Source organism: Oryctolagus cuniculus, chromosome 13 (genome assembly GCF_964237555.1).
Source record: "Oryctolagus cuniculus chromosome 13, mOryCun1.1, whole genome shotgun sequence".
NCBI lineage: Eukaryota > Metazoa > Chordata > Mammalia > Lagomorpha > Leporidae > Oryctolagus > Oryctolagus cuniculus.
The window spans coordinates 36,190,798-36,262,886 of NC_091444.1; the positions used below are offsets into that span (position 1 = coordinate 36,190,798).

At 41.2% G+C, this 72,089-nt stretch overlaps 1 long non-coding RNA gene across 3 annotated transcripts; it reads left to right on the plus strand.

The window, feature by feature from the left end:
• Nucleotides 1-9,249: 9,249 nt before the first annotated feature.
• On the plus strand, nt 9,250-50,599 carry LOC138844950 (uncharacterized). 3 transcript variants are annotated; one of them, XR_011381462.1, is made up of 3 exons: nt 9,250-9,367; nt 21,643-21,811; nt 50,387-50,599. It is a non-coding gene; the product is annotated as an uncharacterized lncRNA (long non-coding RNA). The 3 variants fall into 3 exon arrangements; XR_011381463.1 differs by lacking the exon at nt 50,387-50,599 and adding an exon at nt 22,074-22,458 and having other exon boundaries at nt 9,254-9,367; XR_011381464.1 differs by lacking the exon at nt 50,387-50,599 and adding an exon at nt 39,858-40,231 and having other exon boundaries at nt 9,262-9,367.
• The last annotated feature ends 21,490 nt before the right edge of the window (nt 50,600-72,089 follow it).

The window sequence follows — 72,089 nt, forward strand, 5'->3', positions numbered from 1 at the left end:
AGATATTTTATCTGCATACATGGCTTATATTTAATGATTAATTATATATTTAAATCTATATCTACAGTTACTCTGTAAATAGATTTAAATTAATGTAAAAAGAAAAAATATCCTGTAAATAGCATCCTGCTGCATCCAGACACCACACCTTCCCTGGTGTTTCCCACTTCCTCCCTTGCCATGCCCTTCTATTGCCAGTGTCAGACCAAGAAGACTGTGGATGTTCCAGTCATTGAAACATTGAAGGGAGGAAGGACAAGGACAGTGTGTCCCCTGCCCCGGCTTTACTGAGGACATTCTACACATCATGCAGGGGTTGCCATTCCCCTAGAGGTGCACATGTACAGTGGCGACAGAGGCCGGGATTATAAAGGCAAGTGCATACCCTGCAGGTATGCTGTGCTTGCCTTGTCCAAGTTGTCCAAGTTTGTGATGGGGAGTGGGACATGATGTTAGAAGTGAGAGAGAAGGGGAACAAAAGAGACAGCAAAACTCCTAGGTTCAACTTTCCCATCTGCCTCAGGTGAACCAGATAGTTCAAAAACTCAGACACAGGTCCCTGTAAATATTAAACATTAAACATTAAAGCAGTTTCATATGTGCCAGGCAGTATGCTAGGCAGTTTAGGTACATAATTTTATTTCATAGTTATTGTTTACCTTTTATTGTCTGTTTAATCCCACAAATAATCCTATGAAATAAGTATTATTTCTAAGCACATCCTAAAGGTGAGAAAAGTGGGGTAGGTGTTGTGGTGCAGCAGATTAAGTCATTGATTGGGATACCCACTTCTCATATCAGAGTGCCTGGGTTTGAGTCCAGCCTATGCTTCCAACCCAGTTTCCTTCTATTGCATACCCTGGGAGGCAGTAGATGACAACTCAAGTACTTGAGTCCCAACTACCCACATAGGAGACCTAAATAGAGTTTCAGACTCCTGGCCCTGCTGCTGGCTGTTGCAGGCATTTGGGGGAGTGAACCAAGGGATGGAAAACACCTCTCTATCTCCAATCTCTCTTTGTCCGTCTGTCTGTCTCTCTCTCTCACCCCCCTACAAATACATAAAACTACTTTTTAATGTGAGAAATGTAAGGATTCAAACATTGCCTGTGTTTACCCATTTCATGTTAGAGCTAGAATTCAAATCCCAGCTAACTGAAAATTCTGTAAGCTAAATCTTATATTCATTTGAGTGAAAACTAGGTTTTTGTTTTACTTTTTAAAATTTATATAAAGGAAACAAATACCACATATTTCATATATACAGGTAGAGTTATGGACAGTGAGAGAGAAAGAGAAACAGAAAGGTCTTCCTTCCGTTGGTTCACTCCCCAAATCACTGCCATGGCCGGCACTGCGCCGATAAGAAGCCAGGAGCCAGGTGCTTCATCCTGGTCTCCCACGCAGGTGCAGAGGCCCAAGTACTTGGGCCATCCTCCACTGCCTTCCTGGGCCACAGCAGAGAGCTGGACTGGAAGAGGAGCAACCGGGACTAGAACCCGGTGCCCATATGGGATGCTGGTGCCACAGGCAGAGGATTAACCTAGTGAGCCACGGCGCCAGCCCCCATATATACAGTTTTAAGAGCATAATGAAGGTTTCCACACTACCCTCACTCCCATCCTCCACCTCTATCTTATTTTTCTTTTAATTTTCACAATGAAATACCTTCAATTTACTTCATGATCACAAGCCTAACCTTCCACCATAAAAAGAATTCACACACACAAAAAAAGATCTAAATGAAAGATCTCTGCAAGTGAGATCCCAGTGGAAAGAATGGGCCATCAAAGAAGGAGGTACCTTTCTCTGAAGGGAGGAGAGAACTTCCACATTGACTATGACCTTGCCTAAATAAGATCGAAGTCGGCGAACTCAAAAGGCTTCCATAGCCTTGGCAACTCATGACTAGAGCCTAGGGAGATTATTGACGCCATAAACAAGAGTGTCAAATTGTTAAGTCAACAACAGGAGTCACTGTGTACTTACTCCTCATGTAGGATCTCTGTCCTTAATGTGTTGTTCAATGTGAATTAATGCTATAATTAGTACTGAAACAGTATTTTACACTTTATGTTATATGTGGGTGCAAATATTGAAATATTTACTTAATATATACTAAATTGATCTTCTGTATATAAAGATAATTGAAAATGAATCTTGATGTGAATGGAATGGGAGAGGGAGTGGGAGATGGGAGGGTTGTGGGTGGGAGGGAAGTTTGGGGGGGGGAAGCCATTGTAATCCATAAACTGTACTTTGGAAATTTATATATACTAAATAAAAGTTAAAAAAAAAGAATTCACAATTATCAAGTAAAAAAAAAAAAACCACTGTTCCTCAAGAGTACATATAGACAAGGGCTATATACAATAATCAAATCTCAAAATATCCATTTCATTCATATTTGTTATACATTTTCTGTACTGTACTCCCATGTATATAGCAGTTCAACTTACAATAACTAAGCTATGGAATCAATCCAGATGTCCATCAACTGATGACTGGATAATATGGTATATATACATGATGAAATAGTACGTAACCATAAAACTCTTTTTTAAAATACAATGAAATCCAGCCAGTGCCGAGGTTCATTTGGCTAATCCTCTGCCTGTGGCACTGGCACCCCGGGTTCTAGTCCCTGTTGGGGTGCCGGGTACTAGTCCCAGTTCTCCTCTTCCAGTCCAGCTCTCTGCTGTGGCCAGGGAGGGCAGTGGAGGATGGTCTAAGTGCTTGGGCCCTGCACTCACGAGGGAGACATGGAGGAAGCACCTGGCTCCTGGCTTCGTATTGGCGCAGTGCCGGCCGTGGCGACCATTTGGGGAGTGAACCAATGGAAGGAAGATCTTTCTCTCTGTCTCTCTCTCTCACCGTCTATAACTCTGTCAAAAAAAAAAAAAAATACAATGAAATCCTTTCACAACAAAATGGATGTAACTAGAGACCATTATGCTTAGTGAAATGTCAGTCCCAAAATGACAGACATGTTTTCTGTGATTTGTCGGAACTAAAACTAAGGTTTTAACAAATAGGTTTAGAAGTGGAGAAGGAATTGCTACAATGCTTATGCCTGATTTCTCTTATGTTGTGGGTTCCCAGGTTGAAGGTCCTCTTCCTGACTGCTCTTAGTCCAACGTGTTGCTCATGAGATTGCCAGCACATGGGTCACTAAGGATGGGATTAACTGTGGATATTGGTAACTGCTGTGTCTGCATAAAATAAAAGGTAAATTAAAAGTGTATGGATAATATTACAAAATACTTTTCATGGAAAATAAATTTTTTTAAGATTTATTTATTTATTTGAAAGAGTTACAGAGAGGCAGAGGCAGAGAGAGAGAGAGAGAGAGAGAGAGAGAGAGAGAGAGAGGTCTTCCATGCACTGATTCAATTCCCAAATGGCCACAATGGCCAGAGCTGGTCCAATCAGAAGCCAGGAGTCTGGAGCTTCTTCTGGTTCTCCCATATGGGTGCGAAGAAGGATGCCAGAGGAAAAGTGTTTGAGTTCCTGCCTCCCATAGGGGAGATCCAGATGGCATTTCTGGCTCCTGGCTTTGTCCTGGCCTAGTCCCTGCTCTGTTGTCTCCATTTGGGGCTTAAACCTGTGGATAAAAAGTCTCTCATTCTCTCTCTCTCTGTGTGTGTGTGTGTGTGTGTGTGTATGTGTATGTATTTCAAATAAAAGAATCTTCAAAAAAACAGTTCCTTTGTACTCCAAATTGCTCTCCTGCCCATTTGTTAACCTCTTTCTAGCATAGCCTCTGGAGACATTGGTCTTTCATGGATTTGCTTCTGTGTAGTTCATGTCATGCAATCAAACATCAAGAAGATTTTCAGTCTGGTTTCTTTCATTTAGCAAAATGCTTTTGGTATTCATCTCTGCTTTCGCACATAACATTAATTAATTCATTATCATTCTGGGTACTATTCCATTGAATATATGTACCATAATTTGTTTATCCATAAAACAAGTTGATGGGCATTTAATTTATTTCCAATTCCTGGCTATTATGAGCAAGGATGCTAAGAATATGTAAAATTTTATGTGGGCATCTATTTTTAATGATATATAGTTTTATTACTAAATATTTGACTATAAACTTTTTCCACTGTAAATCATGTATTCTCACTCACTACATATTCTAGTGGGTATTTGTGTCTGTGAATGTTTTTCATTATTTCCTGCTGTGTTGCTGAATTCTTCTACTGAGTTAATTTTGTTATTAATTCTTGGTTTTTCTAGGTTTACTATTATGCTTTACATACTTACAGATTTGTTATTTATTTATTTTTCTATTCATTTGCCTTTAATTTTTTCTATAGCCTAATTACATTAGCTAGCACCTCCAGAATGTTTTAACCAGAACTGGAGAGAATGGGCATTCTGGCCTTGTTTCTTCTCTTAGCAGGAAAATTCCTACAACTTCTAATGTATTAAGAGACTGTCTTTAGGACTGAGGTATATGTCTTTCCTTTTCTGGAAATATTCATCCATTCATGTTTTCTCCATGGTTTAAATTAGAAAGGGATATTGAATTTTGTCAAAGAATTTTTAGCACCTCTAGAAATAATCATCTGAGGTTTTTCTTTGACTTGCTAATATGATAAATTATATAGTTTCTAATACTTAGTCTTTGAATTCTTTGAATAAGTCTTACTTGTTCATGGTGTATATTTTATGTAGCTTCAGTGTCTGTTCACTAAAATTTTATCTCAGATCTTTTGATCAATATTTATGTCCTGTTAGCCTGTGATCTCCCTTCCCTTCCATTCCCGTCCTCCCTCTCCCCTCTCCTTCCCCCTCTTTTCCACCCCTCCCTGTTCCTTCTCCTTCCCTTGCAATTTCACTCCTTCTTTCTTATGCTAACTTTACCAGGTTTATGAATGTTATCCTCACATCACAAAATGAACTGGAAATTTTCATTTGCTTCTTATGCTTGAAACAGTGTGTATGACATACAAATATATAGTTTTGAGTAATTCAGTTGTTTTTAACTCTAATGAAGTTATTTCATAATAAACTTCCACTGTGTATACCCAGGCATACCCACTTCATCTACTGCGGGGTGTCAGAGTATTTTCTTTTAGACATAATAAAAGCAGAATCCTTGGCCAACTATCATAATTTTTTATTTTAGAGATGAGCCTTGAATACCAGCCATTGAGGTGTAATTCAAAAGATCATCTCTTTTTTCCACCATCACCAGAGATCTGACTTACTTGCTTTGATTCTATTGTTTGACAAGAACAAAGTTTAAGTCTCACCTGGTCTACTTATATGCTATTTAGTCTTGGATAGTTCCTTAGCTTCCTGAGCCCATTCCCAAGGATTGAATAAAATACCATTGTGATCTGGAAAATAAATGTAATTATTGTATATAATATGGCTTATGTTACACTCATTGTACTGTGAACTATACATTATATTAGTTTTGTTATGTACTACTTTTACTAACATATATATTAATTATTACTGAAGCTTGTGTTGTAAAAAGATCATTGGTCTCTATCATTTTAAGTTACTTAATCTCTTTAAGTATCGGTTTTACCATTTATTAAATAGAATTGTTGAGCTGTTTTTTGATGCAACATGAGAAAACATATGGCATATAGTCAACTCTCAATAAAAGTTTGTGGTTTTCACTATCTCAGTTCCCCAATTAATCAGTGACTGCCCTGGAAACTGCTCCCACAGCAAGGGGCTGGTTCTGGTTGTCCCATTGGAAGCGTATGACAGAGTGCCACAAGAAGGCTCCCCAGCAACCAACCATGTATCTATTGCAAGGCCCTATTGCATCTCCCAAACGTCAGCTTCTGGGACAGTGAACACTTAGACCAGTGAGCATATGACAAAAAGAGAGGATGTGTCTAACCATCCTCAGATAACCCACCATGGATATGGGTTGCAATAAACAAAGTGTGTACAGAAGCTCTGAGCTTATCATCTGTGTCTCTCCTTGGGCCCAAATTAATCTGCTGGCTCAGACTGTCCTTACATAAATGCACACATAGAAACACACACACACACACACGCACACACCTGTCTCACAAGGCAACAGGTCTTTCTCCTTCCCTCAAGGTTCCAAGAGTCTGCTTAGGGCACCAGGGCTATAGAGCATCCTGGAAACCTTGCAGTCATGCAGCTAGGAGGGGCCTGGGACTTGAGATGCAAGGAAATCAAAGATACAGGAAGACAAGGAAGCTGATGAGGACAGGAAGGTCATTCAGATGATTTCTAAAGTAATGCTAACCCTCAAGGGAAAGGGTAGAAGGAGATGATGAGGCTCAGGAGGAAGGAGGAGAGAGAAAACCTTTTCCCTCTCTCAGCTTCTTTCTGGTTCTGGCTGCCAAATAGAATCCAAAATACAGTTACTAATGTGCAAATGTGTAAATCTTCCCTTGATCATAAACCAGTAAATAAAATATCAACAAAAACAACCAATTAGAAATTACAGGGGAAATATACTTTGGCTTTAAAAACTTGACTTGGAGAAACATAGCTTCATTTATTTGAAAATTAGAATTTTTAAATCATACTTTGTTTATAATATTTGTTTTATTGCATTTATTCCACTTAGACTAGATTGCAGCTGGTCTACTTCAGAATCCAGTGATAGTTGCCATGGCCCCCAGTAATCTTTAGTAGCTAACCCTGTTCACGGTGGAAACTTTCCACACACAACATACACCAGATACAGACACATACATGCATGCAACCAGTCTTCAAAATCCAGCTCTGATCCCCTGAAGGTTTCTTGAATGGTTCAGCATATGATAATTGGAACTATTCCATGTTATTTGGTTGCTGATGAGTCAGTTATTTCTCTGGAACTAGACTCTGAACACCTTGAATGTAAAAATCTTTTTGTACTCTTTGTCTCAACTTCCTGCCTCCTGCCCCCACCCATCACAACATAGGTTGAGCACTTAGTATATCATGTAATTGCTTTGAAACTATAATGCAGGCAATGCCCTTAAGCTGTGTCTCCCTTTGTCAGTACACAAATCCCATCTCAAATCTGTAACTTTTTTTAAAAACAATATCCAGCACGTACGACTTCAACCCATTTTTTTCTGTGCTTTTCCAGGGCAGTTCTCTAAGACACCTTCAGTAACCGGAAAAAAAAAAAAAAAAAGAGAGAAAAAGAGTACCTTTTATATCCGTTTGTTTGCCCACCATTACTTGCCAGCAAACTTTGGTAAATGTGGTAAATGAAATTTGGCTTTTATCATTAACACTCAGGTCAGGAGTAGTTCTGTTTCAGGCATCTTGCCTGTGTTGGAGATCTGGCTCTTCCAGATCTCAAAGCTTCCACCCCCAGCCTGAGCCCTTCCAGGGACACACAAAGAGGCACCCATTCTTGGTGAGACTATTCTTTAAATGCTCATTTTTGGGGTAGGCATTCGATGCAGCAGTTAAAATGTCACCGGGAATACCCGTGTCCCATCTCAAAGTTCCTAGATTCGAATCCTTGCTTGGTTTTTGATACAACTTCCTGCTAATGTCCCTTCTGAGAAGCAGCAAATGATGACTCAAGTGCTTGGGTTCCTGCCATTCCATAAATGGATTAAAATACATAAAATTTGAAAAAAAAAAATAAAACTAGGCCAGTGTCGCTCCCCGTCTTCATGGGGGAACGACACAGGACCCTGCGCTGTTCTTTCGTCTGCTCGGCCCTCCCCGGGTTTGCTGCTGGTTCTTCCCGGGTTGGCTACTATCCCTTCCACCTCCGTGGAAGGGCAGTTCCCCCTAGCCACATTCCCCACTTCCGCAGGGGAGCGGCACACCGCCGGCCGGCTCTTCTCGGGGGCTGCACAGGTGTTCCCCTCAGATGTTCCCCATAGATGTTCCCGGTGCATGCCGTCTCTCTCCTCCTTTATAGTCCTGCTCCGCCAATCCTAACTCGGCTGCCCACACGCCGAGTACGCTGCTCTCCTCCAATCAGGAGCAAGTCCTACAGTTTATTAGTTGAACTGGAGGCAGCTGTGCGGAAGCTGTTTACTTCTCTCCCAGCGCCATATTGTGGGAGAGCAGATGCATAGAATAAGTCTTAATTCCAGTAACTCAGTCCAGTCCGGATTGCTCCCCACAGGCCAGTGCCGCGGCTCAATAGGCTAACCCTCTGCCTGCGGCGCCGGCACACCAGGTTCTAGTCCCAGTTAGGGTGTCGGATTCTGTCCTGGTCACTCCTCTTCCAGTCCAGCTCTCTGCTGTGGCCCAGGAGGGCAGTGGAGGATGGTCCAGGTCCTTGGGCCCTGCACCCGTGTGGGAGACCAGGAGGAAGCACCTGGCTTCTGGCTTCGGATCAGTGTGGTGCGCCAGCCGCAGCAGCCATTGGGGGGTGAACCAACAGAAAAGGAAGACCTCTTGGGCTGGTGCTGCGGCTCACTAGGCTAATCCTCCACCTTGAGGCACTGGCACACCAGGTTCTAGTCCCGGTCGGGGTGCTGGATTCTGTCCCGGTTGCCCCTCTTCCAGGCCAGCTCTCTGCTGTGGCCCGGGAGTGCAGTGGAGGATGGCCCGAGTACTTGGGCCCTGCACCTGCATGGGAGACCAGGAGAAGCACCTGGCTCCTGCCATCGGATCAGCGTGGTGCGCCGGCCACAGCGCGCTGGCCGCGGCGGCCATTGGAGGGTGAATCAATGGCAAAAGGAAGACCTTTCTCTCTGTTTCTCTCTCTCACTGTCTACTCTGTCAAAAAATTAAAAAAAAAAAAGACCTTTCTCTCTGTCTCTCTCTCTCTCGCTCGCTGTCCACTCTGCCTGTCAAAAAAAAAATAATAAAACTAAATAAAAGTTCTCCTTTTGTCTCATGTCCCCCTGACTGGCTACCAAAGCATAATTAGATAGAAGGAGTATGTTCTAGTGTTGCACAACACAGCAGGGTGCCTATGGCTCACAATAACCAGTTCCATCCATATTTTATGAAGAGATGAAAAAGGGGAACTAGCTCAAAGATTCCACAGAGAAAGAAATGTTAAAGATATGGAAATGCCAATTACCATGATTGGTCAAGTGCATGCTATGTGAATGTCTGGAAAGGTCACACTATACCCCATAAATACATACAATTATAAAGTGCTAATCAAAAATGTACAAAACCCTTGTTGTATGTTAAAAAAATTTTAAATTATTTTTATAAAGGCACAAGAAAAAGCTCCCCCTGCCCTGTGTCTCTCCAGCACGTTGCCCGCCAGCAGCGATGTGTGATTTCTCCACTTGGCAGCCGCGGTCTGTGAGGTCATCTTTTCGCCATTCACTGCCTCCTTCAGCATGGAAACTCTCTGGCAGTGGCTCAGCGTTTACAATCACATTAAGCAGTGAGGAACGCTGTGTCGAAGAACGAAGCCCTTGCTGGCACCAAGGTAAGTGTGGACACGTTTTTGGGGAGAGCAGAGGAGAGGGAGCTGGGAGCCAGCAGTAGGATGGCAGGGATACCTGTGTTTGGGGAGCTTTCTTCAGCCTTTGGCAGGACACCCAGTCCCGAAAGGAGAATGACCCGTCATGTTCAGTCTAGTCCATGTCATTGCTTGGAGGAGGAAATGGAGCTGTCTTGTTCACAGGCCAAGGTGAGCAAATCCCTCCCGCAGCCAATCCATTTGCGTAAAACACACACAGTGACAGTCACATAAAAGGGCCATCGAAGGGGCCCAAATCAAACGTGTGCAGCAAAAATCTATCTTACTCCTGAAATCGGAAAAAGCAAAAGTGCTTCCTGCTGTGGAAGTGAAGGCACATAGGAAGGGTAGACATGAGCAACTGATGAGCCCTGCAAACTCCAGTTGATGGTCTTCAGGAAAGGGAACCATTGCCAGATCTGCTGAGATCACAGTCAACTCACACCGTAACTCAAGAATGCACACTCGTGAGACACAGCTCTTGAACTTTTCTGTGTCTATTATGGTTTCTTTCCCAAAGGCTTGCTGACTGGTTGGTAGAAAAGGGTTGTATAACTTCAAGCCTTATTGATTTCAAACTCAGTTGAGTCTGATCCTTTAAACAGCACTCTTTACTGTTTGGTCAAGACCAAATGCTAAGCTCTCAGATGTTCCTGATTTTGCCTCCTTTCATGGAAAGGAGTAACCTCAGAGAGTACCTGCTGCTACCTGTGGCAGAGGGGGAGGGCTGGGGTTCTCCTACCTTCCTTGATTCCTAGAGAAGTTGGTTGCTACTCATCCTGCTGCCATTTGTGTGCAAGGGTTAGTCTGGTTTACTCAATTGTCTCCCTGTGGACTGTTTTCAGGTTTCAGCCATGACACAAAGCAAGCAAGGGTGGCACCAGGAAGCTGTTTCAAAGCTTCCTGTGATGGGACCATGCAGTATGTCCCAGATGTCCTTAATGGGGTTGCATCAAGGAAAGGATGAATCTTACTTCTCTCAGAATGCATATAGGAAAAAGTCCAAGAACCTCACAAACTTAAACATTCTGTGGTGTAGTTTAAGCTCTAAAGATGGGGCAAACCACTGTGAGTGACTGTGGTCATCTAGCACAGTGACAGTCCAACACAATTCAGCAGACACTTTATTTTCAGTAAATAGTAATTGAACTTGCAAGAGCAGCATACCAGACAGGTGGAAGCAGAGCTGGCCTGTTGAGGCAGGACAGAACTTTGCCCAACAGGAGCCCAGGGCTTCACAGGCTTTGTTCTATGGAAATTCCCAATCTTTTTCCAAACCCGCCATCTCCTACATAAAGAAGCTAGGGATAATTAATTGAAGTAAATTATCACAGGAGTGACAAAAGGTAAAATCTAGATCTAAAACATTTCTGCAAACTTCCTACTACTGTATGCTTTTAGTGTCCCTCAGACTTGAACTTGATCCCAAGGACCAAACACAGCTGATACTCAATGGCAAACCCGCATTCTGATGCCCCCAAAATGAAAGGCTTCTGTTAATAAAAACCAGTTTATTATCAAGAAGAAATCATTTCACAGCCATATGTAGTAGTCTAAAAAGTGATAAATTCTAACTTGTTTTAATGTTTGCACTTAATGAATTCCTTATGTGTGGCTCCAATGATACATCCAATAGTCTGCATGAAATATATAGTCATGATAAAGTCACAAAGACACAAAACGATGTGGCTTACTCAGTGCTGTCTGCTCTGCTCTGTTGAGCTTGGGTCTGTTATGATTAATACAGTATTGAGAAAAGAGTGAATGAACCTCAGTGTGTTATTGGACTATGTTACATACTTGCTGAAGTAAATCTTACTTGTGGTTTTAGCACAAAGGAGCAAAAAATTTATTTTAGGCAATGATCAGAACAACCATCAGAAAAAAATCACAAGTCAGGAATTTGTCCCAGCAGTTAACATGCCCTCATCTCACATCAGAGGAACTGGGTTCAATACCCACCTCTGGCTCCTGACTCCAGGTTCCTATCAATGTATATCCTCAGAGGCAGTGTTAGTGGCTCGAGTAATTGGGTTCCTGCCGCTCCTGTGGGAGACCTGGCTCCTGACTTCAGCCTCATCCCTGTCTTGGACTTTGGAAGCATTTGGAGAGTGAGAAGGGGAGCTCTATCTATCTCTCTGCCTCTTAAATAAATAAACAGAAATGAGAAAAGATATACAAAGTAATGTCTTTCCAGAAGACACTAAAGACAAATGTGTCAGAAATTGTAGCCCCTATCAAGGCAGCTGCCATCTGAATTTTCAAAACCCTAGCCTATACCACCTGGACAGAAGGTGAATTAGTGGGGCATTAATTGCATGGCCAATGACTTGTAAACACACCTTGTCACTACATGTGTTCAGGCAATTACTGAGCAATTATACCTACAAACTACCTAGTAATTAAAAGATGGAGTCTTGTGTAGGCTGCCATTTGGGAAGCAGTGGCTGCTTTCTCTTTTCTCATTTTATCAGCATTATCACATACTCTTGAGAAGACCAAATACAGATAATCCATTTATAAAATAACTGAATTTCAAAGGGAAGATGGCTCTAGTCCTGTGACAGTTAGGAGCAGTTCTTCCTGGCCTAAGAGAAACGCTGTAAGGGAACAAGGAACCACGTTTTTACATATGTCTAAGTCCATCATGCAAGTATGACTGAACATTTACCAAGTGCGCGGCACACAGGAGTCTTGCAAGAAACCATTGCCTCTTAACAAAGATCTGTAAGGTTCTTTGGCTGAGTGGTTTACAAATATTGTCTCATATAATCTTCCCAACTAACCTGTGAGGGAGATAGTACATCTTTATGCTAAAAACAAAGCTCCTGAGTCTCAGAAAAGCTAAATGATGAGCCCACATCCCCTCTGGTCAATGATCGAGTTGGGACTTTAACTCATGGTTTCTAAGTGTTTGTTTCTTTTTAATATTTCCCATTCATGGGATGATGGAAGGTGAAAGTTCATTTAAAGATGTGGTTCTAGCCTCCTAGGAAATTACTGAGAGTGAAGTGACTCTTAAATAGTAGCCTATGAGACAGAGTAAAGAAATTTAATATGGATTAAAGACAACATGCCAGTAGGAGAGAGTTAAAGGCGTATCTTCTATGCACATTTAATCTAGAAGGGTGTCCAAAATGGGAGCAATTTTTTTGAGACAGGATCTAAAAAAATGACTATTTTTAAACTCATGTACCACAAGTGTTTAATTATGTTGCTAGAGGTCTATCCTTGTACTTCTGTGACTATTGGTCTGAGAGTTGGAAATCATGTTTTTCTTACCCTTGATAATATGATGTGTTAGAAATTGCTGGCAGGTGTGATCATGTTTTGACTAAAAAAACAGCTTGTCAAGAAAAATTTTGGTTGGAGGTTTGGTTTCAGGTGTTTGATAATTATCACCCTCATACATTTTCTTCTTCTTATTGCTCCAGAGAATACTGAAAAGCTGGGAGACAGTGTTATTAACAGTTATCAAACTTTGTGTGTATCTTGCTAGTCTGAATCAAGTACACCAGTATAGATAGTAGACAATGACAGAAGCTTCAACAATTAAAATATGAACTAATTCCTGGCCTAGAAAAAAACAATTGTTATAAAGAAGAATCCATTTTCAACCATGTGAGAAGTCTTAGATGTTGGTTGACCAAGAAATTTCTTGTCAATATCAGAGATAGGTGATTAGATAAAGAAAAGGGAGAGATAAGGTGACATGGTTTTTACCTATTACCAATTGGTTGGTTATCATTCTATACTTAAAACTTTCATTTACATTTTAAAATAATATAATGTATTTATATATGAAATTCACACAAAAATCAAAAAGCTACTACAGTCATAGGTACTTTGAATACTAGAGGTCTACAATACACAATTCTAAGTCAATGAAACTCACTTATTCTTATGGAAATTCAAATGTGTTCTCTTATTTTTTATGTTTTTATTATTTGAAAGGCAGAGTTACAGAGAGAGGAAGAGAAAGAGAGAGAGGGAATCTTCTTCCATCCTCTGACTCATTCTCCAAATGGATTCAATGGCTGGGGCTGGGTCAGGCCAAACCCAAGAGCAAGGTGCTTTTTTCCAGGTCTCCCATTGGGGTTCAGGGGCCCAAGCACATTAGCAGGGAGCTGGATTGGCAGTGGAACAGTCAGGACTCCAACTGGTGCCCACATGGATGCTGGCATTTCAGGTGGCAGCTTAATCTGCTACACCACAATGCTGGCCCCCTTATTATTTTATTTATTTATTTATTTATTTTTTAATCTTTTATTTAATGAATATAAATTTCCAAAGTACGTCTCATGGGTTACAATGGCTTTCCCCCCCATACCGTCCCTCCCACCCACCACCCTCCCCTTTCCCACTCCCTCTCCCCTTCCATTCACATCAAGATTCATTTTCGATTATCTTAGTATACAGAAGATCAGCTTAGTATACCTTAAGTAAGGATTTCAACAGTTTGTTCCCACACAGAAACATAAAGTGAAAAATAATAGATGATTTTTTTTTTAAATGATGATGAAATCAGATCAGACCTATTGTCATGTTTAATCCCAGTGAGAGTCAAGTTGGGAATTGATAGTTTCTTTTTTTTTTCTTTTTTTTTAACAGAAGATCAGTTTAGTGTACATTAAGTAAAGATTTCAATCGTTTGCACCCCCATAGAAACACAAAGTGAAATATACTGTTTGAGTACTCGTTATAGCATTAAGCCTCAGTGTACAGCACATTAAGGACAGAGATCCTACATGAGGAGTAAGTGCACAGTGACTCCTGTTGTTGACTTTACAAATTGACACTCCTGTTTATGGCATCAGTAATCTCCCTATGCACCAGTCATGAGTTTCCAAGGCTATGGAAGCCCCTTGAGTTCTCCGACTCTTATCTTGTTTAGACAAGGTCATAGTCAAAGTGGAGGTTCTCTCCTCCCTTCAGAGAAAGGCACCTCCCTCTTTGAAGACCTGTTCTTTCCACTGGGATCTCACTCGCAGAGATCTTTTTGCCAGAGTGTCTTGGCTTTCCATGCCTGAAATACTCTCATGGGCTTTTCAGCCAGATCCGAGTGCCTTTAGGGCTGATTCTGAGGCCAGAGTGCTATTTAGGACATCCGCCATTCTATGAGTCTGCTGAGTATCTCACTTCCCATGTTGGATCACTCTCCCCTTTATTTATTCTATCGGTTAGTGTTAGCAGATACTAGACTTGTTTATGTGCTCCCTTTGACTCTTAGTCCTTTCATTATGATCAATTGTGAACTGAAATTGATCACTTGGAATAGTGAGATGGCATTGGCACATGCCACCTTGATGGGATTGAATTGGAATCCCCTAGTATGTTTCCAACTCTACCAATTGGGGCAAGTCAGCCCGAGCATGCCCCAAATTATACATCTCTTCCCTCTCTTATTCCCACTTTTATGTTTAACAGGGATCACATTTCAGTTAATTTTCAACACTTAAGAATAACTGTGTGATAATTACAGAATTAAACCAGTCATATTAAGTAGAACAGACAAAAAAAAAAATACTATGAGGGATAATGTATTAAGTTGTCCATTAGCAGTCAGGGCTATGCTGATCAAGTCACCATTTCTCATAGTGTCCATTTCACTTCAGGAGGTTTCCTTTTTGGTGTTCAGTCAGTTGTCACCGATCAGGGAGAACATATGGTATTTGTCCCTTTGGGACTGGCTTACTTCACTCAGCATGATGTGTTCCAGATTCCTCCATTTTGTTGCAAATGACTGGATTTCGTTGTTTCTTACTGCGGTATAGTATTCTAAAGAATACATATCCCATAATTTCTTTATCCAGTCTACCATTGATGGGCATTTAGGTTGATTCCAGGTCTTGGCTATTGTGAATTGTGCTGCAATAAACATTAGGGTGCAGACCGCTTTTTTCTTTATCAATTTAAACTCCTTTGGGTAAATTCCAAGGAGTGGGATGGCTGGGTCGAACGGTAGGGTTATATTCAGGTTTCTGAGGAATCTCCAGACTGATTTCCATAGTGGCTTGACCAGTTTGCATTCCCACCAACAGTGGGTTAGTGTCCCTTTTTCCCCACATCCTCGCCAGCATCTGTTGTTGGTAGATTTCTGTATGTGAGCCATTCTAACCGGGGTGAGGTGAAACCTCATTGTGCTTTTGATTTGCATTTCCCTGATTGCTAGTGACCTTGAACATTTTTTCATGTGCCTGTTGGCCATTTGGATTTCCTCTTTTGAAAAATGTCTATTGAAGTCCTTGGCCCATCTCTTAAGTGGGTTGTTGGTTTTGTTTTTGTGGAGTTTCTTGATCTCTTTGTAGATTCTGGTTATTAACCCTTTATCTGTTGCATAGTTTGCAAATATTTCTTCCCATTCTGTTGGTTGTCTCTTCACTCTCCTGACTGTTTCTTTTGCAGTACAGAAACTTCTCAATTTGATGCAATCCCAATAGTTGATTTTGGCTTTGACTGTCTGTGCCTCCCGGGTCTTTTCCAAAAATTCTTTGCCTGTGCCAATATCTTGAAGGGTTTCTCCAATGTTCTCTAATAACTTAATGGTGTCAGGACGTAGATTTAGGTCTTTAATCCACGTTGAGTGGATTTTTGTGTAAGGTGTAAGGTAGGGGTCTTGCTTCATGCTTCTGCACGTGGAAATCCAGTTTTCCCAGCACCATTTATTGAATAGACTGTCCTTGCTCCAGGAATTAGTTTTAGATCCTTGATCAAATATAAGTTGGCTATAGATGTTTGGGTTGATTTCTGGTGTTTCAATTCTGTTCCATTGGTCTATCCATCTGTTTCTGTACCAGTACCATGCTGTTTTGATTACAACTGCCCTGTAGTATGTCCTGAAATCTGGTATTGTGATGCCTCCGGCTTTGTTTTTGTTGTACAAGATTGCTTTAGCTATTCGAGGTCTCTTGTGCCTCCATATGAATTTCAGCATCATTTTTTCTAGATCTGCGAAGAATGTCTTTGGTATTTTGATTGGGATTGCATTGAATCTATAAATTGCTTTTGGGAGAATGGACATTTTGATGATGTTGATTCTTCCAATCCATGAGCATGGAAGATTTTTCCATTTTTTGGTATCCTCTTCTATTTCTTTCTTTAAGGTTTTGTAATTTTCATCGTAGAGATCTTTAACGTCCTTGGTTAAGTTTATTCCAAGGTATTTGATTGTTTTTGTAGCTATTGTGAATGGGATTGATCTTAGCAGCTCTTTCTCAGTCATGGCATTGCTTGTGTATACAAAGGCTGTTGATTTTTGTGCATTGATTTTATATCCTGCCACTTTGCCAAACTCCTCTATGAGTTCCAATAGTCTCTTAGTAGAGTTCTTTGGATCCTCTAAGTACAGAATCATATCGTCTGCAAAGAGGGATAGTTTGACTTCTTCCTTCTTGATTTGTATTCCTTTGATTTCTTTTTCTTGTCTGATGGCTCTGGCTAAAACTTCCAGAACTATGTTAAATAGCAGTGGTGAGAGTGGGCATCCCTGCCTGGTGCCAGATTTCAGTGGAAATGCTTCCAACTTTTCCCCATTCAATAGGATGCTGGCTGTGGGTTTTTTATAAATTGCATTGATTATATTGAGGAATGTTCCTTCTATACCCAATTTGCTTAGAGTTTTCATCATGAAAGGGTGTTGAATTTTATCAAATGCTTTCTCTGCATCAATTGAGATAATCATATGGTTTTTCTTCTGCAGTCTGTTAATGTGGTGAATCACATTGATTGATTTGCGAATGTTGAACCATCCCTGCATACCAGGGATGAATCCCACTTGGTCTGGGTGGATGATTTTCCTGATGTGTTGTTGTATTCTATTGGCCAGAATTTTATTGAGGATTTTTGCGTCTATGTTCATCAGGGATATTGGTCTGTAATTTTCTTTCAGTGCTGCATCTTTCTCTGGCTTAGGGATTAAGGTGATGCTGGCTTCATAGAAAGAATTTGGGAGGATTCCCTCTTCTTCGATTGTTCTGAATAGTTTGAGAAGAAATGGGATTAGTTCTTCTTTAAATGTCTGGTAGAATTCAGCAGTGAATCCATCTGGTCCTGGGCTTTTCTTTGTTGGGAGGGCCTTTATTACTGTTTCAATTTCTGTTTCAGTTATGGGTCTATTTAGGTTTTCGATGTCTTCATGGTTCAATTTTGGTAGATTGCATGTGTCCAGGAATCTATCCATTTCTGATAGGTTTTCCTGTTTGCTGGCATACAGGTCCTTGTAGTAATTTCTGATGATTCTTTTTATTTCTGTGGTGTCTGTTGTTACATTTCCTTTTTCATCTCTGATTTTATTGATTTGGGTCTTTTCTCTTCTTTTTTTAGTTAGTTGGGCCAATGGGGTGTCAATTTTGTTTATTTTTTCAAAAAACCAGCTTCTTGCTTGGCTGATTTTTTGTAATGTTTTTTTGGATTCAATCCTGTTAATTTCTTCTCTGGTTTTAATTATTTCTCTTCTCCTACTAGATTTGGGTTTGGTTTGCTGCAGTTTTTCTAGGTCCTTGAGGTGCGCTGAAAGCTCATTTATTTGGTACCTTTCCAATTTCTTGATATAGGCACCTATTGCTATAAATTTGCCTCTCAATACTGCTTTTGCTGTATCCCATAAGTTTTGATATGTTGTGTTGTTGTCTTCATTTACTTCCAGAAAGTTTTTGATTTCTCTTTTGATTTCTTGAATGACCCAGTGTTCATTCAGGAGCATGTTGTTCAGTCTCCATGTGTTTGCATACTTTCTGGGGTTTCCTGAGTTGCTAATTTCCAGCTTCATCCCGCTGTGGTCTGAGAAGCTGCATGGTATGATTCTAATTCTTTTAAATTTGCTGAGACTTGCTTTATGGCCTAGTATGTGATCAATCCTAGAGAAGGTTCCATGCGCTGCTGAGAAGAATGTGAAGTCTGTAGATGTAGGGTTGAAAGTTCTGTAGATATCTGTTAGATCCATTTGGGCAATAGTGTCAATTAAATCTGCTGTTTCCTTGTTGATCTTCTGTCCGGATGATCTGTCTATTTCTGAGAGTGGAGTATTGAAGTCCCCCAGTACTATTGTATTGGAATCTAAATCTCCCTTTAAGTCCCTTAACATATCTTTTAAATAGACCGGTGCCCTGTAATTAGGTGCATATACATTTATAATAGTTACATCTTCCTGTTGAATTGAACCCTTAATCATTATATAGTGTCCCTCTTTGTCTCTCTTAACAGTTTTTGTATTAAAGTTTATTTTGTCTGATATTAATATGGCTACACCTGCTTTTTTTTGGTTTCTGTTGGCATGGAATATCTTTTTCCAACCTTTCACTTTCAGTCTGCATGCCTCTTTGTTAGAGAGATGTGTTTCTTGTAGGCAACAAATAGTTGGGTTGTGTTCTGTGAGCCAGTCAGCTAAACGGTGTCTTTTAACTGAAGAATTCAGACCATTAATGTTCAATGTGACAATTGATACGTAGCGACTTTGCCCTGCCATTTTCCCGGAAATATTTTCTAGTATATGCTTTGAGCTTCCCATGCTCTTTTACTGGTAGGTGTTCTTCCTTTCCCTTCTTTCATATTGATGGCCGTGTTTCTGTGTTTCTGAGTGTAGCACATCTTTAAGTATCTTTTGCAGGGCCGGACGAGTGGCCACAAAGTCTTTCAATTTCTGTTTGCTATGAAAGGTCTTTATTTCACCTTCATTCACAAATGAGAGCTTGGCAGGATATAATATTCTGGGCTGGCAATTTTTCTCTCTTAGCACCTGTGCTATGTCTCGCCATTCCCTCCTAGCTTGTAGGGTTTCTGATGAGAAGTCAGCTGTGAGTCTGATTGGAGATCCTCTGAGAGTAATCTGACGTTTCTCTCTTGCACATTTTAGGATCTTTTCTTTATGTTTCACTGTGGTAAGTTTAATTACCACGTGTCGTGGTGAGGATCTCTTTTGGTCATGTTTATTGGGGGTTCTATGAGCTTCCTGTACTAGGATATCTCTGTCCTTCTCCAAACCTGGAAAGTTCTCTGCAAGTATCTCACTAAAAAGGCCTTCCAATCCTTTCTCTCTCTCCATGCCTTCAGGAACTCCTAGAACTCGAATGTTGGTTTTTTTAATAGTATCCTGTAGATTCCCAACAATATTTTTCAGGTTTCTAATTTCCTCTTCTTTTCTTTGGTTTGACTGTATGTTTTCCTGTGCTCTATCTTCTAAGTCCGATATTCTCTCTTCTGCTTCACCCATTCTGTTTTTAAGGCTTTCTAATGTGTTTGTCATTTGATCTATTGAGCTCTTCATTTCATTTTGATTTCTCTTGACTATTACACTTTCCTGTTCTACTAGTTTCTGAGTTTCATTTTGACTCTTCCTTAAAATTTCATTTTCACGAGAAAGATTTTCAATCTTGTCCATTAAGGATTTCTGTAGTTCAAGGATTTGCTTTTGAAAACTTCTAAATGTTCTTATCATAAATTTTTTGAAATCCGTATCTTGCATTTCTTCTATCTCATCATCTTCATACTCTTGGCTTGGGGTGTTTTGCTTATTTGGAGGCATCATAGTGTCATCGTTGATCTTGCTCCCTCTATTTCTGTGTTTGTTACTCGGCATAGTTAATTCTTCTTGCGTCACTGTGCGCTTTTTTTTTTTCTTTTTTTTTTTTTTTTATACTGTGTCCTTGTTAAGTGGACTGCCTGCTGTTGGAGGAGCCTTGGAGGCTTGAGATGGGTGCGGCCTGAGAGCTCTGCCTGGTTCTTCCTGGTTAAGGGTGTGAAAAGGTGACACCCTCAGGTTATGCGTGGTAAATCTCTCTCTTTTTATTTATTTATTTATTTTATTTATTCAGGGGGTAAGTAACACTGCAGGGCAGGGCTGTGCAGAATTGATGGTATTTAGCTTCCAGTCTTTGGCTCCTCTGGACTCCCACTGGGTTGCCTAGGCTACTGAATTGTAGTGACTCAGTTCCTTAACTCTCCCCCACTGATATGTAAATCCAAAGAGGAGGCCTGCTCTTTGTCTCTTGGGAATTCTTCAAGTCTTGCAGCCTTGTAACCTTTGCAAGGTTAGGGGGAAGAGAAACCCGAAGCTTTTTTTTTTCCTTCTTTCTGGTAGTGAGTTTGCTGCACTTTCCGGCCCCCCTCTAGATTCTGACCCCCGTTTCCCCACCAATGTCTCGGGTTATTGAGCTCACCTCCCCTTCCAGCGCGGATGTGTGGACTCGGAGCCCTGAGCGTCTCAAGTCTCCCAGCTGTTTTCTGTGTGGCGTGCACTCTCCTTGGAGCACTGTCGCGCAGACCCTGGGGCTTCTGCGGCTGGGTCCCGCGACTTTGCTTCTGTGTGGTGGGCGACCTTGTTCTCCCAGTAGGTCCTCAGATTCACGCCTGCTCCATTCAGAAGGGTTTCCCCTGCAATTTTTGTTTGGTTCTATTTTCTGCAGCTACTGTAACTCCCCTTTTATTAAACTAAATTTTCCCGGACTATCGGTGCGCGCCCTCACTATTCCGCCATCTTGGCTCCGCCCTTATTATTTTATTTATAATAGTATCTTAGAGCAGCCAGGCTGATGCAATAAATTCTATCAAGTGGGTGGTGTATAAGACACAGGAATTCATTTCTCACACTTCTACAGGCTGGAAGTCCAAGACTAAGGCACCAGCAGATGGTGTAAGGGCCTATGTCCAGTGAGGGCCCATTCCTCATAGACAGAAGTCTTCTCATTTTGTCCTCATATAGTGGCAAGGATGGAGATTCTCAGAGTCTCTTTATAAGGCACTAACCACAACCACAAGGGGTTCATCCTAATGATATAATGAACTTTCAAAGTTTCCATCTCCTAACTCCAATAGCTAAAGTTTACTCTTTCAACATGTGGATTTTAGGGAGACACAAATAGACCATAGCAATTACTAATAATTATTAATAATTATTTATATAATTAATAATATAATCACCATAATATAATTATATAATTAATAATATAATTACAATTATATAATTAATAATTATTAATTATAATCCACTAATGATATATTATTTAAAATAATGGATCAATATTTGCAATAAAATATTTTATATCCCTATAAAAATTTCTAAGTGGTTATCTCCTGGTTTTGGCCTGGGCCAGCCCTGGTTGTTCTGACCATTTAGAGTAAACCAGTGGACAGAAGATTGATTTCTCTCTCTTTCTGTGTAACTGCCTTTCAAGTACAAAAAGCACCTCTTTTTTTTTTTTTTTAAAAAAGCATTTTCTGTATTTTTATTTTCCCTCAATTGAATCAAGATGTCATCACTGACTTGGCTTTGTGACACTGGTGAGCAACTCAGTGGTTCTGCATCATTGGCAATACTCCAAGAAAAACCCCAATCAGACTATTCTTTGCCTCTCTCGGGACAGAATGAGAAAATATGAGATCATAAATGTTACTGACCTTGGGGTGTCACAAAAATGGGTAAGTCCACAGTTTTGATGTCTTCAAGAGTAATGATGATGCTCTAAAATATATCCTTTCCTCTTTATGCTCTCTAAAAATGTTACTTTTAATGTTAGGTTCATAACCCAGCTTGGGGAATGCCAAATCACCCTTCTATCTCACTTTGTTGATGAAGGCTGCAGGTCTGGGAAGCTCTATTGATAAGAAGCTGTTGTATTTTGAAGCAGCAATGGGGATATACTAACTGGGTCTGACCTTCCTCTCTCTTCCCTGATTCCAGCCCCCACACCTGCTGCTCTGTGAAGCATAGTCAACCCTGGCTAACCAGGATATGAAAACTGCATCAGCAGCAGCCAGTGAGGGCAGTAACTTGGCCCCAAACAGAAAGCCTAGTTCTTCAGAGTGGATCCCAGATTTCCTCCTGACAACAAACCAGGTTGGGGAGCACCAGGTATGCTATGTGAAAGTGAAAGCCAGCAGAAGAGGGAGGCTCCCAAACATCAGTTATTGGGCTTTTCTTCCTTAAGAAGAGAAGTAAAGGCCTGCAGGAATGAAAGAGTAAACACTGGGAAAAAAAAGGTTACTCACAGAGATGAGAAGAACTGGGAGTGGACTCATTTTCTCTCAAATATATTAAGAGAAATATTAATCAGAAACGCAGGCAATTTGCTGTGGCTGGTTTTTTTTTTAAATTCTGCATTTCTTACTGTTGTCATCACCAGTTTATTTTTATAGCATAACTCATATAAGAAATATCTAAGTTAAGAACAGAACTGAAAGTCCCAGTGGGAGACTGCCAGGAGAGGAAGGGCTGGGAAAGCCAAGTGCCTGTAGACCCCTCTCTGGAGGACTCGTGGCTCTGAGGACTTTTTTCTTAAGCAAGGACCGCTAAGCCTGAGGCAGCTTCAGGAGAAGTTCTAGGTGCAAAAATATCTCCCCATCATTTCTTGTGAGCAGGTTTGGCTTGCGTGTAAAAAATGTCACAACTGGGATGGGGCCACACTCTTAGAGGGTTACTAATGTACTAAGAATCCACCTGACTTTGCCTACCCAGCCCGCCCAGCCAAGCATGCAGCAGACATGAAATTGAAACAGCTACTTCTTCCTGTCCTAGCTCATCCTTCTGCTATTTCTGTAATAGTGTTATCTCCACTTCCTGAAACGCTGGCTTCCCTATGTCACACCTTCCTGTGGGAGCAGTGATGAAAGTGAAAATTACAGAAGTCATTGGTGGCAGTGAGACTCCAGGCCACAGAATCACTGGCCATGAGACAGTTTCTAGTTTCCCTCTGTGTACCTGACTCCAGGTACACACCAATGTCTTGCTGAAGACATGTCCTGAGTCCCTCTTCCACTTCCTTTAGAAGGAAGTGCTGAGACAAAGATAAGGGTGTAAGTAGTTTATTTGAGAGACAAGCACAGGAAACCCTGACAGAAGGGTGGCAAGGGGAGTAAGATAGAGAAGAGAAGTCAGCCAATAAAGAGTTATTATCAAATAAGTTACCTCTGTGGACAACTGAAGTTTAATCCTGCTGGAGAACTCAGAAGAAAACACGTTTCCAAGGCACCGCCAGAGGTGCCGTAGAAATTGGGCATCAACACACTATGTCCATCAACTGTGAATTGAAAGCTCTGTGAAGCAGGCATTAACTCCCTGGAGTTACTGGTATGCTTCTCAGTCTCTGGGCTGAAAAAAGTTCTCAAGCAAAGAAATGTGAGAGTTGACAGTTGGAAGGTGGGCTTTGTTTATTGAAGTAGGAAGGGTATAGGATGTGGCTTGAGGGACTAAATTTCCTTTACAATCTAGAAAGTTCCCTACTGCTGCTACCCATGTTACTTTCTGTTCCACTGCCTGCTCTCTTGGTGACAGCCAGCAACATCAATAACTTCTGCTGGAGTGCCTCTCCTGCATGATTATGGCTGATGTGGGATCCGGCTACTTCTCCGCTAGGGTTATCATTCAGCTAGAAAGCTCGCCAAAGTGTGTCCACATTCTCAGTCTTCTTAGAAACCCGTATCCGGGATCTCAGGACAAATTTCCTAACCCAGACCTAATAAATAAAACCAGGGCCCCAAATAAAATCATATTTGTCTGCTGAAAACTACCTAGAGTCCTAGACGCACATGGCTTCATTACGCGTTTCTGTCACCTAATGATTCTCTAAGGTAAGTGAACATATTTTACACCCTTCTTTTCAAGGATCTGAATACCATTTTCACAAACTGCTCCAGAGACTCAAAGTGCACCTTGATATTTGCCCCTTGATCCCATCAAACACTATACCAGTTCTGCAGAGGTGAGCATTTTGTTTAGACTCCCACGTACCCCACATTCCCACACTGTCTTATATCACCCTCCAACTTGGTTGTAGGTTTCTAGAAGGTAGTCTGCTTCTTCTATCTCTGTGTACTTAACCAAGTATAATGTTTAACAGGGGCTGGTGTTTGGTACAGCAATTAAGATGATTCTGGGATGATGTCTATAATCCAATCCCAGAATACCTGGATTCAGGCCCTGGCTCTGCTTCTTTTTTTTTGTTTTGTTTTGTTTTGTTTTGCTTTGTTTTGACAGGCAGAGTGGACAGTGAGAGAGAGAGAGACAGAGAGAAAGGTCTTCCTTTGCCGTTGGTTCACCCTCCAATGGCCACCGTGCCAGTGTGCTGCGGCCGGAACACCGCGCTGATCTGATGGCAGGAGCCAGGTACTTATCCTGGTCTCCCATGGGGTGCAGGGCCCAAGCACTTGGGCCATCCTCCACTGCACTCCCTGGCCACAGCAGTTTCCCTGGCCTGGAAGAGCCGCAACCGGGACAGAATCTGGCACCCCAACCGGGACTAGAACCCGGTGTGCCGGCACTGCAAGGAGGAGGATTAGCCTAGTGAGCCACGGTGCCGGCCCGTGGCTCTGCTTCTAACACCAGTTTTCTGCTAATGTCTATGCTGAGAGGCAGCAGGTGATAGCTCTAGTACTTGGGTCTTTGTCACCCATGTGAGAGACCTAGATTGAGTTCCCAGCTCCTGATTGCAATCTGGTTTAGCCTCCAGGCACTGGGGACATTAGGTAAGTGGACCAGATGATAGAAGGTCTCTCTCTGTTTTTCTCTCCATGCCTTTCTGTCTTGCAAATAAAAATTTGGAAAAAGAGAAAAGATTGTGTGTATTCCTAGGTGATGGTATTTTTATTAAATTTTTTGACACTTGAGGAAGTTCATTAAATTTTAGTTGAATTGACACACCCAAAAATGGCAGAAGCATATGTTTGCGGATCATCACTGATTTGTTTTTTCACCAAGTATGCACAAAGCCACTCCTCCATCCTCTCAATAAACCTCCCCTCTGTCTTAGGAGAAAAGGTGGAGGAAAGTCCGCTTAGCTCTAAAGCTTATGTTGATGAATGAAGGAAGCAGGTGTCAGCTGCATGAGGAGAGAGGGAGGTGAGAGAGGCACCTTGGAACACTTCAGCAGCCGCAGGGTATGCTGCCACAATCTGGAGAATGTTCTCAAGCAAAGAAACGCAAGGCTTTACCGATGGAAGGTGGACTATATTCATTGAAGTAGGAATGGTGAGAGAACTTTATAGACACTACCGACTTGACATGGGCATTTTATTGTTTCTGAAGAAGTGTAGCAACAATAGCAGCAATAGCCTAGTGTGTAGGACCCAGATTTAAAAGGAAACTTAGTGTCACTGGGTCTATTTCTTTTTTATTTTTTCTGATGAGAACACAGAGGTCCATAGATGGTCAGTAATGTTGCATGCCCATGGTTACATAACAATTGATGGCTAACCACAGGGAAGCTCATGCTTAGGAGATGCTATAGAGTTGTTCCTTTAAGATTCATAAAGCATTCACATTCCCTAAATATAACAATATAAAAATAATATGCTATATAACCATATAACATATCTTCTTGTGTGGAACTTACACAAAGACATACCTGAAATAATCCCAGGCTCTTGACAAACTTGAATACAGCTCTATGCCTCTCCATTTAGACACCTTAGCGATGTCCCAGAAGTGAGAGACTGGAAAGAACGCGTGGGATTAGAGAAGTTCTTCATTCTGTTCTTTTTCTTTTTTCAGTTGTTCAGCTATTCTATACTCAGGTATTTATTCTGTATTTAAGAGAGCATATATCTGTGCCCACCACTGTAAAAACACTCAGATATATACAGATTATCCCTAATATAATATAGACATGCTCTCTATCTTTGGGAGTTTGGTGGCTGAACAGTCAAAATCAGACCCAAATTCACGAGACAGGTACAAAGCACAGTTTGGTTAAATGCTTGGGTCCAGGTGGTCAGGGTTAGAGGTAAGTGAGCATCCTGGTGGCTGAAGAGGGCAGGGAAGGAGTCGCGGAAGAAATGAAGATGCCAGGCCAGGAAGTTTCTGCCTGCGCAGGGGAAGGGCTAGAGATGAGTGTTCTATCCATACTGCAGCCCCAAGGATGGGAAGCGAGCAGAACTGGGACTGTAAGCAGTTACTGATCCTGTCTTCAAGCCAACAAAGTTAGGCTCCCAGACAAGACACAGGGTTGAAGAGGAGTCCTTCCTTGTCCCAAGTTCATTCCCCAGTGAGAAGAGTCAGGATATATGCATCGCAAGTAAAAATGGTGGTGTGTTGTACCTGTTCATTAACTTAGGCAAAGCAGCAATTAACACGTGGCTATAAAATACAGCATTCAGTTCCTCAAAGGATAATGTTAGAAACTAATTCTCAACTTGGATGGCACTGGGATTAGAACTTTTACGAAGATTTACAGAAAGTGTAAAACACTGTTACAACCATTAAATGAGACAATCTAAAGCTTGAGAATTAGTGGCAGAGGAGAATGGAGAAATTATGAATCTGCCAAATGTTTGAGTCAATATCATATTGGAGCCGGCGCTGCGGCTCACTAGGCTAATCCTCCGCCTTGTGGCGCCGGCACACCGGGTTCTAGTCCCGGTCGGGGCGCTGGATTCTGTCCCGGTTGCCCTTCTTCCAGGCCAGCTCTCTGCTGTGGCCAGGGAGTACAGTGGAGGATGGCCCAAGTGCTTGGGCCCTGCACCCCATGGGAGACCAGGATAAGTACCTGGCTCCTACCATCGGATCAGCACGGTGCGCCAGCTGCAACGTGCTGGCCGTGGCAGCCATTGGAGGGTGAACCAATGGCAAAGGAAGACCTTTCTCTCTGTCTCTTTCTCTCACTGTCCACTCTGCCTGTTTAAAAAAAAATATCATATTGGAAGACAAATCGAGAACATGTGACTGTGAAAAGTCACAGGGTCCTGGGTAAAATGGTACAGTGTATGAGGTTGAGAATCACTGCAGTTGATGTTTTTGTCTTTTTGCCAAATTCCCCCAGCCCAGGAAGGGTTGCTTTTCTTAGTAGACTATATGGGTTTGTGAATAAAGGGCTTTTCACAAAGTTGGATGTACTATAAAAATCAAATAAAATGTAAAAATGTTACATAAATATCTAGGAAATTTTTGAAAAAAAAAACACAAAATTTAATACAGATGTGTCCAACTATGTCATCATTTAGTAGATTGATAGAATTCTCATTTCTTCCTAAGCATTGGATAAATCTAGAAGTGGCTTTCATAATAAAGCATAGATTCATGTACATTTGCCCCTCATAATTTTCATCTTGGTAATATTTCTTCATTTTAAAACAACAGTAAAAGGTGCTATAAAGAATTCTTTGGGACAATGAGCATCATGTTAGACAGAATAGCCATGACTTAATCAAGTAGCAAGAAGAGGTTTAGACAGGTGCGACTAGGAGAGAGAACCAGTTAACTCTCATTCTTCTCTAGACTAGTTGTCCCTCATTCTCACCACTTCCCCATATTCCTCAACTGGTAGTTATCTTAAGAATGCTTTGCCAGCACACCAAACCTGGTGTTTAGAGACCTGGTAGCACTGGGATATTGCCTTTTTCTTTTCCTTGATAAAATATTTAAGTGACAAAAATTTTAAATCAGAATGAGAAGAAATCTTTGTAACATTCTCAAACAAAATGGCTTGATTTAGAATAAGGGAGAAATTACTAACTATCCTATTTCAATCATTTTGGAAATTTTCAGATGAAAATAAAAGAGGAGGAAATGACAGATATCATGCAGAATCAGCTCCCCTAGTGATCAAGCAGTCCACAGTCTCCTCCTCTTCACCTACATGGATGAGAACATTAAGGGTCAGGGACATCAAGTAATTCACTGTGGCACAAAATTAATTAGTAGCAGGCTACAGATAGAATTCAGACCTCTTCAATTTTAATGTATTTTTTTTTACCACTGTGTTCTTTAATCAGCCGGGATTAAATTCATCTACTGTGGTTTGAAAGTTGGCCCCTTCCAAGACGCAGGTTGAAATTTAGTTGGTAATACAACTGTAATAAGAGGTAGGAACTTTAAGAGGTGAGTAGGCCTTAAAGGTGCCACTCTCACGAGTGGGATTGATACTATTGTAAAAAGGCTCCCTTGCCCTTCTGCCTTCTGCCTCTGCCACAGACTGATACAGCAAGAGGGCGCTCACCAGAAGCCAGCCCCTCGAGCTTTGACGTCTCAGCCTCCAGCAGTGCGAGCCAACAAATTCTGTTCCTTATAAATTGCTCTATCTCAGATATTCTCTTAAAGAAACATAAAACAGACCGAGGCATCATCCAAACTTCAAAATGGTATGAGTTGTTTGAAATTGAGCCATCCCATCTCCCATCATATCCCTCATCCCTATTCTGCCTCATCCAAATCATCACAAAACACAGACCTGATCACCCTACTTCCCTTTACAATAATCCAGGTACTGCCATATGGGATGTGGTGCCCCAAGTGGTATCTTAATCACGACACCAGACTCCTTCCCCTAAGGTCAGTTTTAAACTGGAAGGTAAGACATTTTCTTTGCAAGAGAAATATAGAATTCCTCACTGAATTCCCCACTTATATGCAGAGTCACAGATTGTCAACATTCATTCATTTCAATGATGCCACAAGGATACAGAAATACTCTATTCCTTAAATTATCAAATGGCATTAAGATGGCATCTGGTTCCGAAATGGCTTATGAAACATTTAATATCAATTTGTGTGCTTTAACTATCACCAAAGAGAAGTGTTTGGAATAAAATATCATATTAGAGAAGGGAGTTGGGAGTAGGAGTAGGAAAGTGTGTGTCCTGCTGCCTGCTAAATATGTGTTTACAATGCATCAAGTTCAGCAGTTACATTTCTGGGGTGACAAAATTATCCTCTTGGTGCATCCACTTTACAAGTCAACATAGTTGTTAGACAATGACTGTTACTTCCCAAGCTGCAAAATAAGTCTGACAGAACAAGTATCAGTATTCTCTATTCAGAGGTGAGTCCCTTATGGTGTGCATGCTCAAAGAGGAAGGCAAGACCACAAAGCATGCCCTGCCTGGTGCTGTTCCTCTTTTTCCCCTTTCCTCCTTCTTAATGACCTTGTCACTCAACCCGAGGTATCTGGCCTGAGAATCACTCTTGGTTTCAACTGGATAATTGCACTCACAAGCTAATAGTAAACGTTTATAGTCTAATAATTTTATACTTTAAAAATCCATTTTAGGGTGACAAATGTGACATTTCTTCCAGAAGCATTTTGGATTTTAGGTACTTTTTGTAATTTTTAAATTTTTTTGCTAATGTAAAGAGTACAGATTTAATGTAGTTCATAGATACAATTCTAAAACTATAATAATACTCTCCCTCCCTCCTCCTTCCTTCCATTTTTTCTTTTTTAATTTTTGTGATAACATGTTTTAATTTATTTTATAATCTCAGGCTTAATGCTCCACTAAATATAGAGTTGAACAAGTAAAAAGTAGAAAGACGAGTGTTCAGTAGGAATATAGACAAGGGCTATAAACAATAATAAAATCCCAAGATGTCAATTTCACTCATATACATTTTTCTTGTACTCTGTATATTAGCTACCACAAATCAGAGAAAGTACATATTTGTCTTTTTGGGTAACTTTTATTTCAGTAAGCATAATGGTACTTTCTAAAAATGGTCAAAAATAGGGAAGGGAGGGAGAGGGAGAGGGAGGAAGAGAAAGAAAAAAGGAAGGAAAGGAGGAAGGTCAGCCTTCATGGTTCAACAAGATGAAATTATAATTGTGTACTGGCAACCACCTTCAGTTAGTATGTGAAGCTGGAGTTTATTCAGTATGTATTTCCATTAGGCATATTTTGAAATGCCAGCTGAAGTTATGAAAGGCCACTCCCTATTGGGACCACCTGTGGGCAGAGTGCAACCACCACCAGAGCATAGCCATCCTGTAGGGACGTGAGAAGTGTGTGTGAGGAGGCTATAAACAAAGGCCTGGCATGGCATTTCCGATAGGTTGCCAAACTCTGTGTCATCCTCAAAATTCTAGGTTTATTGTTCTGCTTCATCCAAATCGATGCTCTCTCAACAGGGCTTATAAAGCCAGGACTTCCATGCATACTTTCCTCCCAAGTCTGGCAGGCCAGCTCTACTGCATTCGATCAACTGATCCAATTTGATTCTGCTTAAAAATGCCTTCCAGTTAGCATGCAGCAACATGGGCAAAGCAGTTCTAAACAGATCAATTAAACAGCTACACTGTGAACAAATCATTCCCCATGGACCTCTTGTTTTTGTATTTCCTGGGTTGGGAAAAAATACAGTTTTTTCCTATAAAAGATGATTCCTCTGTAAGAATATGAAATGATTTGGTTAAAATATGGCTTTTTTGAATGCTATATTTTGGGTTTATGTAAATTTTTCTATCAATTTTTCCCTGACAGTCATTATCTACCTGACTCGGAATCATAAAACACTTGTCATCCTGCTCTCTTGGCTTCAGGACAATGCATACATCACAAGTTATTATGACATAGGTGTATAGGTGTGTATATACATATCCCAGAGACTGAAAAATCAAATAGCCTTAGTCCAGTGTTAAGTATCCTGAAAGTAACTATGGGATGGAAACAATGAACATGAGCACTAAAGTTGCAGGCATGCACACACATGTACACACGCACACACACATGCATACAGACACATGAGGCTACTTTAAACAAACTTGGTGAGGGATCCAGCTTTTTGTCTAGCAGCTAAGATACTTCATGCCACGTTGTAGTACCTAGGTTCCAGTCCTGGTCTCACTTCAGACTCCTGCTTCTTGCTACTGCAGACCTTGGGAGGCAATCGGTGATAACTCAACTAATTGGGTTCCTGCCACCCATGAGGGAGACCTGGATTGTGTTTGTAGATCCTAGCTTCATCCCTGACCCAATCCTGGTTAGGGGGATTTGGGGGGTAAACCAGGAGATGGGAGTGCAGTGCTCTCTCTCCCTCTGCCTCTCAAATAAATACAAAAAAAAAAGTTTCTAGAAAATGGAATTAAAGCATAATTTTTGGTACAAAATTTTTGAAATCTATGCAGTTTCTTCATGATACACATTTTGAAGACCATATATATATATATATATATATATATATGAAGACCATATATATTTGAAGACTATATATATATATATTCTGAATATATCTTCAAAATAACACAAATGATGTCTAAAATGATTTGCCTTTAACCAAAAGCTAAATACTAACACTTTTGAGGAGGTAATGAAAGCTTCTGCTTTAGGATTATTAGCACTCTAATAATCAGTCATTTATTACGATTTTTCGACATTATATTCCAGAATGGCTACCTATGAAGGAATAATAGTATTACAGATGTTTTGGCTTATACCTCTTTCTTTTCAGTTCTCCTTGAGAAATGATATTTACTTTTTGGGATAAAAAACCACCTCTCTAAAACTCTAATCTTCTCTAAAAATGAGTTTAGTTGATCTCAGAACCTAATTTACCTGGAATTTGGTCATTGATCCTCTGTGCCATTGAGAAGGTAACTAGGTCCTCAGTCCTAGTGGAAGGAAACACACACGGGCTACTTGAAGTTCATTAAAGGTAGAAAATATGTTAGAAAAATCTACTCCAAGAGCACAGATTAGCCGGCGTCCAGCTCTCTGCTGTGGCCTGGGAAGGCAGTGGAGGATGGCCCAAGTGCTTGGGCCCTACACCCCATGGGAGACCAGGAGGAAGTACCTGGCTCCTGGCTTTGGATCAGTGCAGCACCGGCTGTGGTAGCCATTTTGGGGGTGAAGCAACAGAAGGAGGACCTTTCTCACTGTCTCTCTCTCTCACTGTCTAGCTCTGCCTGTCCAAAAAAAAAAAAAAAAAAAAAAAACAAAAAAAAACCCTCTCTCTTGGTGAATTTCTTTGCTTACCTATGTCAGTTTTCTTTTCCACAAAATGGGGTGAATTCACTTCTCGCAGGATTTGACTTGTACAATTGCTCTGTATTATGAACATGAATAAGACACAGTAGTTCCCTCATTCAGGGTTCATATTCCCAGACCCTCAAGAGAGCCTGAAACTGCAGTGAGTACTGACCCTGCATATGCTGTTTTTCCTATACAAACAAATCCATGAAAAAGCTTTTTTTTCTAAATATTAGGCACAGTAAGAGATGAACAGAAACTAATAAAAAATAGAATATAACAATATACTGCAAAAATGTTGTGAGAATATGGGATCTCTCTCTCTCTTTAATATTATTTTTGGACCACAGTTGGCCACAAATATTGAAACCACAGAAAGGGAAACAGCAGATAGGGAGGCAACGATTAACCTTTTGACAGTTTAGTTTGCTGCAGTTTTTTCTGAATCAGTTGGAACAAATCTTTCCCTCCAGTAACGTTTTACTGGACAGTTTAAATGCACAATACTTTTAAATGTTAAAGAACTTGAATCTTAATTTACCAGACTCTTTTGAGACTTTTTCCATTACTTCTATTCCTAAAAAGTTCTTATCTCTTGAGGTTTTTGATGGCTTATTTCTATTTTTTCTAGTTTTTCCGTGGTCTTCTTTTTAAATATCTAATTCATTTTTCCAATTCTAATTTATTTTTATGTGTCTTAAGGGAAACGTTTGCATTGACTTTTTAAAAAAAACGCTTGCTTCCCTACCATCATAAATGAAGTGTGGCTAATCTGACAATTCACCACTGAATTGTCATGTTTCTTTTATCACATATTGAGTTCTTACATAGAAGAATACAACTTTCTAAGAGAATGTTACTTTTTTTAAAATTTGAGAGACAGAGAGTGAGAGAATGAAATAGAGAAAGAGAGAGGGAGGGAGGAATGGAGGGAGAGAGAGAGAAAGAGAGAGCTCCCATTGGTTTGTTAACTCCCCAAATACCTACAATGGCTAGGACATGGTCATGCTGAAGCCAGGAGCCAGGAACTCAATCCAATTTTCCCACGTGGATTCAAGAACCCACTTCTTAGACATGACCATTGCCCACCAGGGTCTGCATTGCTAGGAAGTTGGAGTCATGAGCTACAGGTAGAAAATGAACCAAGGCACTGTCTTTCACTTTTTTTTTTTTTTTTTTTTGACAGGTAGAGGAGAGAGAGACAGAGAAAGGTCTTCCTTTGCCATTGGTTCAACCTCCAATGGCCGCCATGGCCGGCGCACTGTGGCTGGCTCACAGCGCTGATCCGATGGCAGGAGCCAGGTACTTACCCTGGTCTCCCATGGGGTACAGGGCCCAAGGACTTGGGACATCCTCCACAGCACTTCCCAGGCCACAGCAGAGAGCTGGCCTGGAAGAGAGGCAACCGGGACAGAATCCGGCGCCCCGACCGGGACTAGAACCCGGTGTGCCGGCACCGCAAGGCAGAGGATTAGCCTAGTGAGCCGCGACACCGGCCTGTCTTTCACTTTCGAAACCTTCTAGCATTATGTATTTTTGTCTCTGTTATCTCTAAGAACTTGTGTTAGGTCTTCTACAAGATTGTAATCCATCCTTTTCAATCTACTTATTTTTACTTTGATAGTTAAGCATTAATTCAAAATACAATTGACTCTCTGTATTCATGATTTCACACACTCAGATTGAAACAACTGTGGAACAAAAATATGGGTTTTTTTTCCTAAACAATATAGTATAACATAGTATTTATATTTACATATCACTTATATTGCATTTGGTAGGTGATCTGGAGTATACAGGAGGATTACTTAGGTCATACGCAAATACTATCCATTTTACATAAGCAACTTGAGCATCTATAGCCTTTAGTATCCATGGAGTCCTGATTAGGGTTCCTGTAACCAATCTAGTGGACTCTGACAACATTAGGAGGCCAAAGCACACTCAAGGGGAAAGGAAGGGAAAGGCGGATGCAGCCAACATCGTCTCATAGAAAGCAGGCATAGCCTCTGGTCAGGCCTCTTCCCTGCTGACTGCAGGACAATCAAGAGTTGTCTCTAGGATCACTGGCATCTGAAGAGGGATGCCTTTACTAGGTTGTCCTGAACGGAACCCAAGGACACCTATGCTCCTGTGTATTCTCGTCCCAGTGCTCCCTATCTCTCACACCTAACTTGATCCTACCAGCCCAGCCTTCCCATTTGAACACGAATGGCTATCCCAGCTAGGGCACAACGTGGAAGTTCACAAGGGAGCTCAGCACAGCATGGATGCCCTCAAACCAAACCACAATTGATTTTTTTTCCACATTCTATGTAACTAGACCCTTAGATCATTTGCAATCTATTCAATGTCATTTGAGAGCATTAGAGGTACAATGACAAACTGCTGCCCAGGTTCTCTGTGCAGTCTTCATGAACCATCAGTTAATTGGTCTTTTGGTAAAGGATTTGCCTTCCATAGATATTTACCTTGTTTATGTGTAATCTAAGGAGGGACACTGCCACTTTCTTACCAGAGATTCATTGGACGTCTAAGGTTAGAACCAAATTCCTTCATACTTTATAATCTTTGATATAGAATTATACTTCGTAGCCTTAATTCCCCTTTTAAGAAAACTGCTTGATAGCCTAAGTTCCAAAAAGGATAACCCCAACCAGGATGGCTCAGATATCATTGTGCTCCTTCTCAATTTCAGAAAGCATGACTATAAAGCATGCCATGGCCACTAAGAGTGTACATAGAGTGTACTAGGGTTAAGTAAGTACAGCATGTCCTTGATCCTGCTCCTCTGCCCTTGGAGAATAGACAGTGATCAACTTGTCTTGAAAATACTTGCAAAGATCACTTTTGAATTTAAAGAAAGTGAAACAATTTAGGAAAATTAGAAGCCAGTGGATCTGTGCTGGATTCAGACTGCACCTTGTTGATATATGACTTGGGCTAATTATTTAATTTCTCTGAGTCTTGACTTATGCATTTGTTGAACAGAATAATGGCTACAGTGTTGGATCACTGTGAATATTAGCCATATGTGTTTGAAGTACCTGACCCATCGTGAGTTCTCAATATGATGGAGTTATTATTAGGATTGGAGTAAGCAGGGTTTATTTAGAGGTTCTTGGATGGTATGGGCAGAGATCAGTGAGGATGAGTATCAAGTTCTTCCCTGTGTGTTCCCTGGGGAATGTTCAGGGCAGGACAGGACACAGGACTGTATGGCCCATTAGGTTTCTCCAGGATTGGCATCTTTCTCACACTAGGATGATTTAGAACTATATTTGATGGTGAGAACTAGAAATTGTATGCAATAGTTACTATGTTGGACAGCTGTGGCCTGACAAGGTCTGTGATGTTGCTACTCACTCCATCTCACAGGATCTTCTCCTTGGAGGTCAAGGCTAGTTTCAATGTGTCAATCTCAGATTGGTAGACTACCCGGCAAAGGCTCAGGGCTATTCCTTGAGAAAGCAAAGGAGAAGCTCACAAATACACACCTGGATCCCTGGTGCCCCCCAGTAAAGAAGTAGAGAGCTGTCTTTAACCATTTGGTCTTATCTTTATTAATAGAAACTTCAGTAATGTCATCTGGGAGAAAAATAAAAACACAGGCTGAAGAGGGTATGTATTTTAAGATGACACAGTTTATATTTAGTGACTGGGATTATGCCCCTTGGGAGACATGAAAGAAGAGGAAGCGAGATTACAGCTGAGCATCTGGCCAGGGAAAATGTCATCTCCCAAAGTGGCCAAGCTCGTCACAGTTTCACAACAGTGTTGAGGAAGGCTCGGGCTGGGGGGGCACCCAGAAGTCACCTAATGCCAGAGCCCCCGGCTGCTCAAGGTGCACAGGGCTGATCACCAAAGTCAGGGCTGGACCAGTAAGGCAGCTGAGCCAGGTGATGTACAGAGTCACAGGGCAAAATACCTGGATGTTGACTGACAGTGATTCTGGACATTGTGGAATAAACCAAAGGTTATGAGGGGCTGCAGATGCAGTATACTTCACCTCTGAAATACAGAGTGGTATTCTCTACCAAGGTGCTCCAAGGACTGATGTCATTTTTTGAAGAACTGGAAGGGTGATATATTAGTAGGCATATAATTATCACCTATCTATGGAAGTGGTATGCTCTGTTCTAGAATAGTATTTATTAAACTTTTATTCACTTATTTTATATGAAAGGCAGAGAGACTTGCAGGCAGAGATCTTCCATCTACTGGTTTACTCCCCAAATGCTGCAATAGCTAGCACAGGGTCAGGTTGAAGCTGGGAGCTGGAAACTTAATCCAGGTCTCCCAAATGAGTGGCAAGGACCCAAGTACTTGGCCATTATTGCTACCTCCCATGGTGCACATTAGCAGGAAGCTGACGTTGGGAGTAGAGCCAGGACTCAAACTCAGGTAATTTGATATGGAATACATGCATTCCAAGTGTCTTAATCTCCATACCAAAGCCCACCAACTTGGATAATATTTAAAATTTTATTACTGCTTTCCATAAAGTTGAATAATAACCACAAAAATGATGCTTACCTACATATTTTGAGCTGCTTTCCATTTATGGTCTTATTTTATTCCCATAATATCCCATTAAAATGTGTTGGATACTGTTTGACACATTAATATAAAAGTTATTAATATAGTCATTATAGAAATATTTTAATCTAGAAAAATTACATCAAAAATAGTTTTTAAAATTGTTCACCCACAGAAAACCACTGCTAATATTTTAATGAATCTGTTTCCATTATACGTCCCTGCATAGTTGAGATAATGTTGTATAAAATGTTGCACAGTATCTTTTCAGTTAATATTATAGAAGTATTTACTATGTGACGAGCTTATCTGTGCAAAATTCTTTGCAAATATAATTTTAAAGCTGCACAGGATTGCATTGAGGGATATGCCATATATACTTAATAAAGTCTCAATTTGGGGGATTTACTGATTTTCAATATTTCTGTTATTCTGCTTCAGTGAACACTCATGTGAATAAATCTTAGTCTGATGTAAGCACTAGGAACTTGCATTTACAAATGAGAAAGCAGAGCAGACATCTGGACCCTGGTCCACGCATGCCCAGCCCATGAAAGTTGAAACCAGCGTAAATACAACTGCTCCTTGTGTCTGAATCACTACAGAGAGGCAAAGAGGAAGAACAGCGTCAACCCCACCAAGGGAATAAAATAACCAGACAAAGATGGAGCCAAGTTTGTACTTGCAATCACATTCATGTTCTTGCAGACTCAAACTAAGAAAAGCATTTTCAACAAGTGGTTATAAACTTCCCTGGCACAAAGGAACCACCACAACCATTTATAAAATTAAATCAATAGGCCTTAAAAAAAAAAAAAAAAAAGGCCGTTTTGTTTTTTAAAGACGCAAAGGAAACAAAAGAAAACAGATTGCCCTTTAACTTTGAAATTACCTTGCTAGCATTGCTGTGAGGTTCTTTGGCAATATCACTATGATAGTTGTCAATTTTGAAAAAAGGATTGCTGGGGCTGGTGTGAAATGACAGGTTAAGCCACTGCCTGCAATGCTGGTATGCATATGGGTACAGGTTCATGTCCTGGCTGCTCTACTTCCAATCCAGCTCTCTGCTAATGGCCTTGGGAAGGCAGTAGAATATGGCCAAAGTGCTTGGGCCCCTGAACCCATGTGGGAGATCTGGATGAAGCTCCTGGCTCCTGGCTTTGTCCTAGTCCATCCTTGGGCATCTGAGCCATTTGAAGAATGAACCAGCAGATGGAAGGTCTCTCTCTGTCTCTCCCTTTCTGTCTATGTAACCCTGCTATTTAAATAAATAAATAAATCTTTTAAAAATGTTTTCCAGGTTCTCTTTGTGCTACAGCCTTGGGGTTGTTAATACAGAAAGGCCAATGTCACAAGAGCAAATGGGCTAGTGGGTTTCCTGTGTGGAGTGTTAGGGCTTTGGTGGGTCTCCTAGTGAAAGAGCAGCTGCTGGGTGGACCACACAGTCTTCTGAACTAAGGCGTGCGCACAAAAGTGTGACAGCTTCTGACCCCTTTACACAGGGCCTCCTGGCCACACCCCAGAGACCTCCCTGAATGCCCATGGTAAACATGCATTTTGTGTGAAGGATGTGGGAAAGGAGCTGACCCTTTCAACCTGGCTTACATAGAACAGAGCTGGCAAAGGTTAGCAGGAGGTTACAATAAATAGCTGGGCACGGTTGGAGTTAAGCCTAACAGTATCTCATTAGTGTGTTTTGGCACCACGTAGACTATCCCGAACATGGCTATGGTAAAAAGGTTAGTGCATCTGCTGAAAAATTCGGGTCAACCAGAAGCGAGTAGTGTGGGAGAATGGTGTGAGGGTCAGCTTTTGCCTGAGATCAGGTCACCTTTAGAGATGACATCAGGGCTTTCTGGGCTTATGTTCTAATGACTTCCAGACCAACTGTGTGCCATGTGCAGCCCAGAGGACCAAGTCTCCGGATGCTGCTGCCTGAAGAGCCCACCTGGGACTGCATCTCCTAGCTGAATTTCTCTTCTAACAACACAGTTCATCATGAAAACAGGTCAGGTCTGTCTGCCTCTGAGTGGTACAGACAGCTGGCAAATGAAGCAGGGAGCATATCCCAGCTCATTCTCAATTCCCTTATTAACTGACCAGCTCGGAGCTTGAGATGAAATAACCGCCTTGCCTTGGGGTGGCCATGAAGGCAAACAGATGCAATTCCTTCTTGCGTAGTGACGCTCTGCTGAGCACTCAATGCATTGAAAGCCAGGATATTTCCAAAGTGGGATCTGCTCACCTCACCTGGAAATGCATTGCATGGCACGAGAAATCACCCAGGACCAATGGCACCTTTCCAGAGCAAGCAATGGAGGTAGTGCTGAGAGCTATAATTCAGTAAAGTAGTTTTCCCTTTTATAGCAGACCAAGAAAAAGTGTCTGACTTCATGTCCCCAAAAAGAGCATCTTTGCTTTGGTGACAGGGAAGCAAACAACCAGAGCCAGAGAAAAATGAGAATGGAAAGATGTGGCTGGCTATGTTGGGGCAGGGTCAATGGGGTACATGGCCACCACTGTACTACTCTGCCCCCACCCCAAAAAATGATCATGGTACGTAGCACACAGTTACTCAGTACCCTGTGGAAAACCCTTTCCCCTCTGGTTTAGATTTTCACCTAAAATAACAGTTGGAGTCCTGGGTTGACATTTTGTTAGCAAGGTTAAATTTTCTCCCTATTTTCCTCAAGATATTGTGTGTGTAATTGTCTGTAGTTTCTGTCTCGCTCACCCCATAATGCCTCAGGCAATTTTTTGTTCTGTGTGTGAGGCCCTGATATTTTGAATTCCTCAAGCCTGGATTAGACGTTACTATCCTGTTCTCTCGTCCTAGGATTTTCCAAGTATGTCTCCTTTTTCCTCTCTGTGCTCATCTTACCCATAACTTCATTTGTGAATCATGCCCATGTTTAATTCCAGGGATTTGTCTTCTTTTGGCTTCTGGTTTTCTTTTCCCCTGAAGCACAGTATTGTGTGTACCTACTAGAGCAATTTTGCTTTTAAAATTTCCTTTACCTTGGGTGTAACAGACACTATAACTGTAAGGTCACACACACACACACACACACAAAGTATACACGTGTGTGTGTGTGTGTGTGTGTGTATACACACATATATATCTAGGCTATAAAAACATATTCCAGGCAAAAAGTGTCTCCCTTGATATAATGAAACACACATCCACATTACAATATTATACTGTTATATCCAGCCTGACAGCTTGTCCACCACTAACCCCAGCCTCTCCTCACAGCAGCTCGTCCTGACTCACCAGGCTGGTGGAACATCAGTGAAACTTGATTTAGAGGCTCACAAGTTGTTGGTCTCATCTACGTCCAAGGAAGTACTTCATTCTTGTTATAAATTACTTAGAATCTAAGAATTGTAAGATACTCATGAGACAAGATGTCATTGAGATGGAAAAGTACAATATGTACTAAAATCACCTGTTAGAACACTACTCTGTGAGTTCCCTAAATCTATTCTTATTCAAAGCAGTGTGGTATTTCTCTGATATCTCTTGTATAGTCATGCATTTATAGTCATATGGAATGGAATACGGCATGAAGTCCTAACTTCTCTGTTTCTGCTTCTCCATCAAAACAAGAATAAAAATAGTGTCTAACCCATAGGTTTGGTGTGATCATTGGACAAATTAAACATAAATCATAGAATAGTGACTGGCAGGTAATTAACCATAGGATACATTGGTTACTTTGATTATTGAATGAATAGGATATGTTTATAGGTCTTGCTATTATAAGGATAAGGTAAGAGGAATAAAAAATGAGTTTTCTGCATCCATTTTGTGGCTGGAAGAGGTCTGCTTGATGCTGCCCCAGCTGTTTGCACGTGGAGGAAGGGTGTCCACCACTCAGAGTGAAGGCCTCTACAAACTGCCTAGTTTCAGAAACTGAAGTTCCTTAGGCACAGTAAGGAAGATTCACAGAAAGATATGACCACTGGCTTCAAATAGTGAAGAGCCAACATAGGAAAAACTGTCATATTTATTTTGTTTTGATCCAGAGGACAGAACCATGACCAACTAAGTAGAATTTATAAGTTGATTTGAATTCAACATACAAAGAAGTTTCTAATCCTCAAAGTTGCTTAACAAGAAACGGGCAGTTCATAAAACCATCTCCACCAATGGAAGTGCTATGTGATCCCTAAGCATGTAATTTAAACTCTCTGTGCCCTAGTCTCCTCTTCTGCAAATTAAGAATAATAGTATTGACTTGTGAAATACGTGAAGATTGAATTAAGATGTCTACAGCTTTCCAAACCGTGCAGGAACATATTTGGCATTCAATAGATGATAGCTATTGTATAACTGCCCTACCCAGGTGGAGAAAGACAGATGTTACTATTCCTTACATGATGGATAAGAAAATAAGATCAATGACCAAGCAACTTAGCTTACTCCTAGGCATTAAGATCACTATGACAACCAGTTACTTAAACTGTCATTTTGACATTCGATTTGTGCATCTCTCAGCAAGGGTAGTTTCAATTCTTATTCACATAACCTGTATTGTGTATATTTTTTGAAGTTTCCAGAACACCCAAGCAAACAGTGAATCTTCAATAAACACATTTATCTTGACAACTATAATGGCACCTTGTGATAGAAAGAGTATCAATTTATGATCAGCAATTCTAAGTATCTCCACATCCTTTTCAAAGCAGGATAAGAACAAGCCAGAGTCTAACTGGCTTCCTGACGGAGTCACTGCAAATTTGTTTCAAACTCAACAGTCTCTGCAATTTAACTTGATTAAATACAACGCAGGTTTAATTGGAACTTAGCTGCAAATTAAGAGCAAAGAATACATAGAATTAACTGCTCTTTAAATATAGTTTAGCTCAGCAAGCTAATAGTTCTTTATGGAGATGCCACACTGGGTAGACATTAAACTGTGGTTCCAATAGCCAAACAAACACATAGTGTGTGGGCCTCTGCGTATTTATTGGGATTATGCTATGTGAGTAATAAGTAATATTTGGGGACATTAGTCATTACTGGCTCTTCATACTTCCTAAGCAGTCAGTCTAGGAGCCAGGAGAAGCAAGACCTGGAATGCCTTCCTCTCTCTTGCATGTGCTCCTTCTCATCTATAAAGGCTGGGAGAATTATTCCCTCTCTAGACATTTAACACTGCTCAATTACACGCACTGTGCTGTTTCTGTAACCCCCAAATCTAAGGTATTTATGGTGTGGCCTGAAACTGAGTGTGGCTCTGAGGCCAGAAGAGGAGCTAGGGGAAGATGATACATTTGTCTAAGTATCAATTTTTCCATTATAAGATGGTTTGTCTTTCCATAAGAAAGGACATGAAAACCTGTAGGGTGTATGGCTGCGGAGCACCTCTGAAAGATGCTTGGGTTGAGAAGAAAGGAGAGGGGAGTTATCCCCTCACTCCCACCATTTGCTTTGGAGTATGCTTGTTAAATATTTTCCTAAGCCACTTTTGTATAGGGAAGGAGGATCTTGGGAAGGTTTTTTGGAAGAGGAAAGACATGATCAAATTTGTTTTTCTGCAAAGTTAATTCTGGCAGCACAGTGAAAAAAAGATTAACTTGGGAAGGAGAATAAACCAGTGAAGAGGAATGTGAGGCTACTTAAAACAACAACAACAACAACAACAACAACTCATGGAACTAAAAGATAAACTTATTTGTGTGCCAAAATCATGCATAGTTTTTCCATAATACACTTTTTCCACCAAATTTTTAAAGACCCCTTCATATGTTGGGTTCCTACTGAAATAGTTCAGGGATAAGATGGAGAAACTTTAATGAAAAATAATTGGTAATGGGAAAACGTCAAATTCAGATACAGACCTGCAGTGGAAATAATAGGGTTTTATCTATCAATACACTGGTTGTGTGGGATAAAGTGGAAGGGGGAGCTAAGATTATCCACAATGTTCAGAGGACTGGGTGCATAATGACACAGCTAACTAGAATTTTGGAAGAGAGAAGAGGATAAGCCTGGGGAAGGAAGCATTGTTTTGGACCTCCTGTGATTGAGGTTTTTATGTGACTCTTTAATATATAGTTGAGTTCAGCAAGCTAATTGTCATATGAAGACATTTGGAAATATGGGCCTGGCACTGAAGTCGAATGTCACAGCTGGGAGATAGACTGGGGAGTCATCTGAACCCAATGTTGCAACATCCTCAGTGGTTCCCAGCTCTCATGAAAAGTTTCTAAACATCTATGCAAAATACAAAAATATTTGACTTCTTAATATAAGGCTCCTGAGATCATGGAACAAGTGACATAATTTTGTCCCTCAAATGCTTCATGTTTCAAATATTAAATAAAATCCAGGAATAGTCTTCTATGATATGAAAAATAACAGCCTCCCAGAATATCTGTATCCTAATTTCTGGAACTTACAACTATGCTTTCTTAAGTGGAGAAAGAGACTTTGCGGTTATGATTAAGTTAAGGACCTTGTGCTGGGAAGATTATTCTGGATTATCTGAGTGAGCACATTCTAATCATTCTGGTCCTTAAGAGAACTTCTCCCAGCTGCGATCACAGAGGGACGTGACTACGGACGAATATTCAAAGACCTGTGTCATTGTTAGCCTTGTAAGCAGAGGAAGGGAGCCATGAACCAGGCACACTGGTGGCTGCTAGAAGCTGGAAAGGGAGAGGAAGCATATTCTGCACTAGGAGCTCCAGAAAGGAACAATGCCTTGCTGACCCCTTCCTTTAACCCAGTGATACTTGTGTTGGGCTTCCAATCTAAGAACTGGAAGAGGATAAATCTATGATATTTTTTTAAGCCACCAAGTTTGCACTAATGAGTTATGGCAGCAGGAAAACAATAAATGTATCTTCTCAGTTGAAACATTTTAGCACTGCTGCTGAAGTAAAACACATTTTCTTTAGCCTCATCAATATCTACAAGTTCTTACTGCTGAATAATGTGTATACTATCCGAACTGGGTTTCTTCAAATGCAAAGTGAGATTAAGTCATCTGACCAAATGGCTACCTTGTAAGAATTAAATGGGAAACCATACCACACACTGTGATGTGTTCGTGTGACATTAACTGTTGTCACTGAGGTTTTCTTGTCCTGGTCACTGAGGCTATAAAGCTAAGCTCCTTTCTCTCAAAGATTGAAAGTGCCAGAGGAAATGCTAAAGTTGTTAGAGGGCAAAATCACAGTCAAGGGTGACTTCAAGGGAAAGATAATCCTTGAATGGGCTCTGAATGAATTTGGGACTTGATCAGATGAGGGGAAGGTGAGTTGGATGCCATTTAAGAATTCAGAAAGGGGGTCAGCACTATGGTGCAGTGGGTTAAAGCCCTGGCGTGAAGCACCAGCATTCCATATAGGTGCTGGTTTTAGTCCTGGCTGCTCCTCTTACAATCCAGCTCTCTGTTATGGCCTGGGAAAGCAGTAGAAGATGGGCCAAGTCCTTAGGCCCCTGCGCCCACATGGGAGACCAGGAAGAAGCTCCTGGCTCCTGGCTTTGGATTGGTGCAGCTCTGGCTGTTGTGGCTATTTGGGGAGTGAACCAGCAGATGGAAGACCTCTCTTTCTGTCTCTACCTCTCTCTGTAACTCTGTCTTTCAAATAAATAAAATAATATTAAAAAAAAAAAAGAAATCAGGAAGGACATGGAGAATACTTTGGGCTGATATAAATGGTATCTATCATGGATGACCTTGAGTGATGTTTTAGGAAATTTGAAAATGATAGGAGCAGAGGACATGGAAAGGATGTGGAAAATCTATCATCATTTCATGTGATTTCTCACTTTTATGACACTTTGGATCATTTCATCATTTGTTATTAAAACTCTCTAACTTGTATAACAATGTTCATTCTTGGTTTTCCTCCTAGTCTCCTCTGCAAATTTCTCTTTCTCTACCTATCCCTTAAATGCTGGTGTTGTTTAAGTTGTCTTTGGTCCTTTTTCACTTCTGTATACTCTCTGCTAGGGATCTCAACCATTTTCATGGTTTAAACACAACTTTTTGATGATGAATCTTATTCTATGCCTAGTGGGTAGAGTTTACAGTAGACTTTTCTGTGTTGCCAGTTATCTGCTGTACATGGTTGCCTCTGACACATGAGACCCTTATATTCCATTCATTTATGATTATATTTCTTTCAATCTGTTTCTCTTCAGGTATTCTTACCTCTTATGGATAAGTAAGATATTGGTGTCATTCATTAAACCAGAAACCTTTAAGTTGACCTCAGTTTCTTTCTTTGTTTTATGTATTGATGCCAATAACAGTCTGCATGCTATTTACTTTGTTTTTTTTTTTTTAAGATGTATTTATTTGAAAGTCAGAGTTACACAGAGAGAGGAGAGACAGAGAGAGAGATAGAGAGAGAGGTCTTCCTTCCAGTGGTTCACTCCCCAGATGGCCACACCAGCCGGAGCTGATCTGAAGCCAGGAGCCAGGGGCTTCTTTCGGGTCTCCCACATGGGTACAGGGGCCCAAGGACTTGGGCCATCTTCTACTGCTTTCCCAGGCCATAGCAGTGCACCATAGCACCAGCCACATTACTCCAGTTTTCTTCACATCTCTCATGCAGCCTTTTCTTTCCAAAGCTACCGCTGCCTTCATGATTCACTGGATCACTTACCACTTGGACCATTTAGCTCCACATCTAATAATCTTAAACCTACTTTCAGTTATCTTCTATTCAGTTACCATAGTGATTTTTCAAATTGGAAATCCACATTTCCTCTTCCAATCCTAAAATTCCCCCCTGGTTTCTGATGCCTAAGCATAAATATCTTTATGTAGCATATAAGACCCTCTATAATCCATCCCACAGGCTTGTCTCTCAACACCTTGTCTTCAGGTCCTGTCAGATGGCAGGTCACTTCAAACCTTTGACCTCCTCTGCATGGAATGTCCTTTCCTGCCGCCTCTCTCTTAAGAACACCTAAATATCTTTATAAGATTCATCACAAACACCACCTCCAGAGATTCCAAGATGCTGGATTAGGAAGCAATATGACGTGCTAGACGAGGGATAAACAGTGAAAGAAAGGGGTATAGGAAGTTCTCTCTCAGGGGAGAATTGGAGAGGAAAACCACATTGGAAATTCTAGAAGAGGAGGAGGAACCCCATGAACCTGAGTAGATGGGGTGGACGTGCAGCAGAATGGGATAAAATTTTTGCAAAGTACACAACTGATAAAGGGTTAACATCTAGAATCCATAAAGAGCTCAAGAAATTCAACAACAAAACAATCGAGTGAAGAACTGGGAAATGGACTTGAACAGGCATTTTTCAAATTCAAATGGACAACAGATGCTTGAGAAAATGCTCAGGATCACTATCTATCAGGTAAATGCAAATCAAAACCACAATGATGTTTCACCTCACTCCAGCTAGAATGGTTCTCATATAGAAATCAACAAACAACAAATGCTGGCAAGGTTGTGGGGGAAAAGGTACCCTGGTCCTCTGTTGGTGGGAATGTAAACTGCTGCATCCACTGTGGACGAGAGGAGATACCTCAGAAACTTGAATGTAGACCTATCATATGATTCAGCCATCCTACTCCTGGGATTTACCCAAACCAAAAGATAGCAGCATATGAAATAGTTATCTGTACCCCCATGTTCATTGCAGCAGAACTCAAAATAGTGAAGATATGGAAGCAACACAGATGTTCATCAACTGCTGGCTGGAAAAAAGAACCTATAGTATATATACCTTATGGAGTACCACTCAACTGTAAGAAAAATGGAATCTTGTCTTTTGCAACAAAATGGATGCAAGTGGAAACCATTATAATTAGTGAAATAGATCAGTCCCAAAAAGACAGATATCATATGTTTTCCCTGATGAGGTAACTAATAGAATACCTGAAATGTAATGTATTGGAGTGAAATAGACATTTTGAGATTCAATGATTGTTTAGAGCCCTGTCTCTCCCATTGAAGAACAGTGTTTTTTTGTTTTTTTGTCCTGTTTTCTTTTCTTTTTTCGTCATACTATTTGATTAAATCTTTTACTTAGTATACAGTTAGTTATATTATCATTAAGTAAACCAAAAATAGACCTTTGTAAAAATTAAGAATGGGAATGTGATAGGGAGGAGGCGGAAGGGTTGGAGCACGGGCAGGAGTCAGGGGAGGGGAATATCATTAAGTTCCCAAATCTGTATATATGAAATACATGAAACTTGTATAACATAAATAAAATATAAAAAAACCACCTCCACTCTAAAGTTTTCCATGATCATCTGCTGTAAATGTAATTGGTCACTCCTTTGAGTTTTCCACCTAAAAGTTGTACACATTTCTATAGGAGAATTTATTTATAACATCTGTGACGTAGGGAGGCAGGAAGGGAAGAGATGTATGGCAGCAGTATTTGAAATAAAGGCAAAATGGAAGGAAGTCTTGTGAAGAGTTAACCCAACAATGCAAGGGTATGGCGATGAGGCCCGGAGCACTCTCATGGTAGACAGAGTGAACTGAAAGCACAGGGCATGAGGGAGACTGCAAAGCATTAAGTAAATAAAAGGGCAGGATTTGGGGTAGAGTCAAGTTTTGCTAAGGCCTTGAGTGGTAGTCTTTAAAAAATAAATAAATAAAAGGTCTGTCTGAAAGTCATACTATGAACTCAAAATTCCAACGTGCCACTATGGTCTTTTCACTAGAACAGCACATGGATTTTTCAACCCATCAAAGGGTAATTTAAAACAGCAGAATCCATGAATTATTGCTTAGTGAGTCACAAGGCCCTTCATTAAAATAGGTTTGTTACACATCTGGACAATGTTTAGGTACAATGACTTTTGAATTTAGTTTCCCGTAAGGTTAATAGAGCAGTTTTCATTAAGACTTTGGGGATGGTTTGGAGCTATTTGTTGCTGAAAAGTTGACCAAGTCACAGTATCAGAGAAATACAGGAAAGCAATGCTTTCTGCTTCATTTAGTGACTGAGACCATCCTCATTCCAGTCCACTGCCTTGGGATACACTTACACAGTTTAATGTGGAGAGAAAGCCCTACCGTGGAATCTTACTATATGCCCTAAAGACTACATAAGCCCAGATCAGGCTCCTGGGCCATGAGCTTGTCTGTCCATAAGATGATGAATTTGATTGCCTCATTGTGTGAAATCTACAATCAGCAAGCTTTCAAAGGTGGAACTCCTGCAGTGCCACCTTCCCTGCCCACCTGCCCTTAGCACATCCCCCCGCTGAGTGAGAAGCAGACCTCCAGCTTCCTAGAAGTATGTGTTTAGAGAACATCTGCCCTTGCCGTACGAACTAAAGCTTTTTGGTGTCAAAACTGAAACGCCAGACAACTCTGAACTGAACATTTGATGAGAAATCTTGAGTCTGACCCAGATAATCTACTGGAAGCAGAAACAAGACAGGAGCTTGAAGTACAAGGCATGGAACCGTCCACACACTGTACTTAGATTTCAGTGATCCTGCACCTCACAAAGCAGCAGTAGCCCCAAAGGTGAGGTCAAGCCATCACCCATGCCAGCAAGCTGAAAGTGATAAAAATGGGAGCAGAAAATGGCTTTTCTCTCCCTTGCCTGGCCACATAATTTCTCTCCGGTGAACTCACTGGGCACTCCAACTGGCAACTCTGCTGTGCTCCTGTCTCTTCCAGCTCCTGTTACAGCTTCTAATGGGGTGGCTCTGAGCAAGTTGCTTATATTCTTCAGTGAGAAGAAAAGGATAAAAAATATTAGCCTCCTGGATCATTGTAAGGAATAGTTCCTGCTTTGCAGATGTGCCTAGCTCAATCTATATATGGCATATTGTGATATCTAATAATTCTGCTTTTTTTCCCCTTTCCTGACTCATATATAGCACTGGAGGTAGGAGTGTGGACCCTGGAGCCCACCTAAGTTGAACTAAGCTCTGCAAAACTAGCTGTTACTTCATACATATTTCTTCACTTTTCTTCACCTCAGTGCTTTTGTCTGTAAAAATGGGAATACAAATCAAACCTATTCCTATACAATGTTGTAAGGATTAAATAAATTACTGTATGCAACATGCTTGGAATAGTACTGGGTGTATGTAATAACAAGCACTGTGAAGCTTAGTTCTTATCATTATCATTGTCCTCCCTGTGTAGGTATGATTCATTCACAAAGTTACATGAGACAATAGAACATAACTACACATGGCAGGTGCTCATAGGTACTTCTATATGAATTGAATGAACAAATGAATGGGGCAACTATTCAACCTTGGAAGTGCTTCATTGTGCATTTTGTAAAACTGTCATCCAGATATGAAATATTCACAGGATCTTCTGTACACCAGGCACGGTGCTAGGTTTCAAAGATATTACACCTCCCAAAGGAGACAAGGCCTCTGCTCCACAACTTGCAGTTCAGTTTTAGAGGCCTGAACTGTCCTCTAGAGCCGGAGCCTTGCTTAGCAAATAATGATTTTGTGGCCCACAGGAAACAAGGAATTTGGGGGGAGATGGTCACTTGTGGACATGTTGCACTTTTTCCTGAACTCACATGTCAAAACTTCATTTGATTAGTTCAGGGTGTCTTGCTTCAATGTCCTTCTTGATGTGAGAGGGTTATGGCCAAGTGGAAAGAATTTAGACAAAACAGCTCCACCACATCAAGTGTGCCGTGGGACAATGTGCTATAGCTCTCTGGGCTTCAGTTCTTCACCTGTGCAGTGCCATACAGTAACAGCTTATGCTTCATATGTAAAAGGCAACCTTTTCTTGCATTATAGAGGTTACAGTCTAATAGCTGGGAGACATACACATCTCACATGGTGCCTTTATTGTTTTTCATAGATTTTGTTACAGATATTTAACAAATGGGAGATTTTCTGTAAAACCTAGATTTCTAGCTACTTTTGACACATCAGAAGGCCTGGAACCAATGTTTAGTGGGAGTGAGTAAGTACCCCTGGGATGGGACATGAGTCCTCCAACGTGACAGTGTCTACCTTCTTCCTTTCATGGCTGATACCTGGCTTGCTTCATCCGTTGACTCCTCTGTCCATGTCAACATGAAAGTTTGCAATGTCTGCTATGTGGATGAGGTCTTTCCAATGTAATATTATTGTATATAACCAAGGAATGCCCTTACTGGCTAATTTTCACTGGATTTTTTAATCATATATTTTGAATTTTTATTTATATTATTTTATTGAAGAGAGACAGGCAGACAGAATTCTCATCCAGTTGCATCCAAATGCATGTTACAGCCCAGGCTGCATTGAGCTGAAGATAAAAGCTAAAAACTCAATCCAAATCTTCCACATGGGTGGTAGGGGCAGAATCACTTGAACCATCACCTGCTTGTCTCCCAAGCTGTGCAGCAGCAGGAAGCTGGAATAGGAAGTGGAGCTGGGACTTGGAGCCAGGCATTCTGGTATGGACATACATGTCCAAAGTGGTATCTTACTCTCTACATCAAATGCTAAGCCCATCACTGATTTTTTTCCCTGTATTGTGAAAATGCAGAGTATGTTTTCTCTAAATAGGAACCTTTTTCCTTATAGCTTCGTAAGAAATTTAGAAGGCATGGGAATGGAAAGACATCGTGACAGTATAGATCTGGCAATTACCCTTATCACCTCTACTCCAGCCCCAGTTCAGACAGAGAAGAGGCAGAAGTGAATAAGTGAATAAGAAGAGGCAGAAGTGAATTCCCAGGTTTCACCCCTGGGAAACCAGGGGCTGTTAAGAAGTGGTGGGCTGGGGGCCGGCGCCATGGCACAGTAGGCACATATGGGTGCCGGTTCAAGTCACGGCTGCTCCACTTTCCATCCAGCTCTCTGCTATGGCCTGGAATAGCAATGGAAGATGGCCCAAGTCCTTGGGTGCCTGCACCTGCGTGGGAGACATGGAAGAAGCTTCTGGCTCCCAGCTTCACATCGGCGCAGCTCTAGCTGTTGTGGCCATCTGGGGAGTGAACCAGTGGATGGAAGACCTCTCTCTGTAACTCTGTCTTTCAAATAAATAAGATAAATCTTAAAAAAAAAAGTGGTGGGATAACTATGGCCTCATGAAAAAACGTCAGTCTGGTAGACCACTTCATCTCCTTCCCACCTGCATCCAACATGAGCATGATTCCCAGCTTAGCTCTCAGAACCCCCTCATGTTAAATCAGGAACAACAGAGCCTGCAGGGCTGAGAGCAGGAAGTGGCTTTCTTGACATTTACTTGGAAAGCTGTATGGTGTGATGGAAGGGAGTGGCTATCATAATTTGGAGTCCTCATCTGGTTCTTGATCTATCACTGATTGCCTGTGTCTCCTTTGTAAGTCGTGTTAGGCTATTTTCATGAACTTACTATATATATATATACACACACACACATATATATATGTATATATATATATACACACACACACATATATATGTGATTGTGTGTATACTTCAAGAAGATCATGAAACATTGGAATTAAAAAGATAAATTTATATTAGTGCAAAACACTTTAACATTACTGTAGTTTTTTCATAATACACATTTCCATATATGTTAAGATCCCTCATATGCATGGATTTCAATTTTTTTACCAAGATAAATTTATCTCATAATTCAATTTTCCATGAACCTTTTAAGTCCCATCTTTGTCATTAACCAGATATTTGACCTTAAGCAATGTGCTTAGTTAGCCTCCATGAATCTCATTTTTTGAAATTCTGTAAAAATAGAGATAACAATAATACACATCAAAAACTTAATCAATTAGCTGAGAACTAAATCAGTTCAGGGAAAATTATTAATGCAGTCTTTGTCATAAACATATAATACCTCCAGAGGTTATTATTATACAACAAGCATACCCTACATGTCATATTCTGTAGTAGGTGCTAGGGTTACAAAGCTAAGTAGCACACACAGCCTGCTCAAGGATATACACAATAAAATCCTGAGGAATAAAATGTGCCTCTGGGGAGGGTTCAATTCTGTACCGGCAACCATTCTTCCACAAACACTGATTAACAGCTTGGGACATTGGGGCAGAAGGGACTCACACATCAGAAACCTCCTTGGATTAGACCATTCAAGGTCCTCTCTGACCCCTGAAGTCTCTGATTTTACATTTCTTCCTGGAGACAACGTTGACTATCCATGTCCTAATCCACAGTCAAATAGGACAGAGGGTAGCTACAGCCCTTGATGAAAGTCCAAAGTCAAAGCCTGACACGTAGGATTCACTAAGTTTCATCCTGCACTTTGGTCCCTTGCCTCAAGATGGTGACCTCCCTTGTCAAATAAGGACCACTACCACTTCTCTTATTCTAGGGAGTCCATGAAGGTCTGGAAAAGCTCATAAATGGTCTTGATCCTGTCCATAGTATTGCATATCAGCCGTTCATGGAGGTTTTATTTACTCTAAAATTATAGGGAGTGTGGCATTGTGCTTGGAACAACATTGATGAATGCATTCCCTGAACCCTCACCCAACAAAAGCAAACTTAGGAAAGAGAGTTTGAATTTAGGAATGCCTTGATTATAGGTTGCTGCTGAACTTCCAGTTTTGCCCCTTGTCTGTAAACTATTCTGGGGAGCTGTGACTAACAGTATAACGTTAACTCTAGGCCCACAACAAAACTGTGCAAAGGAGCTACCTTTTAGTCCTTTAACCTGGTAGCACCCTCAACATGTAAACAACATATAACCCCCCATTATTCAGGGAAAAAAATAAATAGTCCTCTTTCCTTTTGTGTTGTCCAAGTATTTAGAAACACATGAATTGGAATAAAAACATACAAGAAGTATGTTTGGATTTAATTTATTATTAACTTAATTTTATGTTTAATATATTCTCAGGATTGGAGTGCTTAGATTCATAAATCCTATCAACCACCCCTATATCCCATGCATACTACATCAAATCATATAGCATTTTTTTCAGAACTAACTTTTAGTACTCATAATATTTTACAAATGTTAGCTTTAATTCCTGAGCTAGATGAGAACTGACTTTAAGATAGGAATCATATTATGTCTCTTGAAGCTCATTTTACCATTATCATGACAATAACTAATAATTACTGACTACTTCTTTAATGAGCCAGGCACTAGGCTAAAAGCTTTACATACATTCTCTCATTTAATTTAATCTTTACCACAAGCAGTGAAGTAGTTATTTTTATATCCACTTTACAGTAAAAGAGACTGACCCTTATAGAAGCTAAGTATCTTGGCTACCACAAAACTGCTAATAAATTGCAAGTGTAGGACAGAAACCTAGGTCTGTGAAATTCAAAAGCCCATCTGTTATGCTGTCTCCAGTCTGTGCTGGGCACAAAGTAAATTTTCTGTAAAGAATTAAATAATGATCTACCAGGCATTTTTATTGCAAATGAACTTACAGTGGTCCACTCCACTGTATACTTCTTTATTGAGAAGGTTACAATAGGAAAGAAGACTTTGAGATTCTAGTTTTTGGAAGCCTAAGATTTTGATTTTAAAAAAATAAGTTGAGATCATTATGTATAAGGAACCTATATTTAGGAAAGGTTATAAGTAGGATAAGGTAAAAATGTTCTATGGAGTTTTGATTTAGAAAGATTTGAATTGAAATGAATCATATTAGAATATATTTAGGGTCATGATGGGATGACATGGTGGTGGGGAGAAATATGCATAGAATATCCTCCTGAAGTTAATATAGATTCTCTTGTTTCTCTTTCCTTCCTTTTTCAGGAAAAAACTGAACTGAAACCACAATCTAGTCTCTTCTGCCTTGAACTTTAGGGGCGAATTATATGGATACTTTGAATATATTTTAGTCAAGGCATGTGAAATGTGGCCAAGTTCATGACACTCTGAAGCCATAAGCATATTGCCTTATCTTGCTCCTTCTCAGCAAATGAACAAAAAGAAATTCAATCTTTTTTAGTTTTGTATTTTGGACATGTTGAGTTGGCTAATTTTCAAATCTCACAAACAACACTTTAAATTATTTTTGAAGACTCTTTTAAATAGACGTAATTGCTTAAAATGAAATTGAAGAATAGGAAAATTATAAAGCATTGTTCTTGACTTTTGAGTTTCAGAGTTTCTGGTACTAGTGTTCGTCCCACTTTGAAGCATGATGGGGAACATCTAGATTATGATCTTAGGGGACAGCAGCCACATCTAGTACAATGTTGGAAATCTCTTGAGTGACACAATCTATGGGATCCTCATTAAACCTTGATAGTTTTTTTTTTGGGGGGGGGGGTGAAGAATAAAGAAATTTTAAGTCAAAATTTTAAAAAGCCAAGTCAAGATACATGAGAAATGGGCTGGAGAGAAGGCAGTTTACAAAATCTGTTGATACCCCCTGTCCTGGTAAGGACAAAACGTATGTATATAAAGGTGAGATGGAGGGGATAGGAGTCTGGAGAACTGACCTTGAATTGGAGAACTTCTGAAATATCACATGGACTTACCAAGTTCTGGGCATGTGAAAAGGTGGTTGAAACTAAACTTTCCAGTGCCAGGGCTATTGTTAGCTCTAGCTTCTCTCATCAATTCTAAAACACACAGGAAGAAGAATTCAGCATAGTTGCAGTAGGGACTAGAAGTTTTGTGTGTAATATTCAGTTTTGACCACTGAAAAACTAAGATCAATAATTTATAGAGGATGTTTGGCTGAGGAAATATTATTAATTAATGATATAAAGACAACAGACAAGAAAAATTCATTCATGCATACATCCATTCATCTGAAAAATACTTGTGGACTATATACTAAGTCCCAGATCACATGCCTCATATTAAAACTATACCTATGAATTAGTGCAGCCCATGTACTCAAGAAGCTCCCCTTCTACAGGGAGAACCATCTATAAAATGAGCATTGATCATGCAAAATGATAAGATGTGTGACAGGAGAAGTATAAAGTTCTGAGAACACCTTTGGAAGAGGCACAAAGCCGGCCATGAAGGTCCCCTGGTGAATGGGGTGTCTATTTAATGTCAGCAACACCACTCCTTTGTGAAGCTTTGCTGTTCTCTATGTTAACATGTAGGAAATAAAGTGCTTTTTAAATATTGTGTGAGTATGTGTGTACTTACTCATGTGAAAAATTATCCTGAACAAAAAGACAACTAGTGATGCTGTGGTATTTAAATATTTTGGGGATTTTAGTAACTCTTATTTTGTATCTTTAAAAATATCTTGTGTTTGTTCTAATTAGGAACTCAACTCTGAAGAAGTAATTAATAAGACAGATTTGTGTGTTCAGTCTTTGTATCATCTTAGGGAAACCTGGAAACATGGTTGACTTTGGCACTTCCTGGTCTTTTCCTAAAGATTCATTTATTTATTTGAAAGGAAGAGTTACAGAGAGAGTGAGGAAAAGATAGAGGAGAGAGCAAGCAAGTGAGCTTACATCAGCTGACTTACCTCTCAAATGACTGCAATGGCTGGGGCTGAGCCAGGCCAAATCCAGGAGCTTGGTATTCTATCCAGGTCTCCCAAGGGAGTGCAAGGATCCATGGACTTGTGCTCTCTTCCACTGCTTCCCTGGGTGCATTAGCAGGGAGCTGGATCACAAGTAGAGCAGCCAGGGAGTGGATTTGGCTGTGCCAAACTGTAGCCTCATATCGCTAACTGAAGAAGCTCTGTATTCCTAGAGGAAGGGGACATGCAGCACATGCCAAGGCTTGTCAGCATTGCTTACCAGGATTCATGACGTACCTGGTTTCCGTGTTGGGGTCCTGAGGTTGCTGATCATGGCTAGTCACACAGAAGTACATGCCTATGCCACCAGCACTCCATAAGACTCAGATCCCAACACTGGAATGGGCTTTCTTTGACACAGACATGCTGTGTATGTCCCTATAGTTCACTACTAGAGGAAAAAAGCTATGCTTTGTAGCCCCAGATTGAGGAAGGACTCATAATCCTATGCTGACCTCTCCGGACCACACCCAGTGTATACTCCTTTTCTGCTGCTTTTGCTCTTCATCTTTGATGTAATAAACCCTTGCCATGAATATAGAGTCCTCAAACAAATCACAAACTTTGAGTTGGATGTGGGATTTTCAAAAGAGTAACCCAAATGATTACTGGGCAGCGATCATGAACCAGATAGTGTGATGGTAAAGATAGAGTGAGGAGGCAGGCGCCAGGGCTCACTAGGTTAATCCTCCGCCTGCAGCGCCGGCACACTGGGTTCTAGTCCCGGTCCGGGCGCCGGATTCTGTCCCGGTCGCTCCTCTTCCAGGCCAGCTCTCTGCTGTGGCCTAGGAGTGCAGTGGAGGATGGCCCAAGTGCTTGGGCCCTGCACCTGCATGGGAGACCAGGAGAAGCACCCGGCTCCTGGCTTTGGATCAGCGTGGTGCGCCGGCCACAGCGGCCATTGTGGGTGAACCAACGGCAAAGGGAAAATAAATATGGCATTTTACTTTATTACTCTCACCTGGGATAGATGATGAACTCTTATTTAAATCACATTCCATCTGCTCTCAATCCTCACCGGTTGAAGTAAACTTCATCTCTATCATATCATGGGGAAACTGCTTTCTTTCTTAGATTGGAAGTCTTTCCAAGCCAGGTTTCTGGGACAAGCCTTGGCCTTCAGTCCTAATAAACTTTATAAACTTATAGAAGCTCAATTGTGCAATTCCATCTGCCCCTGGCTATTCCATAGGAACTGTAAATAAAACACATCTAACATCACTCCCAAACTTGCTCTTCTTCCAACTCTCACCACACTGTGGTGGACCTTTGTGTGTCAAACCTGGTGAACCTGGGCATGAGCGTTGATTGTTCCCTCTCCCTCACCTCCACTCAGTCACCAAATATCAACAGTCCTATGGCCTGGTTATTGATGACCTGCTGGTTGTCCTTGAAATGTGGATTGCCCCACTGTCTGCCAAACTAAGGCACAAGAGTGTCTGTCTACCCTCGCTAAGCATCCCAGACACCATTCCCATCTGAGAGCTCGCCCTCTCTTCAAGGTCTCTTATGGGAGCCAGGGGTGAGTTCTCATTACTTAGAGCCATTGCAGAAGTCTGCCTCCAATCAGGAAAATACACGATCCTTGCAGGAAAGAAAACTGTACTCATTCCAACCTCGGATCCCCTGTGCTCCAGAAAGCTCACTTATTTGAACAGATGAGGCTTTCTGTCAGGAATCTCCTTGGAGGTTGTCTTCTGGGAGTCGTAACAACTGCTTTGAGCCTATACCACAAAAGCCACTAATAACTACTTCAGTCAAGATACTACAAAGGATTAGGTATCTTCTTAGGGATATCGTGGAGGGGGGAGTTACATCAGCAAGAACAACACAGAAATTAATCTTGCTGTAAATTATCCTGCCTCATTAGCAAGAATCATTCTGTACCTAATAGTGGCAATTAGTCTAGTAGATAAATGGATATATGTATCAGGGCTCCCCAGAGAAACAGAAACAAGAGGAATTACACTCAGATACACACACACACCAATTCTTTGTAACCAAATTCCGTAGATACCCAAGCCCCTTCTACAAAATGACATAATATTTGCCTGCAACCGACCTATATCCTCCCATATACTTTAAATCATCTCTAGATTACTTATACTACTTAATACAGTGTAAATACTATGTAAACAGTTGGTGTGCTGTATTTTTTAGGGAATAATAACAAGAAAAAAAATCTGTATGTGTCGAGTACAGAAACAATTTTATTTTTCTTTTCAAGCCTGTTAATTGAATCCACAGATGCAGAACCTACAGACAGGGAGGTCCAAGTACACACACACATACACACAACACACACATATATGGGCGGAATTGGCTCACATGGCAATGGACGCTTCTGCTTATGAGCTGGAGACCTAGAAAATCTGGGGTGTAACTCAGTCTGAGTCTAGAGACCTGAGAACCCATGGAGCCAGTGATGTCAATCTTGGTGCCAAGGCAGGAGAAGATGAGATGAGATGTTCCAACCTAAGCAGTGAGTCATGGGGGAAAAAAGAGCAAATTGCCCCTTCCTCTGCTTCTTTTTCTGTGTATGCCCTCACTGAATTGCATGTTGTCCAACCACACCGGGGAGAGCAACATGCTTCTCTAAATCATGAAATCCTCCCATTCCAAAGCTAATGTCATCTAGAAACATCCTCCCAGATGAACCAAGAAACAAGGCGCAATCCGGGCACCCCCACAGCCCACTTGAAATTTAGTAGATAAAATGAACCATCACTGTAGTATAAGGAAAAGTCATGCAAGTATCATAATAAAGCTGCATACACAGAGCAGCATGGGAAACAGGACAGACTGGGGGATACTGGGGAGAAACTACAAAGTCTGGCCTAGATGGACAGGCTGGACTTCCACCAAGAGGGCCATTCACTTGCATTGTACAAACCCACCCAAGAAACACAGTTCAGTTCATAGCATGAGAAATATAAGTAAGCTCACAGTTTATTTCTCTAAAATGAGGACCCAGTAGAACATCTTTAGAAAGGGGCAGCATAGAAAATGCTAATCAGCTGGGCTTTACCTAAACTAAGGACACCATGAAAGAAATATGTCAATGGTGTGTGGAGGAGCTTTCTACCCAGTGCGAGAATCTCCCTTCATATTTGGAGCTATCTGAAAAGGCAGTGAGAATGGTTTTTAAAGATTTATTATTTATGTGTTTAAAAGGCAGATTGTTAGAGGGAAAGACAGATCAGGGCATGGGGAGGGAGGGACAGAGAGAAAGACTCAATCCTCAGTCTTCTGGTGCACTCCCTAAATGGTCACAACAACTAGGGCTGGGTCAGGTTGCTTACATGGGCAACAGGGGCCCAAGTACTTGGGGCATCATCCACTGCCTTCCCAGATGCATTAGCAGAAAACTGGATCAGAAGCAGGGCAGCCAGGGCTCAAACAGATATTCCAACATGGGATACCAGCATTGCATAGAAAAGCTTAACCTGCAGTGCCACAACACTGGCCCCAGTGGGAATGAGATTGAGTGTTGTTCCTGGAGTTCAGTTAGACATGCATGAATAGGCCTTCACATGTGAGGGAAAGGCATCAACTGTGGGGCTGAAAAACCCTGCAGCCCTCCTGGACAGCTTTGAGCGTAGCATCCTCTGAAACGTGAGATGTCCCATAAAAGGGCAGTATTCCTGTATGTCGGGATTGTTGTCAGTTTTTGAAATAATATATGGCACATAGTGAGTACTTAATAAATCATTGATGACATAAGTTTTCTCTTCTGGATGGCACAGGTAATTTCTTGTCTGGGACTGGGGTACTAGGCTAGGAAATATTCAGGAATCTCCTCCAGGCCAAGATTTGAGCCACTGCCAATGCTGGTCTGGTATTTGAAAGAACGCTACTCCTGTGGCTGTCCTGGGCACAGTGGCAAAGGTTGTTTCCTTTCTCTTTGCTGGCCCACCACACTCTTTTTAGTCACCAATGCCACCACTGGCGTGTTTGAGCTCCTAGACAATGCCTCCAGCATTTCCTCCCTGCTCTTCTATGTGAGTCCTATTTCTTCTGAGCAATTACTCACTTAAGTACGTGGCATGGGGCCAATTTGATTAATTCATCTCTGCCAATGTTCTAACAGGTGCTACTGGGTGATCTTCCCAGGAAGGTGAACCTCGGGAAGTCAAACTCTAGTATTGATCGTCCCAGGGAGTAAAGCATTAAACTCAAGGCTGGAAGAATCTTCACCCTGGGAGATCCCCAGATAGGCCAGTGAAAAAGTATTACAAGGTGTTTGGGGGCCCAGGGTCATATTCAGGTAGGACACTAGATGCTTTCTGTTGGATCTACCCAGAGATCAACCTAGTAAATCTAATGCATTGCCAGGGGCAGCCACCTAACCAGGGGCTGTGGAGATCTACTACAAGCCACACTGTAGCTCCAGCTGGAAAGCCAAGAATCTTCATTCTGGAATCTTCTTGGTTCTAGGGATTCAGAATTTTAGAATCATGAGGTTGAGAGACAATTTGGAAATCCTTTAAGCTCATCATTTTATTTTCCTGAAGACACATTTTATTTTCCTGAGATTCAGAGAAGTGAAATGATTTGCTAGACCCCACAGCTAGTGAGGGCTGAGCTGAGACTGGAACCCGTGTATTTTTGCTCCTAAAAAGACACATACATACACATGCTTTTCAAAAAAGTTAATGGAAAAAGCATATTACAAAAACATTATAAAGGTTTTTAGCACCAAAATAAATTTCTCTTTTAATTCTATTTTCCATAATCTCCTTAACACAGCCTTCTAGGTGGCATATAACTTTCAGACCTCTAACCTGTTTTATTAAAAGGGGCTCTGAGTGAGAGAGTATTAGGAGATCTCAGCACTAAGTCATATTTTGCCTTTAAGAGTCTGGATGGCCCTCAATTAACCGTCTAGTGCATAATTTGCCCATCTGTAAAATGAGCAGAATATTCCTCAGCCCTAAGTCACAGGGATGTTATTAGGAATAAATGAAATGGTCTTACCTATTAAAATTCTTAATAAATATTGATTTAAGAAAGAAAGCATTGCAGCTTTGAAGGCTAAGCCACTGCCTGCCAGACTGGGTTCCCATAACGGCGACAGTTCCTGTTCTGGTTGTTTCACTTCTGATCCAACTCCTTGCTAATGCACCTGGGAAGGCAGCAGAAGATGATCCACATGCTTGGGCTTCTGCCACCCACATAAGAGATTCAGATGAAGCTCTTGGCTTCAGCCTGGCCCAACCCTGGTATCATTTGGTGAACCAGCTGATGAAAGTCTCTCTCTCTCACACACTTACTCTTTCTATAACTCTGCCTTTCCAATAAATAATAAATCTTTTTTTTGTAAAAAAAAAAACTGAAGAAAAGAAAAGCATTTAGAAAGTCAAAGCTCACACACATACAAGTGATTCTAACTTATTACTGATGTCAGACTCAGAAGCTAGCAATCAATTGTGTTGTGCCTACCTCCAAAACTTGAACAGTATTGGCCTTGACAGCTAACACCAAAATGACTTACTCTTGGAGGCACTGATTTGCATGCTGCTGCAAGCCAAGTGGCTGAGATTGCCAACCTCTGCACCTTGCACTACTTGCTGATGGTCTGCCACTTAAAGTTCCCCAGCTCCTGAACAGAGCAGGAAAATAGCAGTGTGCTGAAAGGCAGCGGACAGAGGAAGAGCGAGCAGACCATCTAGTATCCTGCTAATGATCCCAATGAAATGGGCTGCCTGAGGGAAGGAGACAGATGTTACTCTAGGAAGGGGATAGGGCAGGAGAGGAAGGAGGAAGATCAGGAGGTGGAGGAGGAACAATGAGAGGAAGTCAAGGGAGGGAAGGAGGAAACATGAGAATGCAGAAGATTCAAATGCACAGTCAAGACCCAAATCCAAAACATAAAAGATCAAGTTGAAGGAACATTCTAAAGCTTTGAGCAAATACCCAAATTTCACCATTGGAAATATAAGGACCCTGCACTAAATTCTCCTTGAGGGGAGAGTGTACACAGCATGGTGTGGTGTCAGCTGTGCAGCTCCTCCAAGTTCTAGCCACTGTGACTACCTCCAAGGGGATGGGTGTCAGATATCCAAGTCCCTGCTTCAGACTCTGACAGCAGCGTTTAGCTTTTGTATCATCCTGGATCCTGCAGATTATAATTTCTTCACTCTCTGTCCTGGGTGAGCAAGCTCCAGGCATCTTCAAATCAGCCACAGAAGCTCTGCTGAGGAGGACAAGGAAACGTGTGGAAAGGGGTAGGTGGGAATGGGGGAAGACCAGGTAATGTTTCTGCAATAGCATTCTTCTCTAGGAACTCTGTCTTCATGTTAGCATCAGTTGCCTGTCCATCAGGCTACAAGCTTTCCTTCTGCAAGCTCAATTGTTAAATCTGTGAGACCCCTGGACAGCCCTCCAGGCCCTCACCAGGAAGAATCTGGGTGTGTGTATTGTGAGCAACCTTGTTCATGGCCATGGGCTTGGCTCAGATACAAGCCAGCTCCACTCCAGGACCACGTGACACTGGCAGAGTTACTCACTTGGTTGCCCTCCAGCAGGGGCAGCTGGGGACAGCTCCCTAGAGTGCCTACAGCATTTATCACTGGATGACTCAGACCAAGCTTCCCTTTGCCTGAAAAGGAATCTGAGGCAGGGGCAGGTGTTGGGGTTATCGATTAGACCCATCTATGGGTGGTGGAACACAGAAACTGTCCCTCACCTGGGAAGCATGAAGGATAGAGTGAGTGAAGTGCAGATCAGTGGCTCAGAAACTCAAAATGAAACACAAGCTTATCCCAGCAGCTTGAGTGACAGGTGGGGTTTTGCTTCCCCTACCCCAAGGAAAATCCTACTCAGCCACCTGATGACAACATTTTCATTTCAGGCTTCTAATCGTTCCGTCTCACTGATTTCACCCTTATCTTTATTTTGCTTTCGTCATTTCATGGTCATAGAGTGGTTGGTTTCCTGGTCAAGGATAAGACTCTATTTCCTGTTTCTGACCAGGTAACTCCAGATTTTAAAGCTATACCTATCTACTACTACACATTGATGTATCTGTCATTTATAAGTGTTGTCTCATCTCTCCAACAGAGTTATATACTTCTCAGACATACTAACTTCCTCTTCGAGTTCTGATTTCCCAGAGCACCCAACTCAATAATAAGCACTTGGTGGATCCATATTGCTTGGTTGTTTTCAATCTTAAGCACTCCAGGGAAAGGGAGTTTTGCCAGCCTTACCAGTTGCTAAATCCAAGATCTCAAACCATTTAGAAAGGTTTGTTATTATTATTATTATTTTCAAAGAGGGACAAAAAGAAATCCGCCCCCATTGGATTAGTCCCCAAGTGCCCCAACAGCCAGAGACTGAGCCAGGCGGAAGCCAGGAGCTAGAAACTCAATCATGGTCTCCCATCAGGGTCCCCCAAAGACTTGAGCTGTCATATTCTGCTTCCCAGAGTGTGAATTATCAGGAAGCTAGAATCAGAAGCCCAGCCAGGATTCAAACCTATGGGATGCAGGAATTATAAGCAGTATCTTAACCATTGCACCAATCATCTACCTTTAAAAGTGCTTTTGATAACAACAACTAAAGCACTTATTTTATTAGCCATCTTTCATGAACAGTATCTGCAGTTTCATTGGTTGATTTCCATCTGCTGGTCTTCTAGTTAACTCTGAGACATTCGCCCAACCTTCCCATTGTCACTGTTCCTAGAGGTTGATAATAAAAACAATGGTTGTCTGTAGAATGCTTAATCACGCACAAAGTGATTTCACAGGTATTTCTACTTAATGCATTGCCTTCTGTGCCAGCGGAAATGCACCACTCAGATCCCTGATTTTGGGGAATATAACTGACTCAGGATGTATTTGCTGCACTGACATCTATCACACGTTTGTGATGTGGTCTGAGGGCCCTTCCAGTCTTTCAACATTCCCATGCTAATTTTTCTCACAGATGCTTCCCCTAAAAAATATTCTTTCATGGAGCCAGCACAGTGGCATAGTGGGTAAAGCCGCCACCTGCAGTACCAGCATCCCATATGGGTGTCAGTTGGAGTCCTGGCTGCTCCACTTCCAATCCAGCTCTCTGTTATGGCCTGGGAAAGCAGTATAAGATGGCCCAAGTCCTTGGGCCCCTGCACCCACATGAGAAACCTGGAGGAGGCTCCTGGCTCCTGGCTTTGGATCGGCACAGCTCCTGCCTTGTGGCCAGCTGGGGAGTGAACCAGCAGATGGAAGACCTCTCTCTCTCTCTCTGCCTCTCCTACTCTCTCTGTGTAACTCTGACTTTCAAGTAAATAAACAAATCTTTACCAAAAAAATATTCTTTCACATATCATCCTGTCTTCAAATCTGATTCTCGGAGGACCCACTCTGTCCAGTCTGGCTACAGTGGCCCCTTCTCTTGGCTTCTAAAGAACCCTAGATGCCTATCAGAGGAGTCAGCAGCCATGTTACACTGTCTCTTATCAGTCCTGAATGGGCAACCCTGATGCAAGGAGACAAAAGCCAGAGATGCTGGGAGAGTGTGATTCATTTCACCAGGGAATTGAGGAGTGAGCGGTGGAAAGGTCAACAATTCCACACAAAACAAGCATCCACTGGGTCCTGAAGGGCGGGCGGCATTGAGCTCAAGAGAATGGTAACCAGCAGGTGACTCAGAAGGAACAGCGGTAGAAAAACATCATGGCCTTTTGCTGTCTGCTGAATATTTTGGTAGGGTCTCAGTGAAAGTGTAGACATGTAAAGCAGCTCAACTGAGAATGCCAAGCTGAATACTCTGACTTCACCCTGGGTAGCATGGTTCTCAACCAATTTTTTTTAAAATCTGCCTTCACAAAATGTGAGCAAATAAACGTCCACTGTTATGTAATGATTCTTAGGGAGGGAGAGTTGTGCTCTAAAATCCACTCTGACCCACACTGGCAGATGCAGTCCCAATGATCCTATGTGGCCATATATACTTTAACTTTAAATCGAATTAAACACTCTGTTCCTCAGATATACTTCAAGGGCTAATTGCCCCTATGTGACCAGTGCTGCCCACTGGGGAATCGGGGTGAGGAAGGTCAGGAAAGATGGTGGCCAGGGTGGGAAAGTGACTGTGCTATGCCACACAGCCCTTCGTGGGAACATGAGAACCAGAGAACATAAGAACCAGAGTCATTTTTGATCAGGAGTTACTTCTGCTAGATTTTCTGTCTTCCCCAAACTTCTTATGTCAGGTCGGTAGGAAGTCTCATTAACGGACAGATTCTAGCCCAGTGGTGCTGGCAGTAACTTACTACGCAGAGTCCAGGCCCTCCGTGGAGATGATTTAGGTTTGAATTCAGTGCTACTGTGTGGGAGCTGCAGAGCTGGAAGTGAATCATTCATCCTCCCGTGCCTTCCTTTCCTCACTTACAAAATGGAAATGCTGCAACAGCTTCCATCAACCTCATGGTGTAGGGAAATCTGAACTTTTTAAAATCAAGTTAACACTATCTTCTTGGCACATGAACGTTTTTCTTTATTTCTTTTCTATACAGATGGTTCCTGGCTACTTCTGATGGTTTGACTTAATTTTTGATTTTACATTGGTGTAAAGGTGATATTCACTTGGTTGAAACTGAATTTTGAATTTTGATCATTTCCCATACAATGCGATACAATGCAGTATCTATGCCTTCTGGTGATGCTGGGCGCTGGCAGGGAGCACAGCTCTCCATCGGCCACACAATTTCAAGAGGAGACAACCAGTACTGCAATGCCAAGCTGTGCTGTCTGGTAGGTGAGAGGTAGTAAATGTATTTTATTATTTTAGGCAATTTTTATTTGAGAGAGAGATGGGGAGAGAGAGAGAGAGAGCTCTCGCTTGCAGATTCATTCCCCCAAATGCTGGCCAAAGCTAGGAGCTAGTAACTCAATTCAGGTCTCCTACATGAAAGGGAGATTTTGCAGGGTCTGCATTAGCAGAAGCTGGAGTGAGGAGCCTGAAAAGAGTACTGAACTCGGCACGCTGATATGGAATGTGGGTGCCTTAATTGGTAAGCCAAATGCAAATCATAGTCAATGCATTTTCCACTTAGGGTATTTTCAATTTATTATAATTTTATCAGGCAATAGCCCTATTATAAGTCAAAGAGTATCTGTAATTATAAAACACATGATCATTTTTAAATGTCTTGAAAAAATTAAGAAAAAAGTTGGAGACAAGAAGCTCTCAGAAAATAAAAATAATTTACATGTGATGGAGTTTCTCAAGTCTGAATCTTAAAAGAATGTTCCTCAACCTTGGTTGTGCATTAGAATTTCCTGGGGAAAGTTTTAAAAAATCTTGATGTCCTGCCTACACTCCAGACCAATTAAATCAGGAACCCTGGAGGTAGGATCCACACATCGAAATTTCATTAAACTCCCCACATGACTCCAATGTGCAAGCAGAGTTAAGAACTACTGCTTTAGAAGAAATGATCACCAAATAAAAACACTAAAGGTATTTTAAGAAAAGACACAATTGTACAGGTTGCTACTCATGTTGGAATGAAAGTAGTTATCACAAATGAGAAGCACATGTGCGAAGTTACATGCAGCCATCAGCCAAGGCAAAGGTCAAGATCAAGCTGATTTGCAAGGAATTAGAAACTTACAGGAACTGACCTCAAATTTATTTTGTTAGAGGAGCTAGATGTGGACAGGATGACCCCAATAATGGTCACCACTCCTTGACTGTGGGTGGTGATTGACACAGAGCGGGGCAATGTGTCAGTTTTGCTTTTGGATAAGGAAATATGCAAAGTATAAATTTAAACTCTCTAATTCCCAAGAAGTGACCACTGATATTGTAGACACAATACATATGCTTATCTGTTATAAGCATACCCACACACACACACAAACACATAAAACTCTTACTAATTACATCATCATGAATATCCTTCCACTTTAACACACCACATTTATCTCAATTTTCAATCGTTATATAGAATTTTATAGTTCTAGTTCATAATCAGTTATTCAGATATTTCCCTTCCCCAACACTTTCTTTTGCTTTTTAAAAGATTTATTTATTTATTTGAAGGGCAGAGTTACAGAGAGAGAGACAGAGAGGGAGAGAGAGAGAGGAAGAGAGAGAGAGAGAGAGAGAGAGAGAGAGAGTTCTTCCATCCGCTGGTTCACTCCCCTAGATGACTGCAATAGCCAGAGCTAGGCCAATCCAAAGCCAGGAGCCAGAAGCTACTTTCAGGTTTGCCATGTGGGTGCAGGGGTCCAAGCACTTGGTACATTGTCCACTGCTTTTTCAGGCCATTAGCAGTGAGCTGGATCAGAAGTGTCGCAGCCAGGACTGGAATCGGCACCCATATGGGATGCCAACACCACAGAAGCAGCTTTACGTGTTAAGTCACGGTACTGGCCCCCTCCTCCACCGTTTTCTAAAACAAGTCTGCAATGAACTCCCTTGTATGTTTATCTTTGGCTTTTGTGAAAATAGAGTTAAAAGATTCCTGAAAGTGAGATTGCTAGGTTACAAAGTAGACTTCAAAAATGTCATCCAAGAGGCTGCTGCAATTTGTTTTTTCCTAATAATGTAAACAAGAGCCTGCTTCCCCACACTCTCCTCCTTACTGGTCTTTATTTATTTTTTTAATCAGCTCACTTAATAGATGCTTTACAACCTTTTAAATCGGATGCCAGTGCAAGAGATGATGCCCAATAACCTTTTCTAAAAGGCTGCACATCACAAAGTAGATATCTCAGCCCCTGAGGAGCGATTCCATCCAGAGGGTTCTATTGTATGTAATGTCATTTTCTGGAAATAATGTTTTTGGGATTAGATCCTAATTTTTCAGCCAAAATTTCAGTCTTCTGGGGTGTTGGGGGAGTAAAGAATGAGTGTGAGGGAGCCACTGGCAGCAACAGCTATCATTACCATCGGAGCTTTTCTGGGAAAATAACTGAATCTGATAGCAGATGGGGCCACTGATGCCACCCGAATTGTATCAAAGCCTGGCAGGAGTGATTTGTGGGGCTCTTTCTTTTACTCTGCTTCTAACGTGTTTACTGCATCTGCTTTCTCTTTTGAGACTTTTTTTTTTTTTTGCATTCATTTGGAACGCTGTGAAATGGAGCCCTCAGCATATACCAACTCACTTTTTCTTTTTGAAGCAGAGGCCTAATTCAGGGTCTAAGGAAATCTCCCCTGTTGACCTCAGCCTAAAAACAAAGGGAATCTAGCCCTATGTTCCCTTTTTTCCCCTGTGAGGTCCATCTGCCCTGATATCACCACCTGATAAACTCGTACTCAACCTTCAAGCACCAAGGGCCCACCTTTCAAGTCGGTTCTCCCAGAGACCCTCCAGAGGCAACTAGAGCTGGTCACGCCCCCCTCTGCCTTCCTATTCACTTTACACTTCCAAGCAGTTTCATAGAAATGTACTTGCTTGCAACTTTGTTCACCACCATCTCTCAACTGAATTCCCTGGGCTGGATCAGGTCTTACTTACCTTCCTATCTTTAGTTGATGCTACGTGGAAGCCTATTGAATGAATATATCTTCATTTTGAATCACTTCCTGGTTGGATACACTAAGATAAATAATAATACTCATGGAACATGAGTGTGTGGCACAAACACCAGCATCCCCTAAATGTTCCACAAGCATCCCTTGGGTTGATGATGGGATCATGTGAATAATTCTGGGTCGTGCATGTGAGTGTGAGTGAATAGTATGTGGCATTTCCTGTCCGAGGCAGTAAAGAAAAGATGAGTTCAGTCGCATACCCTCTCTTCAGCCCTTATGGCTGGAAGCAAAGAGCCCTGAAATAGCAAACTTGCAACATAGAAGCAGCCCGAATTTCTCAAGGCTGTTGAAGAGCAGCCACACAGCAAAACACACTGAGCTGTATCAGACTGTTTTGAAAGTGAGAAACAAGCCTTCGGGACTCCGGGATTTGTCAAAACAAAGCTGAGAGGATCCTAATTAATATGAGAGTAACTTAAAAAGTTGGTGGAACATCTAACTAAAAGATAAGTGTATTTTGGTGCCAAAGTTTGAAATCCATGAAGTCCTTTTGTAAGGAGCATTTTCTGTGAACTGTTGGAAGACCTTCCTCACACAACCTGTGAATTTCACAAGTTGAAAAGGCATGTAAGGATGGAAGCTCTTGGAATATGATATTGTCATTTGAATGTGAAACCTTTCATCTCCTTGAACAGTCAGGAATGATGCCATGGATTTTTTTTACTTCAAAGCAAATTATTTTCTGAGAGAGCATAGCTATGCCCATTTTACTGATGGCTACTCCAATGAATGCCAGTGTATCTGGATTTATGTTGTCTTAGCATGACAACACAAACCCAAATTTCATCAAGCTATTTATGATCATTCTGCCTGGATGAAACCGTCCCTCCCCCAATGTTATTGCCCTCTGGGGTTAGTATTCTAGGAATAAGATTGACCTACTTAGAAATGGGACAGATTTTGTATTTCTAGAGCTAACTCAACTGAAGAATATCTGTTTTGAAGTAACATGGTGGTAAAAAGGTTAATGGTGAATTTGGAGTTGATTTCCAGGCAGACATCCTAAGCCCTGGGGGAAAGATTGCAGCTGCCCTGTGGCCCAGATAATGCAATATCAGGGTGAACAAGGACATCTTAGAACATTCTGTTCTCCTCCCCTGAGACCAATTAAAATCTGCAGGCATCTTTCTTGTTGACCAGGCTGACTGACTAATTGAAACAGAACTGTGATATTTTCATCAGCTTTCTTTTATGCTTATCTGCCTCACTCTCAGGGAGGGTTTGATGATCCTGGAGCTTCAAGCTCATGAGCCTAGTTTACATACCTACTCCTATCTTAAGCCTCGGAAGGTTGCAAATTGAACAACATCCCAAAAAGGATGGAGCAAGACTGGGGGCAGGGATTTGGGTGTCCCCAAATCTCAGTCTCAGTTTATCCAGACAAGGAGAAGCTAAATACCGAGACGTCACCTTGCGGATGCCTGATGAACAAGCAATCCGTCATTTTGCAGTTCTAAGTCAGCTTCTGATTTACGTCTCCCTAATTATCCAGGCTTTTCCCAACTGGGAAAGACCCCAGTGTTTGAGAGACCAAATGCTGTTGAAGTCCAACAAACTGCTTTTATTCAACTGAACTATGAGGTGTTTTTCTCCCAGTCTCTAATGGCCTATTTAACCTTAGACTGTCTCAAAGAGTTTAAAAGGCTCTGGGAACTGTTGGTGGGAGTGCAAACTGGTAAAGTCACTATGGAAGACAGTTTGGAGAGTCCTCAGAAACCTGAATGTAGCACTACCACAGGACCCAGCCACCCCACTCCTTGGAATTTACCCAAATGGAATTAAAGAGGAGAAAAAAAGAGCCATTTGCACCTCAATATTTGTTGCAGCTCAATTCACAATAGCTAAGACATGGAATCAACCTAAATGTCCATCAGCGGATGACTGGATAAAGAAATTATGGGATATGTACTCTATGGAACACTATACAGTAGTAAAAAAAAAAAATGAAATCCGGGCATTTACAACAAAATGGAGGAATCTGGAAAATATCATGCTGAGTGAAAAAAGCCAGTCCAAAAGGGACAAATATCATATGTTCTCCTTGATCGATGGCAACTAAACAAGCATTTAAAATGACACCCATTGAAGTGAAATGGACACTATGAGAGACAATGACATGATCGGCCCTTGTCTAGACTGTTGAGGAACAACTTACTACTTTATTCCTTTTAGTATTTGTTGTTGTTGTTGCTCTGTTTGTTATACTTAATACCACAGGTTGAACTCTGTAATCAATACACAATCATTCTTAGGCATTTAAAAATAACAGAAAAGTGATCTCTGTTAAATATAGGAGTGGGAATAAGAGAGGGAGGAGATATGTAGGTCGGCACATGCTCACTCAGACTTACCTCCAATGGTGGAACTAGAAATGTGCCAGGGGATTTCAACTCAATCTTATCAAGGAGGCATGTACTAACGCCAGCACACTTGGTAAATTGATAAGTATAAGTACATAACTGATCAAAAAGATAAGGTAAGTGTCAAAGAGATTTCACAAATAAGACAAGTGTAAGCAAATAATGAAGGATAGAATTAAAAGGGAGAGAATGACCCTGCAGGGGAAGCAGGACACACAGCACACTCATAGAATGGCAAACGCCCCAAACAGCACTCCGGCCTCAGCATCAACCCTTGAAACATTTGGATCTAGCTAAAAGGCCCATGGGAGTCTCACAGGCATGGAGAGCCAAGACACAATGGCAAAAACAACCTAAATGAAAGATCCTGGAGAACAAGACCCCAGCAGAAGGAACAGGCCATCAAGGAGGGAGGCGCCTTTCTCCAAAAGGAGGAAGGAACCTCCACTGTGATACAGCCTTGACTAAACAAGTTCAGAGTTGGTGAATTCAAGGGGCTTCCATAGCCTAGACAGCTCATAGCAAGAGTCTCGAGTGATTGCTGACTTCATAAATAAGAGCACCAATTGTTAAATCAACAACGGGAGTCACTGGACACATGCTCCCCACGTAGGACCTCTGTCCTTAATGTGTTCTACTAGGAAACTTAAAGACAACACTACTAGTCGAACAATACCCTATGCCTTGTGCAGTTGTGTGAATGCAGCCTGTTGAAATCCTTGCTTAGTGTATACTAAGTTGATCTTCTGTATATGAAGGTGATTGAAAATGAAACTCGATGAAGGGTGGGATGGGAGAGGGAGTGGGAGAGGGGAAGGCCACAGGAGGGAGGGAGGTTGGTGGGGGAAGCCACAACAATACAAAAGTTGCACTTTGTAAATTCGCATTTATTAAATGAAAAAAATTTAAAAAAGGCTCTGGGAAGAAGGTACACATTTTAGACTGTTTGAGATTTCTGTGCTTGGGTGCGAAGATCTCCACATTAGTGACCTCTGTGGAATTATTTATGTATTATCTAAACCTCTTGGGAAGTCAGACACTTGGAACAGCATTAGTTTCAGCTGTGAGGAAGCATTGATCGACAAGATAGCAAAGAGGGAACAAGGCAAATCTGGGACAAAGTTTACAGCCTCAGAAGCTGCTTCTGAATTTTCTAAATGGAAATCCAAGGTTGAGGCATGGTTGGCATAAGCTCTATTTTTACCAGTGAATATTCTCCTCAACTCAGTATCAGGGAGAGCTATGGACAGACTGGTTATGCCAAAATTCAGTTCTTAAGACCTGAATGTGTGATGGCTTTAGGAGGTGGAGCCTTTGGAAGTTTAGGTTATGAGGGTAAAGTCCTTGTAATGGGATTATGTCCTTATAGGAAAAGACAGGACTGTGGAGAAAGAGTAACTCTTACATGCTATTAATGGGAATATGAACTAGTAAAGTCATTTACGGAAAGCAGTATGGAGATTTCTTTAAAAACTGAAAATAGAATTGACATGCGATCCAGAAATCCCACTACTGAGGATACACCCAAAAGACATGAAATCACTATATCAAAGAGAAATCTGCTCCACCATGTTTACTTCAGCCTTGCTCACAACAGACATCAGACAAGGTTGCCATCATCAGATGAATGGATAAAGAAAATGGGGTATACACACACACTGGAATATTATCCAACTATTAAAAAGAATAAAATCTTGCATTTACCACAAAATGGCTAGAACTGGAGCACATCATGCTAAGTGAAATAAGGCAGACACAGAAAGACAAATACTACATGCTCTCCTTCATATGTGGAAGTTAAAAAAGCACTCAATCTCAACACAGAATTGTGATTCCTCGAGGTGCGAGGGGTGGAAGGGGTAGAGGTAGTTTGGATAATGGGTACCAAGCCAGAGTTATAGTGAAGAAATAAGTTCCTGATGTTACACAGCCTATACTTCACAATAATGTAGTATATATTATATGAACAAACAGAAGAATGAGTCTCCAATCCTCAAATCATGAAGTAATGTCAAAGAAGGGAAAATACTGATTATTCTGTTTTGATCAGTATACATTGTATGCATGTACTGAAATTTCACAATGTAGCCTACAAAATGTATAATGATTATTAATTTAAAAACTTAAAGACAGTCTGTAGTCAAGGCTTACAAAATTAATACTATTAAGAT